Raw genomic sequence first — 68,877 nt, 5'->3', positions numbered from 1 at the left:
TCAATACAAGGTTCTTCGTTGGTCTCTATCCATTGCCCATCCATCTTTTGTCAATACAAGGTTCTTCATTGGTCTCTATCCATTGCGCGTCCATCTTTTGTCAATACAAGGTTCATTGTTGGTCTCTATTTATTGCCCATCCATCTTTTGTCAATACAAGGTTCTTCGTTGGTCTCTTTCCATTGCGCGTCCATCTTTTGTCAATACAAGGTTCTTCGTTGGTCTCTATCCATTGCCTGTCCATCTTTTGTCAATACAAGTTCTTCGTTGGTCTCTATCCATTGCCCATCCATCTTTTGTCAAAACAAGGTACCTCGTTGGTCTCTATCCATTGCCTGTCCATCTTTTGTCAATACAAGGTTCATCGTTGGTCTCTATTTATTGCCCATCCATCTTTTGTCAATACAAGGTTCTTCGTTGGTCTCTATCCATTGCGATCGTCACGATATGGCTGAAATATTGCCGATGTGCCGTTAAACTTTAACTCACTCACTCACTCACTATCCATTGCGCGTCCATCTTTTGTCAATACAAGGTTCTTCGTTGTTCTCTATCCATTGTCCGTCCATCTTTTGTCAATACAAGGTTCTTCGTTGGTCTCTATCCATTGTCTGTCCATCTTTTGTCAATACAAGGTTCTTCGTTGGTCTCTTTCCATTGCCCGTCCATCTTTTGTCAATACAAGGTTCTTCGTTGGTCTCTATCCATTGCCCATCCATCTTTTTATCAATACGAATTTCGTTCTTTGGTCCTTGTCCATTAAACCATAGGCAACACATTTTCAAAATTTTCTCCTCTGTAGCTATTAAGCAAAAGTAGATTTTTCAAAATGACCACTAGACATTGAATAGAATACGGCCTTGACGCCGTTGGACATATTGTTATAAAGGATTTTTATCATGTAATAGGGCGGTTCTTTACTTGCTGTAAACATGTAGATGAACAATAATATTGCTGTTGTGCTGAATAGACTCTCTCACAACAAGTTTGTTTCACATTTAGCCACCATCAAACAAACATGGGTGAAAACTCTTATTGCCCGGGGGTTTATGACTGTGTGATGTCATATTTGTGGCGTTTGATCAAACACACACGTTGCGCAAATTCCGCATCTCTGAAGTACAATCAGATTATGTTTGATCGATCAAGATAACAGACAGTTAAACGTGTTTTGATAACCTAATTTAAACTTCACATGACTGAATACAAATTTGTCCATGCCATGCTTCTCTCAGAAAACGTAAATAATAACAGGAATTGAATCTGACAACACAACACCAATGATATTGCTATATTTTAATGACAAATAACAAAGAGTACATTCAGAGTTGAAAACATAAATATCAATACTGTTTCAGCTAGCGACCAACAGTTCCATCATAAGTATTTGAAGTAAACACTTGTAAACACCATGGAACTGTGCACCTTATTTACTGAATAGGAATGGCTGTAGACACTGAAAGACGACAGTTCTGTGGTTCAAGATAAAACATGTACTTGGGAGGCTCATACTGACTTGTCTGGCCTCGTTTTGAATTAACCAATCGCCTTCACTCTCTGAATATGTTTAATTGTGACAATTGCCACTTAAAAGCAAAGGTGTGTTTGACCAATTTTCAGTTGGGAGATTCCCTTTTAAGGTCAAATAAGTATTCCGTGTCCACGGTGTCTGGAAATGATTATAGAAAATACTGTTTGTGACATTTTGTGGTTTGAAATGATTAGGAAGAAACGCGTTTGTCTCATCAATGCCCCAATACGTATTTTGATTATTGCTTTTAGCCTAGCAATTGCGTCTGTTTTCCAATCTTGGGTATTAATACTGGTTGTAGTATACGATAGACAGTGATAACCCTCGGAAAGACAAGTAAACACGATATTCCCCCCGTCTTCCCAGAACTCCATGGACCAAAAGTCACGAGGTGGGCGTCCAGGAAATCAACATAAACTAAAACGTCTAAACGAAAACATCTGATATTTGAGCAACTTTTTTATATCACATCAGCTTGGACACTCAGATTCATCTCCTATGACTTTGGTCGGCAGGTATTGCTCAAAATGTCAAAGAGAGTAAGCTCCCTTGGTGTTCATGAAAACATCTGATGAAGTCATCACAGAAGAGGCGTGGTTAGTCTGTTGCCTCTACTGTGTCGGGGATCGGGAGGCTGTTCCGAATGGTGACGGATATTGCCGAAGCCAGGGTGTATTCCTACGGAATCCATATTTCCCATTGTACCCGACAACAGGCTTCACTCCTTGCATGAACTGCGCATGTCCGTTGACTACATCCGGTGAATGACCTTAAAAGTAACAATATTTCATCAGTTTAATTTATTCTAGAGGAGAATAAAGAAAAACATATCGGAAAGCTTAATTGAAACCTTTGTCAGAGTACCTATGACGAGTTATTAAAATTCGCTTCTGGACTTTTTGAGAAAGGATCAAAATGACTAATCAAATATGGAACCTACCCTATGTGGCATTTCTGCTATGCGCCTACTGCTGTATGGCCGGATTGTTTTACACGCAAACATTGTGATGACAACCAGATGCATATTTGTGTATTTCTTGATAAATTAACTATTCTTCCTTCTGTCTGACATCCAGTTATGTTTTTATGTTAACCCCCTCTCGTCCACCCAATATTGTCTCCCTTCATAATCTGTCGGGCAAAAGAAAGTTTACACTTGAAAATTGGATTTGTCCAAAAATTACAAACGTTATCAAAATGATACTAGGATGAAAACAGTCGCCAAAGCACTTCAAACACAACTATGATACCCGTATGAAATGCATCATCATCGAAAACCCCTTTCTTGTTGATTTCATGTATAGCCACCTTTGAACATGGGTGTATACTTTGTTTGCCCGGCAGTGTATGATGTGTCCCTCTTATCCACGTGTATACTGTCACACAGACCCTGACACAAATGTATCCAGTACAGCCCATGCAAGTCTTAAATAGTTGGCAAGTCTAGATTACTGCAGTTTGAAATGGATAGTCTCTTGGCTCATTTTTATTATTGAAAGGTCATTTAACAACTTTTTTTCTGTAAAGTATTTGCATTTCAGTGCTTCAGTGAAATTACAAAGATGACTGCACATTTCCTAAAGGCACAAGGTTCCACCTTGGAAATAGATGACTGTAATATCTGTCCAATCAGATCCAGATTGAAGACACGTCTATTCAACGAAGCCTTCACCATGTCCACATAAGTGTGTTTCAGATGTGTTCAGACCTGGACAGCTCTTTTAACATGTGACTTCTTTCTAAAGAAATCAAATCAAATAACGAATAGGAGATTACGTATACCATGTTATCGTTTATATTACATATCCTGCAGGTGATAAATGACGATATACAGACCGGCGCCAAACTGGTTCCTCATGGACAAGTATTGGTAGCCAGCTCCTTTCTCGTGGAAGTAGTCCATCACGGGCCCGTCAATGGAGGTCCCACCTGTTTCCTGGAACACAAGAGACTGACTTCAGTAATCGCTGACGCACACCATGACGAAATTCTTTGAATATATGAATCCGTGCATTGATAAATTATTTGGATTCTTCATGACAGCCACCTCTATTGCACACCAAGGCGATCGTTTGTATTTTGTCAATATTGAAACAATATTCAAACAATTCTGAACAACATGTCAAAATACGTCGTTCACATTGAAAACCATTCTTCGTAGTCTCTTAATGGAATGACAGACTAGGGAGGACAATATGACAGAGGTTAATGTTGTTGTTGTCATGACGATCTAATATGGAACCGGTTTCTTATATCTTATATCTAATATCATCAATATCACACATCCCTTGCTACATTAATTAGGCAAACTCCCAGTGGGGGTGGTGAGAATAGATCCCCAGCACTCAATTGTTTGTCGTAAGAGGTGATTAAAGTGAATCGGGTGGCTAGGCCCTGTGACTTGATTGATTGCAGGCCATCGTATCTCGACAGCATGGATTGTTGTTCATAATATTAATCGCTGGTTTGTCTGGTCCAGACTCGACTGTTTACAGGCCGCCGTGATGTAGGAGCGCTATTGCTGTGTGCTCCGGTAAACAACTAGCACTAACAATTCAACCGCCCTGTGGCGATTCCTGATGACTATTGATCCAAAGCAACCTATGTGACATGTAAGCAGTGACTTAATGCATCCGGGATCAGACTCAGTGACTTAGTCCAGATTAGATTATATACATGCCAACGTGAAACAGATGGAATACCACTGACTGCGGCATTAGACAATATGTATCCCCTCACCCTTCAAAAGGGGGCACGGGTGGCCCAGTCGTCTGAGGCGCTGCGATTCGCTGTGCAGGGTTGCGTCCCTCGGGCACGCCAGAAACCTATGATTGTGGGTTAGAATCCCGGTACGCTCCGATTATGTTTCTAGGTTTGTCAGCACCATACCCGTGCTCGTGGGTTTCACCGAAGTGGTAAACGTTTGAGAACTGCATCACTTCGGGCATTCCTCCCACATTAAGCTGACACGCCGCGATATAACTGGAATAATGTTAAAAGCGGCGTTAAACCCAACTCACTCTCTCACTCACCCTTCATCAATATTATCATCTGAACACCGCGTCAAGACATGCACATCCTGTAGTTTGTAATCTGACCTAGATGTCGGGACACAGGTTTGTCGTGTCGAGGTGACATCCTACAGATGCACTGTCTCACCTGAGTTAAGTGGGAGGACTGAATGTGGCACTGTCCCACATGAGATAAGTGTCGAGACACTGTCTCACTCAACAAAGACTCATCAGGATCTCGCTCTGGGGTCTGTCTCTCATACTCTGACTGGCAACAGCCAATTACCACGAATAAGCTTCACTCAATTTCAAATTAACCTTGCGAGTAGACTCACATGAATTACAACAGAATTTTATATGTACAGTTTTACGCAACAGACACTCGCAGAGACAAAAAAAACAACCGATCTATATTGTACACGGCCGCATGGACAAACAAAGCTAAAACATATCTTGTCTACGCAGCAACAAACATGAATAGCAATTTAAATATTTATGGCAGCACATTGCGATAACGTTCAACGAGATAAACTTTTCTAAGACCAGGAACGTAATTAGAATGGCTTTTTTACACGTAGATCAAGATTTGGGGACACAAAGCAATACAGTAAACAGACCGCCGTGTCAGATAAGATTGTTTGTTATATCTGGTCAGTTATGAGATGAACTCTAAATCTGTTTTGCAAGCACCAAATTTGCTTGAATGCCTTTGTACGCCTATTGACTGTGTGGATTACATGATCCCTTAAGTCCGCCGTCATATATCTATGCGAGTGTCCGTGTTTATATATTTATGTGCACAGACTCGGTCCCTATGCCCAAGGCTTGTCGCATGTTGACTAATGAGCATTGGAGTCCACATCATGCTGTGTCTGGCCCGTGGGTCGTTGCTCATGCACTCAACCACTGGTTTGCCTAGCTCAGACTCGAATAATTACAGGCAACCATGACATTTCTGACATTCACTCACTCATTCTTTCATTCACTGTTGTAATGCCTAGCTATAAAGCAGCTATAAACCCTTACGTTTGTTCACTTATATCACACCATAGAAGGGCAAATTCATTAACTCCAAACCGTCTCCGTGGTCCAGTGGTTCAGTGCGTCTGTTTGAAGGTCCGGGGTTCGTACCCGACCGCGTCATACCAAAAGACGTTAATAGTTGATACTTGTTGTTACCCTGCCTGGTGTTCGCCATTAAGGGGGCTAAAACAAGGACTGGTCGGCTCTCATACTGTGGGGTATCCATGTTAAACATGGTATCTCAGGGGGCTAGCACTATACAATCGGGATTAGTCCGGACAAGTACAAGCAGCCCCACCCCACACGTGAATGCACTTCGCTGTGTAAGTGAAATACTCTTGAATGCGAGATTAATCCCCATTTCAAGTTATCTCACCTCAGTAACTCCAACTGAAGAATCTCAGTATATCTCTTAATCAGATGTGTGTTCACGATCCTGGCATCAAGACAGTGAATCAATATCCAACTCCCTGTTGTGTGAAAACTGACGCTAGACATGATGATGCATATTGTTGGTCCAGACATTGACGGTACACAGTAAAATATATTTCATAGACGCACGTTGACAAATTCCTCAAGACAACCATATCCAAAATACCAACGATTCCAGTTAAAATTTTATGACGTATTTTACGCAAGCTCTACGAAGTCACATATACTCTTCAAAAGAAGTTAAAGAACACCCGATTTCTTCACATAACTGTTGTTAATCTGTCATGACGTGACCGATTAACTATATTAATAGCCATATGAAAACATCGGGTCTTTTTTATATTCCTTTTGAGTAGTACAACCCAGTCAGTGGTTGTCATGACGACAAACACAGGGTGTCGGCGACGTCAAGCAGACAGATAAATAAGTTCAAATAAAGGAATTTGCTCTCCCGATTAACATGATCGGCTAGAAACAATATCATGGTATTTTTAGCTTTTACAACCTTTGGTTGTCATCATCCAAGACGATTTACAGTTTCAAAGTGGTAAACTTTAAAAAAAATATATTCACCGTTTGTATACATGAAAAATGCTTTAGTAATATTCCTAATTTTTAAAGAGGGAAATTGTCTTTTGGATATGCTCTATTTTATTCATTTAGCCCGTGGTACACACTAATTCTGTTTATAAACGCCAAATCACAAATAATAATAATAATAATAATAATAATAATAATAATAATAATCATTATTATAAAAACTTATATAAACTTATAAAAAATATAAAAAAATAATAATAATATGTTTATAACCAGTCTGACTGTGCCAGGATCACCCAAACCCTCTTTGCTAATAAATAAATGGTAAAACTGAAAGGTAACTGAATATATTATTGTATGTACAGCTTACAAATGAAATTAAACAGAAAGAAAGAGACGCGCCTCTAATTTATCAAGTTACTGCCGTCACAACAACAATCATCACGCACGACATTCCAGGGTCCACCTGCAATAACCGCAATCTAATCTCTCAAGTCGATTTTTTCTCTGGTCTCACCATGGAGTCCGCGCAGTGGGGGAGGTAATGCTGCGTCTTCAAGTGACTCGGTGTCAATACAATACCCGTAGTCGACACCTGGGTCAGCTCTACATGGGGCTATAACCCCGTCTGTATACCTAACACAGTTGTGGATTTGAAAGCTCCGATAAGCTAAGAACAGATCGAATGTGCTTAGGATTAGGGTCATTTAAAGCATTTCGATTTCGAGTATCAGTGATATTGGTTTCAAAGTCTTGACATAATAAATCTCCATTAAAGCTTGCGTAAAATTAGTAAACAGAATGAGAATCATTTATATCGGTTAAAACTTCATTGTTTTTATCCAATGTATTTGTCTTTAAACACTCCTATTCTATATATAGAACTACAAGGACTATAGTCGTTAGGTGGTAAAGTAAATATATGCGATAAAACCATGTCCATACTCATCAGAAATCTCTGCTAAAAGCAGAGCCCATTGTACTATTCCGACTGTATCATGAGCGTGTGTTTATGAATCACTATCAACTAATGATGATGCTAGGTTTTCTCGAATAAGTGAACGTATCCTGCCTCGTTGGTTGCACCCGTCACAGACACATGCAAAGGCAAGTCAAGTGTACATCTGGACAAACGCGGAAATATGTAGAAGTCAAAATAGGGAAATACATCGGACATAACTTTGGCCACAGATGCGCTAAATTGGGAAATGTTCTCCACATGTCTACAATGAAACGTTTTGAAAAGTTTACTGAGGCCTCGAAAACGGTAACATCAAACTCCTAAGAAAGAGTCGTATGACGTTCATTGAAATCTACGTAGAAAGAGGATGGTCGATTGTTCCTGAAAAGTTGTGAAATGTAGACAACAAAGGCTGTAGCTGTTGGAATATTGCTCAACATAAAGGAAAAGTTGACTATTGGAAAGTTGAAATCCTTCTTGGAATACAAACTTACAGTCTTGTGGCCATTAACCTCTCGAATTTGAAACTACTGCTGACCCTAATGAAAATTGGGTGGTCACCATGAGTGAAGGTCATCGTGACCCAACAGCGTAGATAGTTGATTATGCTGTCAGCCATGGGTCTCCCTATCCCAGACTCAATTATTTACAGGCCGCCGTTTCGTTTGATTGTTACGGCCGGCGACGTTAAATAATATGCTTTCTCCCATCATATATAGTTGTTTTACACATTTTGTGCGCGACACCTGTGTTTCTGTTCCTTTATGACATGTATGTGGACTTAGGCAACACGAACGCAATCAGCCTTGACGCGGTAACACACCCGTGAAGATCTGGGGTAGAATAGATCTTCAGCAACACATGCTTGCCGTAAAAGGCTACCATGTGTTGTCGTAAGAGGCGACTAACGGAATCGGACGGTCACGCTTGCTGACTTGGTTGATGCATGTCATGGTATTCCAGTTGCGTAGAGCGAAGCTCATGATATTAATCAATGGATTATCTGGTCCGGACGCGATCATTTACAGACCACCGTCATGTAGCTGGAATATTACTGAGGTCACGCTTGCTGTATGTGAGCCTGAGTGAGTATGTATTTACGCCGCTTTTAGCAATATTCCAGCAATATCATGGCGGGGGACACCAGAAATGGGTTTCACAAATTGTACCCATGTCGGGAATCGAACCCGGGTCTTCAGCGTGACGAGCGAACGCTTTAACCACTAGGCTACCCGACCGCCCCTAAACAACAAACAAACAAACAAAGCTGTAACATTGTTATTATGGGATCACCACGCATGAGCGAGTGAAGTGGTGTTTCTTTAAGTTTCCGTACACATTATCACCATGACAACATCATGGCTTCTCATTGGAACTATGTTCTTATGTTCCTTTCTCTATTCTGACACATTACTAATTACTTACTCACTCATGCACTCCCAACTGTAAACATTCTGTTTGTCTCCCTGTTGTTCTTTCAGCTTTAATGGCTGAAACATTTACCGCCATGCCATTGATTTCCGACGAGGCCAAGATATAATACCGTCAATTGCATGAAGTTACCGAACATTTAATGCTGCTACGATCGATGTCATGGTCAATATCTTTATCCGTAACAAAATAGATTACCTTCGTTTAACATCTTCATGCACAGATCGTTGTTTTCGTGAACTCCAGCAAAAAAATACAGACTATACAGATCAATCCTAGCTCCATGGCTAAAACCTGATGGCAAGGGTTGCATATTGAAGGAAACAAACATGTGCGTCCTTCTACATGTAGTTCGCTATATATGCGGCTGACGGTGGTATATATACAATACAGGTTCCTGGCCCTATATATCGGAAAGAAACTGTAAACTTGCGTGTAGATTTATCCATAACGTCATAGCAGTTTGCACTGCAATTGGATGATGCCATGCTAAACGACATTTCTCACTTATGTCAGTACGATATTCAACAATCTCTTCCACTCCGTTAACCAAATACAGTCAATTTTCAACTTTGTAGATTTATGAAAACAAAATTTATATTTTTTCCCTGTTTCTTGTCAAAGATAACACTTGATTTTAGTTCAGATTTTTATGTTATTTTCGCCACGCGTGTTACAGGGGGAAACCACTTTAAGAATGCATAAGATGTTTGATGTAGCTCGTAGGTGATGTTCTATTATTGATACCGGTAAATTTGTTTCCTGTCAAAATCAATCAATATCTTTGACGTACTGCCTTGTCTGGCACAATCAATGCCAGCGTGTGTCTTGTTGCGTGTCTGTGTGCTGTACATGGAGTAAGGTTCAGTGTCTGCAACACAATGACTTAGTATCACCCTGTTCCAGGCAACATCAAAGTCGCGGTAAGGGTAAAGGGTAATGTCGCGTATGTATTGATAGGGATTGGGGTTAAATCTGTAAGGATCAATTCAGAATTGTATTGTTTCTGTCCGTCGCTGAGAAGTTAACTTGGTGATTTAACAGTAGCTTTGCTATACATGTGACCAAGGCTTGATTCTTCCAATAAGGGGCGGTCGGGTAGCCTAGTGGTTAAAGCGTTCGCTCGTCACGCCGAAGACCCGGGTTCGATTCCCGACATGGGTACAATGTGTGAAGCCCATTTCTGGTGTCCCCCGCCGTGATATTGCTGGAATATTGCTAAAAGCGGCGTAAAACCATACTCACTCACTGATTCTTCCAATGGTCGTTTTAGGATTATTCATGGCGTGTCTTCTCCCCTTTGAGGCATTTGTGTAGCACAGTGGTTAACGTGATCGGTCATCGCACCAACACGGGAGTTTTGTTCCTACTTGAGGATTTATGTCCATTCTCAAAACATAAATGAGCCAAAATCATTTCTACAATCATAAAGAAATGTCCATTGTACCATTCCAAATATATCATAAGCATGTGTTTAGGAATCATTATGAAATATTCATGACCAGGTGTAAAACCCCACTCACACCCCTTCCATTACTAGATGTTGTCTAATACCTTATGGCCACCCTAACATAAAGTGAGTGAGTATGGTTTTACGCCGCTTTAAGCAATATTCCAGCAATATTCCAGCAATATCAAGGCGGGGGACAGAAATGGGCTTCACACATTTTACCCATATGGGGAATCGAACCCGGGTCTTCAGCGTGACGAGCGAACGCTTTAACCACTAGACTACCCCACCGTCCCTAACAAAGAGCAACAGAGACAAATCAGTGAGTAGTGTTATCATGACTATTTCTATTTGATGAAGTGTACTATGCCGGAACAGAATATCTGTTTTCATGGTCATGACGTAGAAGGTCTGTGGGATTGAATACATTCTAGAGTCACTAATTTCCTAGTTTCCTGCAGCATCTACACTTACGCCATCGGCCCATGGTACAGCAATCAACAGCAGCCACATTAGCCAGACATGTGTCGTGCTATGACAATACATGTTGCACAACATCATCAACATATATTGACAGATTTCTTACCAGATCAAAATCATCAATGGACATAAATAATCTCGCGTATTGGCTTGAGATATAGGGGTAATGTTTTTGTTCCAGAATTCGTGTTCTGACGTGCTGTCTCTGGAAATCACCGACCCGTGTAAGTTCAAGAATCTTGTTGACATTTGAAGATATTTGATTACATACAGAGACTTAAATATGAGTTAATCCTTGTCCTTTCACTCCCCAAAGACGGACTGAATGTGATCATTCAAGCAAAACCTTCTAAAGATCATAAACCCTGTACTCCATTGAATCGACTGTTGAGACAGGACAAACCAAGAGCATGGAGAGGTGACGACACTTGTTCGTCTGCTCCAAGAGGCACGGCTATATGATATACATATGTATACACCAGCCAGGGTCACACTGAACGGGTGACCGAACAGGACGGACATTTAACAGACTGCTTTGAATATGGTGGTCATGCTATTTCTAGATATAAATCTGAAATCCGATTGAAGGATGGTCGCCTGAGGTCATAGGCTACCTACAAAGCTTTTTTTTTATATCTTTTTTTTTCAGTGTAGCACAATTTATTCCAGGTTCTTCATTTTTCTCTTAAAATGTGATGTTGAGCAAGCATCACTTTCTAGATTGCAAAGCTTTCACATCAGAATCTCAACGTGTTTTCATATTAAATGTCATATGGATGATAGTTAGAATGAAGGTCCATACATTGCTTTTTCAGAATTGATGTGCAAGAACGAATTGAAACTGGAACAATTTGACTGGTATATGCATTCCAAAGTCATTATTATCAAAATATCTCTTAGGCTCACTACCTGCACTGCAAGGCTGTCGACAATTTACAAGGTCAGTGGCGGAACTGTATTGTTATTCTTAGGTTTTACGTATCAAAACACAAACCATTAAAAAACACAGCTATACACTGCAACCCAAGCCCTTGATGCCAGATTGCAGTAACTTATGGTCAGGTCATACTAAATGGTTGTTAACTCAGGCATTATACAGGAGCCCTATGTTTGTAAAGCACCTGTCAATCATGTGAAATAACGCTAGTGATAATAATCAAGTATTACGCAGTCTGACTATAACAGTACTTGTTCAACATCGTGTTTGTGTGGTCTTTAACCTTGACGCTTTATGGCGTTTGTGGTTTCTAGCAGAGTCACAGGTGACCATATACAGGTGTGATTAAATGGTTTTGGGCGTACTTGAACTGTGATAGTCATGCAGTGTTCATGTGGAAGCCATGGGGTTGATCTTGTTTACACAGGTTGATTAATGGTTGAAACTGTATATTCGACCACATGCACAGCGACCTTAGTCACAAGCAGACTAAGCCGCGCATATACACAAACACGTCTTTCGGCTCGGCGGGCTTGACTTTAACGAAATGCCGTACTGACACTGAACTACTTATCGAATAGAACACTATAGAGTACAGGAAGGTAAAAGGTTTTTGTATTGTTTTGTTTGGCTGTTGATTAACGCCGCATTCATCAATATTCCAGCTATATGACGGCAGTCTGTAAATAATCGAATCTGGACCAGACAATCCCGTGATTGACATCATGAGCATCGATCTACCCAAGAAGGATACGATGACATGCATCAACCAAGTCAGCGATCCTGACCACCCGATGCCGTTAGTCGCCTCTTTGGACAAGCATAGTCGCCTGTTGCGGCAAGCATGGGTTGCTGAAGACATATTCTAACAGGGATCTTCACGGATCGAAGATAATAAATAATAAAATGAAGTGAATCAATGGAAGTATAATCAAAGTTATATTTCTTCCGAGGGTAGTCAAAGTTCATGGAGTTTTTTCATTCCCCATTTACGACTTAGGGTTCAAGCGAATGGGTGCCTGGGTTCCCCGACGAAGGGTTTCTTGCGTCTATCTGATCAATCAGTCAATCAATATAGTTCATATATTCATTCTTGTGAGTCAACTTCACTTATCAATACATATACACGATCACGGTTTGTTTGGCTATTATTTTAATATACCAATACGTGTATATTTAACTGAAGGTAAATCAAATCTCCTCTATCATTACACTTTAGATAATCGCCTACATATAAAGTAACAGCACAGATAGCATCAATGGTCATTTTTTAAATTATGTAATATTATACACCATGACATATATGCCGCGAGATGCTATGTAACCATGGTAACTGCTCGTCCCGAGATAGCTCACCTGGCCCGTCCTCCGTAGCGTCCTCTCCACGCCGTGGAACTTGAAGTAGGGTGTGACATGGCCGTCCTTCTGGGAGTTGTAGGGAGGAACCACAGGCCCAAGTTTCGGGTTAGCTTTAGAATAGTCACAGGATATACTGCTGACTGCGTTACAATCCAGAACAAACGTATGTTCCTTGCCCAGCAGCTCCTGGGGTGGCGGTGTGGGTGGGGTGCGGTAGATCTTGTTCACCCGAGACTTGGATCGCCGGGGGGAGGAAGGGGAGGCGGACATATTTGAAAAAAATCTGAAAATCCGACACCCTCCGATATATTTTCGGCACTTAAATTCTCCAGAGGCGTTGAACGTTTCTTCAAATAAACCTTTGTGGGAATCCGTTATGCGTTAAACTTAAGGATTTGTTCTGTGACTCGGCCAAATTCTTCAGGGTATCTTGTTCCAAATGTTCACGTGCTGTACTAAAGTCTAAGATTGCTTCCACTATACAAGTTGATAAAATCCACGCAGAGCGTTTTAGTCGAGTGACTGGCTTACAACCAGTCGCGAATAGCGCTGTGAAATATACTACACTTGTACATAGCAGGCTGGTTGTCAAACAAGCTAACGGTGGTTGCTATGCGGAGGCCTACCGGTAAATCTTGTATTATTCATACGCAACTCTGGTTACTTGTGCTCGCTAGCTTTGTTTGCACTTGTCCTGTTCCCTTTTGATATTTTAATCTTTTCTAAATTGGTTCGTGTTTCGTTCGACCATTAGAGGCCCTGTTGCTATCACGTGACAAGCTACCTGAGACAAGACTTCTAGATTAGCCCGGCCTTAAAGTAGCACCACCTAAAACAACTTAAAAGACACACCACAGGCAACTGCCCCCACTGCAAACAACCCGAAACCACAGAACACGCACTCATTCACTGCACCCACTATCAAACACACAGAACCACACTACAAACCGCCCTCAATCTAAATAAGGTTCCTACTCTAGATGAAATACTAAACCCTCAAAATAAACTAGAAAACTTCAAGGCCCTAGGCGTATTCCTAATCAAAACAGACCTAATTAAGCGCATCTAAAAATTAATTAATCTACCAATCCAAAATCCAATAAACATACAAACACGCACCTCACCCGGCTCCCTTAGTTCCCTCCTCCACCCACCTCGGCATTTATTCCAAATTTAAAAATTTCAAAAAATCAATATAAGCAACCCCTAAAAGCCCCCTCTTGGGTTGCACACACCACTTTCACCCTTCTCGGAATACACTAAATGGTCCGGCCAGGCCCGTGTGCGAAATACGCTGTAGTCGGAAAGCGCACGTTAAATCTTTTATATCAGTCAGTAGCACGCTTCACTAGGTGCCTTAATCCGGGACAGATTTAATGGACCCAGTAATCTGTTTGCAGGTAATATTTCTAAGCGTTATATAATCAACATATTTAAAGGGAGAGAACGCTTGAACATAAAACCCCTGCCCCTTAATGCATAACCATGCACTGTACAAGTGAACTACTTTAATATACGCTTTGGAACGAGGATTGAAATATAAGTACTTCATACAATTGAATCTCGCTTTATTGGCAGCATGTATGACTTATAAGAGCCAGGAGGATATACATGACATATATTGATTATATTCAGAGTATGTACAACGAGGTTAAAAAATAGTTTAGTAGCATAGGTTGTTCAATATTTGTTAACTTAGAAAGGACCCGTGTGTTATAACAGTTATATTCTTTGTAGCCGCGAGTATTGATTATGTCAATGCTACCGAACCGTCAAATGATTACATTCACCTTGCATACGACACAGCGCAATACAGCGGTAACAAGTCCCCGAGGACGTCTACAATAGACGCTGAGCACTTTGCCATGCATCCAGTCGTTGTTTCCGATACAAGCGGGACAGTAATTACGTCGAACAGCGGTCAATATTTCTAGGAAATGAACATCCACTAACTGTTAATAGTTTGGTGTTAATTTTTTATCTCACAATAATAAGACTTGACTTATGTTATATGCGTCAGGCAATAAATACCTTCTTTTTATGCAAACTGTATGAATGGCGGGTTCTACCGGTAGGGCAGGACATGCTTAACCTTTTCGCGAACACCTGGTGTCATCACTGATTTACAGAGGTCCATTCATATAATTTTCACTGCTATGTTGCCTTTACGCCAAGTGGAATCTGTTTCGGCATAAAATCTAGGCTGGTTATACTCTTGCATTGACAATTTATATTCACAATTTTTGAGTGAGTGAGTGAGTGAGTGAGCGAGTGCGTTTGGTTTAATTGCGTTTGGTTTGGATTTCATTCCAGTTTTATTACAGTGTATCAGTTATATGTTCGAGTGAGTGAGTGAGTGAGTTTGGTTTTACGCCGCATTTAGCAATATTTCAGCAATATCACGGCGGGGGACACCAGAAATGGGCTTGACACAATGTGCCCATGTTGGGAATCGAACCCGGCTGTTCGGCGTGACGAGCGAACGCTTTAACCACTAGGCTACCCGACCGCCCCGTTATATGTTTGAAAGAAATGCCCGAAGTGAAGCAGATGTTTACGATATTGGTGAAACCCACGAGCACGGGTATGGTGCTGACACATCTGGGATTTGGGATTCGAACCCACGACCACAATTTTCTCAGCGAATTGCAGCAGCATCCGTGCCCCCCTGTTTTGTTTGACTGGTATTATACGTGTTAAAAGAACATCGTAACTGACTAGAACACGGAGAAGGTCGAGTGGACAGAGCGTCGGCTCGGAGAGCAGAAGGTCGAAAGTTCGCTTCCCTCCGCGTCATACCAAAATACGTTAAAATATGAAACTTGTTGTTGTCATGCCTGGAGCCCGGTATTATGGGATAAAGCAAGGACTGTCCATGTTAAACTGCGGCATCAGTGGACAAGCACCATGAAACTGGCAATAGTACGGACTATAATTAGAAGCAGCCACACACGCGCACGCACGTCACGCACGCACGCACACCTCACTTCTCCCCACTGTCCTTTTCGATTTACGAACGTTCAAGGCATTCTGTGTATACCACAGGCTACATAAGAAGCCACAAATCGATCGCCCCACATCTGTCGGAACACACATTGTTTGGCAAACAATGAAAAACACAACTGTTTATATTCCTTCTTTATTCATCGAACCACAATCTGTTAATACGAGCACTCATGATAATAATCTCATTAGAAGTGTAAACATACGTCCCTATTTTGTTCTTAAAGTATTTTTCTTGTTACACCCCAGCAACCTATACTGGTCGTAAGAGGCGGCCGACGGGTATCATGGCACCTGTAATACGTGATATACGATACTCACTGTGGAGACACGTAATCCTGTGTATAGGTCACTGGTCACAAAGCAGGTGAAGTTAAGCAACGTCGGTCGCGGTGAGTCGTTGGATGGTTGACCGTGTTTCGGCAGCTTGACTCCTGAGAGTTTCTAGGGCTTCGGTCCTGCCCCACACTGAACACATGTAGTGTCTCCTTAGGCATGTGACCTTGTTCGAAATATACCGCTGTATACAAGCAGTGAATGGTGTTACATGTGCATTCCCAAATTGAAACAATATGTTAACCCAGAAGTCTGTACGTAAACGAACTTGTGTGAAACAAACAAACAACCAACAAATGGTATAAAATTAACTATTGTATTACAAAATTAATTAGGTTTACAAATCAATACAAATTACTGCACAGCAATTACAATGGCAGTACACAATAGAGTGGTAGTACAATATTCAATGGCAGTATACAATTTGATGACAGTGGTCAGTATCAATTACAAAAATACAGAGGTGATAGCAAAAGTCAGTGATAATAAGCTTCCGAGAAAGGCCAGGGCAGGGAATCCGGGGTGATGAGTGATCTTCACACGAAAGCTGGTCTTGATTTAATGAACTGTGTGAGAGATACGAGAGCCACGCTCTTGTCCCCTTATATACAGTCTTACTTGCTAATGGAAATTTCCACACAGTGCCATCACAACATAGGATATTCTACATGTTTCTATAACACTCTATCACAGTCCACGGTATTCCGGACGTTTACTCATCACACTTGCATCTAAATATAGTAACTAAATCAAAACTGCTTACATTAAACAGTACTACATTCCTGACAACTTATCACTGTTCAAATACAATGCAATGGGGCGACTACCGAATCTCAACAGAAACAATGTAATACAGTTACAATAAGTGTTTAACAATAAAATACCCCGCCAAAAACAATTGGTACCCAGGCCGCTACGGTTGCATATCCCCCAGGGAGATGAGAATGAATATCAAGTGCACACGGATCCATTGACCAGGGTAATAATACAATCTACCATGGTCTATATTTGAGCTTAATTTAATATTTGATATTAATTGGAATTGCGCTATACATATTCCAAATATTATAATAAGCACATCTTCTAAATGAGGTTACGTTATGTAACGAGAGACAGTGAACGAGGTTTTAAGCTTCTGGTAACATTATTGAACTGCTGTGTGAGAATCGAACCTCTGACAACAGGACTATCTCTCCCCACGTCATATGATAACGTCGGGTTTTGACGCCATGACCAGGTCAGACCATACCCTACTGGATGCATATAAGCAGATCAGCGGTGACGCGGTGTTAATTTCCCAGCGGGCTCCTTTGAATGGATAAAGATTAATTCACACGCTAATCTATCATGCTCTGGTAGAACTCATCAAACTTGCATAGCCAGCGGAATATTGAATAATCCCTACTTTGAAAACTATAGCAGCTAATGACAAGTTGAAAGGCTTGGGGAATATTACTTCAGAAGTTCATCATAGAACTGGATGTTGTCGGGTAAAAGTCATTCAAAGCCATGTACATACATACATCACACTGTGTAATATTCCATGTCACACGCACATTGCATGCCACGACAGACAATTGTTGTTACGAACTGCATTGAAAAAAACAACAGATTCCATTAGTATTGTTATTCCCGTTTATTCAGTATATTATATGGTTTAAGCGTTCGCTCATCACGCCGAAGACCCGGGTTCGATTCCCATCATGGGAACAATGTGTGAAGTCCATTTCTGGTGTCCCCTCCGTCATACTGCTGGAATATTCTAAAAGCGGAATAATATCATGCTCACTCATTATGATAAATAGTCTGGACCCATATTCCCCCTGGCCTCGTTTTAGACCTCCAATCAAATTACACACATGGCGGCGAGATATAGATGAAAATGGTGACGAAAATGGTGACGTAGCTAAAAGCTCCATGGTATATATTCTAAAAGAGGGGGCATATAATACCCTGGACTAACGAGGATGTGGTATTGTGAGTCATAGTTCCAATGTTGTTCCATGGACGTGTGTATTTTGACATAACGCACGACTGTCTATTTCTACAAGCGAGAACATTCTGTAAAAGTTAATTAATATTTTATAAATAATGAACAGCATTAATATCTTTGCAGTTACTATTTTTGCTTATGTATTTCTCTTCGTTTAAATCATTTCGCATAAATATATTGCATTGTCCTCGAATAGACTTTTACCATAATACTTTTAATGTTTCATTTAATCATCATGACGATCTATGTGCATAACATTTACATAGTATACATTTTAATGTGTTTATTTGAAGACATGGATCTAAAACATCTGTGTGTTATCAATATTAAGTGTGATGATGACAAACCTTTTCTATGACTTCCAAACGTACAAAAGATCTCAGACCGACATTCGAATATATGGGAAATGGTTCAGTTCGAGGCTATCCATGTTTGAAGGCGCCCTCTTCGATAGTCGAAACTGCCTTCAATACTGCCCAGGTATATCAGTGGAAGTATCACACCCTAGGGTCAGGGTTTGAGCTATCACATAATTCAAAAGGACGTTGCCAGACATATTATTGTTCATCGAAACACAATATAATCTTTTTGGAGACATTACCTATAGCAGGGCAACACTCATGACTTGCACGGGTCGGACGACCACGGACGACACATGCGACGTCGGGTCAACATGACAACCATATTCGGTTGGTGCATCTTCGGAATCGATACCAAACTGCCACATTAACAGCTCGGACAGTTCCTGGGTTGGGACCAATTAGTGGCAAAACCGTACTCAACCGGTCGAGGGAGCACAACATCCGGCCCGACGTCCAGCGATACGTCTAATGTTGCTTCCACGTCACCGCCAGGCACATCTAGCTTGTTATAGACAGATTCTGAGGGCCAGGCGACAAGACTGGGACAATACACTGTTCACAGGTAAGTCCAGGTTTCATCAGGACATCTCTGATGGTGTGGCAAGGGTCTATAGGCGTCCAGGAGAACGTTTTAGCGACGCTTACTTTGCTCAACGTCATTATTTTATGCGTGGAAGTGTAATGGTATGGGTGGCATCACAACTCATGGGAGAACACAACTCATAATTGTTAATCGTAATTAATCGCTACTAGAACGACATCGTTCGAGATCATGTTCTACCCTTTGTGCAAATGCAGGGACTTAGCGTCACGTTTCAGGAGGGTAAAACACGCCCACGTGTTGCACGTGGACAATTTGAGGCAGCACAACATTGCTGTACTGCCATGGCCGACTGATTCTCAAGACCTCTCCCCCACAGAACATGTCTGGGATGAAATGGGGCGACGCCTACGACAGATCCAGCCGGTACGCTAGCTCAGGTCAATCTTTGGCTGACATTTGGAAGAAGATCCCTCAGGCTTTTTTCAGTCACCTGGTGTCTTCAATGCGCCGCCGCTGCCTCGTCTGTGTAAACTCAAATGTGGTTACACCCTAGATTGACATTGATTGAGTTGTTACACCACCCCTCTCCTTGGGCGTGTCGCTCTCTCATCTGTTACCAGGTTTTGTCGATAAATTTGTTATGATAACACATTGATCAGACAAATGACCAAATATTATGTTGTTATATTCAATAAAATAAGATTTACACAACTTGATTAAGCACAGATATTTTTTCCCGCTAGTATATATTAAAAGTCTGATTCATATCGTATGAGATCTTTACTTAACCGAACCAGTGACTTTGGAATCAATTTTGCATCATTTAAGTTACATCGGAATCAAGAAAAGAATTCGAAGTGTATTCATATTTTGTGCTGAGGTTGGTTGAACTACTCGTTACCATCTTCGTAAGTCTAGGGCTGTTGTATAAAGAGTCTCCATGTTCGTCGTAGGGGCTGACAATTGAGGATCGGATGGTCACAATGAATGACCAAGTCGAGCTATCAACCACTAGGCTACCTGGTACAAACTCAACCCTTACGGCACACCGTGGTACATTTGGTATGTTGCTGACTGCCGCATCAAACAACATTCCTTCACCTACAAACCGGAAGCTATTCAGATTGGTCAGATTTTGTTCGTGTTACAATACATTTGAAAATCTCTGAGCTCTGAAGATTGAAACAAACGAAACTGGCATGGAATATCACCCTCACTGACCACAGAAGTTGGGAGGGGCGGTGGGGTAGCCTGGTGGTTAAAGCGTTCGCTCGTCACGCCGAAGACCCGGGTTCCATTCCCGACATGGGTACAATGTGTGAAGCCCATTTCTGGTGTCCCCCACCGTGATATTGGTGGAATATTGCTTGAAGCGGCGTAAAACCTCACTCACTCACTCACTCACTCACTCACTCACTCACTCACTCACTCACTCACTCACTCACTCACTCACTCACTCACTCACTCACTCACTCACTCACTCACTCACTCACTCACTCACTCACTCACTCACTCACTCACTCACTCACTCACTCACTCACTCACTCACTCACTCACTCACTCACTCACTCACTCACTCACTCACTCACTCACTCACTCACTCACTCACTCACTCACTCACTCACTCACTCACTCACTCACTCACTCACTCACTCACTCACTCACTCACTCAGAAGGTGTGAATGTTTTAATAACAGATTTCCATACGCCTTAATGTTGACAACAGTGGCCACCATTCATTTGCACTATTCCAGCAGCTCCAGCCTTTGGTGTCTACGTTTCACTTTTGAGATACAATCAAACATGGACTTTATGTGAAGATTTCGAAGAGCGTCATAATTCATATGGGTCTTGCTCCAAAAAGTGTTATGTGGTCACGTGGAGGTCATCTCCAAATCTGACGCATCAGTGACCAAACTATATATTCAATTCCCTGTATAGACATGTACCATCAGGTAAACAATTGACTTGGCTTTGCATGTGTTTGTAACGGGTGCCACCGGTGGGGCAGGATATGCTCACCTTCTCGCGAACACCTAGTGTCATCACTATTTGATATTGGTTCATAAAGTGAGTGAGTGAGTTGGGTTTAACGCCGCTTTTAACAGTATTCCAGTTATATCGCGGCGTGTCAGCTTAATGTGGGAAGAAAGCCCGAAGTGATGCAGGTCTCAAACGTTTACCACTTCGGTGAAACCCACGTGCACGGGTATGGTGCTGACAATCCTAGAAACAAAATCGGGGCGAACCGGGATTCGAACCCACAATCATAGGTTTCTGGCGTGCCAAGGGATGCAACTCTGCACAGCGAATCGCGGCGCCCCTGGGGACTGGGCCACCCGTGCCACCTTGTTCACATACTTATGATCAGGGAAAGAGTTTTGACAGGTTAGATAATCATGTTACCTTTCTCTGAATATTACCATAATGTTGAAGATGACTCTATATCAGCAGGTGTTTTGTCAAAATAGTATAATTATTAAGGGATGTGGAGAAAGAGTAGATCCAAAAGACAAATACTTAATTTGCAATTTAAATAAACATAAAATCTTATTAAATACTTTCCAGTATAAACAACAAGAACTACCAATACACCATGCCTAAACTTATCTTACAGAGGGAAAGGGGAAAGCCGCTAAAATACATACATCCGTTGCTATAATCGTTGTAGGACGAGGTCGTGAGTTAGAGCCAAGGTGTATTCACCAGTGTTTACCTGTGCGTGCTATTTCAACAATAACGGACCTCGCACAATGTGTGCCTTGACAGCAATTATAAACTGACAGTGTCTCATCGTATGTAGATTTTGGTCGTTGACATGTCAGGCAATATTCTATACAATAACAATATGTTTACCTACCCATCAAGAGGCCAGTGCCATGCCCACTCGGCGGTGTATACAGGCGCGATGTTTGGACTGAGAAGGTCCGTATTGTGTTGTAATGGAACCTGTTTGTGGGACGTGTGGTATGAATACATGCAAGTATTTGATATATCGCCTTGATATATTTGATATACATCGTACCAATTCATTACTTGACTTATGAATACGAATGTAATTTATGACGGCGTGTGGGATTAATTGTATTTAATGTGCTCTAAATAATCCAATGTGTGAATAAGTTTCTCCAGTTTTCCTATTATAGGTTAGTCACTGCTTCCAACCATACTTCCAAACGCTGACAAAAAGCACATTTTCTGCTATGCTTGTATAGTAATCGTTTCAGAATAATTTTTATACTACTCAAAACATGTCTTGCCATGACAGATTAACTATTGTAATGAAAGAATAGAGTGGTCCTTGACTATTTTAATCCTTAACTATAGTGGTTAGTGCCTTCTGTTAAATAAAATAGAATAGGCATATGCTTGCCGTGTAAGAGCCGACTATTGAGGATCAAGGGTGTAACGTATCATCATACCCTCCTGTCATTGGTTGTTGCCATGAACTAACGGCCAGTATGGTCTAAACCTAATGTTTAGGTCTCTGTGATGTAGCAGGGATATAGTGACTGCCACGAAAAGCAACATTCACAATTTTACCCCTTCGTTTTTGGATACATTCATTGCTTCCCCTTTATACTGAAAGAGTCATTGCTTTCATATTTCCTTTTATGCTCATAGATCCATTGCTTGCATATTGCCTTTCATATACGAAGAGCGATTGTTTCTTAGTGTACCTATGATACTTGTATAGCCACTGCTTCCAACGTTCTCCTATATACTCGTAGAAACATCGTGTCCAACTTACCCTTGTATCCTCGCGGCCATTGCTTCCAACTTTCGCCTTTATACTCGAAGAGTGATTGCTTTCATATTCCCACTGCTTCCAACGTTCCCCTTTATACCCGTAGAGACATCGTGTCCAACTTAGCCTTGTATACTCGTGGCCATTGCTTCCAACTTTCCCCTTTATACTCGAAGAGTGATTGCTTATATAATTCCACTGCTTCCAACGTTCTCCTATATACTCGTAGAGACATCGTGTCCAACTTACCCTTGTATACTCGTGGCCATTGCTCCCAACTTTCGCCTTTATACTCGAAGAGTGATTGCTTTCATATTTCCACTGCTTCCAACGTTCCCCTTTATACTCGTAGAGACATCGTGTCCAACTTAGCCTTGTATACTCGTGGCCATTGCTTCCAACTTTCCCCTTTATACTCGAAGAGTGATTGCTTATATAATTCCACTGCTTCCAACGTTCCCCTTTATACTCGTAGAGACATCGTGCCCAACTTACCCTTGCATATTCGTGGCCATTGCTTCCAACTTTCCACTTTATACTCGTATAGTTATTATATTCAACTGTATTTGATATATTTCAGTCGAACCTCGTTGTGTTGAATTCCTGATTTTGTTCATTCCTTGAAAACTCTTTATTTTCCATTATCATTACTATTATTATTAACAAGAGTTAAAAATATGTTAAATCTTACTCTGATAAGCCGAACTCAAAGCACAACTAAGCACAAGTTAGAATTTGTATCATTTGAATAAAGATGCTTAACTGTAAATATAACAAATGCTTCTTTTTTTCCGTATATACAGTTGGTTTGACCCACATTATCTACTGGCCTCCGCGATAAAGCTGTAATGATGCTGACTGCGGCGTTACACACTATTCACTCGCCTAGTAATATTTGGTTTCAAGTTTTCTGACTTTCAACTGAAGCAACTTAATGTTATTAACTCCCGCTGTGTGCTGAAGCAACTGACGCGTTGTGACCATGACACAGATTACATGTCTTGGTTTTTGGATCTACACTTTTCATTTAATCATATATTGTTGTAAAGAATCAATCAGGAGTTATATATTATATGGAGATTATTATATGAGGATGTGTGTCATACTGATTTTTTCGAAACAAGTGGCAGATTTCTTGCATTTCCGAAGCGAGAGCGAGAGTAATTCACGAATTCTTACATGAATATTGCATATAGGGGAGTGTAATAATGTCTTAATCCTTTTGAGGTCCCCTTTAGAAAAATGCACTCATCACGACTACCGGAATTCAATATGGGTAAATATGCGTTTGGAATATGACGCCACTTTACGTTAGATATACCACAGGGTGACTTTGGTGACTTGATATTTTGATTATAATAAAAGGCAAGAGTGTGGTATCAAATTTATTTTACAAAAGTAGAATTTCATAGACATTTATTAAAGCATTGGTGAGGCTGATATAATAAATTATTTTCTTGTGACGTACTACTGTCACAGAATTATCCCATATGTCCCATGTCTTAATGTGATATTACAATACACAGCATCAACAAGTAGAGGAATATTATTAAACTGGTTGGGGGAAACAAAGATAACTATAATATTTCATCATAAGAAGGCGTCACAAAAACATCAACAGATTGAATAATGTTGCATATAAAGTCTTGAAATCAATAAAACATTTGATTTGCAAGGGCAGCTACATTTGATTCAACACAGAAAACTCAATGTACCTCATTCTGAATTACCATGCATGTCAATGTACAGAGCCATACCTTGGCCTTCATGCCATCATCCAGTCGTTATTGTATGGGTTCGCTATTATGTCCGAAGCAAAGAACACGAAAGAAAGCTGGTGAATCATGGATAATAAATACCACGCGGAAAGGTACACTTTATTACTTTGGAGACGATGGTGGGTAGATATATAGAGGATGAAAGGGATGTAGGTTAGTCAGACAGTGGGTAGGTATACAGGGGATGGCAGATATATAGGAGAGGGTGGATGTATATGAGAGGGTAGATATATAGAGGATGGTAGATAAATTATATAGGAGAGGGTAGATATAGGGGAGGGTATATATATAGGGGAGGGTAGATATTTAGGGGAGGGTAGATATACAGGGGAGGGTAGATATGTAGGGGAGGGTTGATATATAGGGGAGGGTAGATATATAGGGGAGGGTAGATATATAGGGGAGGGTAGATATAAAGGGAGGGTAGATATATTTGGGAGGGTAGATATATAGGGGGTAGATATATAGGGCAGGGTAGATATATAGGAGGGGGTAGATATATAGGGAGGGTAGATATATAGGGGAGGGTAGATATATAGGGGGTAGATATATAGGGGAGGGTAGATATATAGGGGAGGGTAGGTATATAGGGGAGGGGAGATATATAGGGGGGTATATATAGGGGAGGTTAGATATACAGGGGAAGGTAGATATATAGGGGAGGGTAGATATATAGGGGAGGGTAGATATATAGGGGAGGGTAGATATATAGGGGAGGGTAGATATATAGGGAGGGTAGATATATAGGGGAGTGTAAGCAAGCCAGACAGTAGGTAGATACATAATGGTTTACATCCATCTGGAGAACTCAAACAGAGAATGGTGTCAGATGAAATGGCGTGAAGCTGGTGATGAATGTGCATGATTTCTGTTACATTGTCGGATAATTCTGGAAGACACACAACGGGGCAAGAAACAAACTGGAATCAACCCGGATTAAATTCAATTCAAGTCGTCAGAAACAAATCCAAAATCCTAATTTGCAAAACAAAATAAACAATTGAAGAAAAATATTTTCTTGGAGAAAACAACCAATTATGCCCCTGTCCCTCCCAATAAAATTGCAAGTACTCAAAGTGATGACAACCATTAATAAGATTTTTGAGATAATGAGAAGTAATCTTCTTTTTCATAATTATCTCCCCTTAGTTGACCTCTTGCTTGTATTTGTCAATTGCAGACTGACCAGATTTTATGTTGATTGCGGCAGCACATGATGTGACGCGTCTTTTGTCAGGGCCACATCCTGCTGCGTCGTCAACTTCCAACTTACATGAGTGTCTAATTTTAAAACGAGGGGACGGGTGGCCGTCCCTTGGGCAAGCCAGAAACCTTGAGTTCTTTAACCGCCCTGCCCTTTCCTCCCACATTAAACTGACCCGCCTCGATATAACTGGGATACTGTTCAAAGCGGCGTTAAACGCACACACTCTATATTTAAGCGATATTTGACTCCTCCACTTAACTCAACTATAACCATTGGAAGACCCGACCATACAAGCATAAACACCTTAATACTGACTTGTAATATTGATTTGTTGAATCTAGTGAAGTAGTTCTGAATCACCCATCACTAGCGTATCCGTTCATGTGTATCGAAAACATAACAAGACTTACTCTGAAGCATACGCTTGCTTCAAATCCATCAAACATAAATTATATCGAAATCGATTTTTGCACACCGTGAAACCTATTTGCTAGGATTTTGGTACGTCTCTCTTCTTTAACCCTGAAGGCCGAATTCTCAGTCCGAGAATAAAAAAAGGTTTCCCCGGAAGCGCTCGTTAAATCTCCATCATCCTCATTCTTCAATTCTGATATGATCTGATTCCTCATCAGTTGACTCTGGGACTTCGCGGTGAGCACGTAACGGTTACAAGGCGTTTTATATCCGGGCGTTTGAAATAACCTTTGGAATGTTGATCTTCAGTGGCGTCGTAAGGAGGGATAATATCCTTGTATTTGGTTCGTCGTCTTTCTGTGATGATGCCGTCGTTGACAAATTGTAACTCCCGCAACTCCATCTCGTCAGCATTTGGTGTGAGGCGACATTTCCGACGGAAACTAAGCTTGTTGAGGCTCCTGCTGGAATGCTGTGACTCCTGTAAACAAACAAATTGATGGTTACTGTGCTGATATATGTTAAAGGCAGTCATCAAGCGATACCCAATGGTTGGAACACCTAAAGGAGCACGTGATTAAAATACCCACCTGTGGCATTCACTTTCTGCACATTACACCTTCGTTATACCTACAAGTTTAGGACTATGGTGATATATGTTTAAGGCAGTCATCAAGCGATACCCAATGGTTGGAACACCTAAAGTAGCACGTGATTAAAATACGCCACAGTGGCATTCACGTTCTGCACAGGACACCTTTGTTATACCTTCCAGTTTAGGACTTATGTGTGTAAAGACCCAGTGACGCTAACATAGCACGATTATATAAACCTCCTTTTAGATTAAGCCACGCTTGGAGTGAACGCTCGATGTCTACCTGTACTTAGTAATCATGTAGTGGTTGTTTCAAAAAGAAGTTCTTTAGCCTTGTTACAATAATCTTCTAGAATGTAGAATGAAGTACAAGACTTCCAATTGACGATACTGTACTGAAACTGTATTGGGCTTATAAATAATGTACATCGGTGCACGGGAGGCCAAGTCGTTTAAGGGCAACAATACATTTGCCTTTTTTCACCACAAGTTTACATTTCAAACAGGTAGGGGTGATGAGGTTACAAATTCATTTCTTATCCTAGTCTGCATTAGACGAATGTATTTTGACACAAAATTACACAGCCACAGATAATTTTTTACAAACTGTTGCAGGAATAAGTGATCATCATAGGCATAATTAAAGAGTTCTTTCAGTATTCAATTCCATAAAATTACCCTCAGTTTATATTGTCCCCTGTAGAAATATATTTCCCAGACGTTTCAATCAATATGTCAATGGTTAGGCGGGGTTGAATAAGACAGAGTTACTTGTGATTAAATAAAGCGTACGTAAAATATCTGAATATTAACTCCCAGGCCGTCGCCAGTGTCCATGAACCAAACTTTACATTAAGTAAAGCTTACGTAAAATGTCTGTATAAACACTTTGTGGCAAGAGACGTCCTAATCGAGGGGTACATTCATCAATTTGCTTCCGACCATGAAGATATTGTTCTGCAACTATGATACTCTACATCCCCCAACCTCGTGTCTACAGCATGTAGTGTCAGTACGGTTACTGAACATACACTCTCAAACAGAGGTCTTTGGATCCCAAACAGCGGCATTAAGTTGCTCTATGTGTACTTGAACACATTCACATCAACCTTGTGTCTACAGCATGTAGTGCCAGTACGGTTACTGAACATACACTCTCAAAAAGAGGTCTTTGGATCCCAAACAACAGCATTAAGTTGCTCTATGTGTACTTGAACACATTCACATCAACCTCGTGTCTACGGCATGTAGTGTCAGTACGGTTACTGAACATACACTCTCAAACAGAGATCTTTGGATCCCAAACAGCAGCATAAAGTTGCTCTATGTGTACTTGAGCGTGCTTTTGATTGATTCGAAACATATGTTTTGTTTAAGGGTTTTGAATGTTCATTCTTAATCATTATGTATTGTGTGGAGCAAAACTAAACTAATATATTTATCCCGCACGTTCTCACCGCTATGTTATGACAGCATATGCCAAATAGGAACTGGGAGATGAGCTGGGAGATAAGCTTGAACGCGGCATGAAGGTACCTGAACGTGGTATGACTCATGGGGTGGGTTTATGCAGACATGGTATGGCAAACGGGGAGGGTATAAGACAAAACGATGAAGATGGTATGGTCAATGAAAACATGAATGATGCGATAGGATGTGAGAAAAATATACTTGTTATGGTCATAGCAAATGAAAGTTCCAATATCATGTATCGAGTGTTGTCTGTTTTACGTTTTGCTACTTCATACATGACATCCAAAATCATCTTCCTGAGGCAGGGACATAATTGACTGTAAAAATCCAGTTTCCACCCTTGCCGAAGTAGGCTTGAATTTCTGTGCTCGATCGTAGCGCCACCAGTGGCTATTACGAGTAATGCCCTTATATGTCCCTCCTATTGCTCAATCAGATTCCACCTCTCATATATCACTTGCATTTACTTCAAACAAAATGGTCGCGTACAGTCAAGAAGATCTGATCAATAATCATACTCTACATTGTAATTAAATGCATCACTGTCCGTGAATGCCTTGATTAAAACCACAAAAGATTTAGAATATATCTGTTGATGCCGAGTTGGCGGTACACATGCTTTGCAAATCCTGCAATCGACCGAAATCTGCACGGCAGTTTACGAACCGGATGTCGATTTCGTTACGCGATTTTGATTGGACTATGCATAGACTCGTATGTCCAGCCAAAATGAAACTCCATAATTCCAACCTAGTTCGGCAAGGATGGAAACTGGACTTTTATGGTCAGTTCACTACCTTGCCTCTGGAAGAGGATCCAACAGGTGAAAGAGGCTCGTTCTTGACTAGGTATGTGACGATGATACTTTAAAGCGGCCCTTTCAAGGTTGATGTGTGTTTGACCATCGACTTAGCAGGGACCTGCTCTGGTATTGGATCCAACTGTAACCTAACCTCAATCGTCTTTACAGTGACACTCACGTGATTAAGCAGAGCAGAGCAGAGCAGAACCTCATTCCACTCAAGACTATGTTGATAGTAAGTTCAAGATAGAAGAGTAGCACCTTTGTTTGTGATGACGACTATTTCACATTTGTTACAAGCAAGTTTCTTTAAAACAGTTATACGATTGTAATAAACAGACGATTTCAAACACCGAATTTCCCTTCCTAAAATATGCAGATATGTAAGAATTCCTAACGTCGTTAAGACAGTCACATAGAAAATGATAATTGCATTCATCACATAAAGTACATGTAGCGGCCATAAAATTTCCGAGACCCGTGATGGGATTCGAACCACGGACCTTCTGGTCCGAGATCGGATGCCTTGTCCACATGACCAAAGAGGTTAACCCCGTCAGCAAGCCGACAAGGTAAGGATGTCATCTGTGGGATGACTCCACGCCCTGCTACATACAGAACCGTTTATCGATAGGTATGTTATTCCATCTCTTTCTCAGTTGGTAGTCGATGACACGAGGATCTTAATTTTAACAGTGAACGGATTACCCGGAAAAACCAGATCGCACAGGTATAAAATATAGTCAAAGAAGACAGAAACATTAAGTTTGATTCAGGTCTTAAATACGCCCAACATATCAAGACATTGTATGTATAAATACATTCTGAATATCTTTCATTAACGAACTAGAGATATGTGTTCTCGTTATGATACGTTTATCCAGGTTAAAGTAATTTTAGAAGCAGAACGAGCTGGTGATCGAGTTTGGTGCACACAGTTGACATTGGCCATCACAACATTTCCTCATCCCATCGTGTGTGGACTCGCTGTTCTCTCATGCCTCATAGCGTGTTCATTTGCCTTCCATTGAAGCCATCAGAAGGGAACACATCCCCTGTAAAATCTAATGCCAACTGTTAAATTAAGGAAACTAAGGGTTCTCGGGGTGTTCTTGAGTGAGGCTCAGAAGCCGTAACACCGTGTTAGTAACACTACGTGTTAACTTGTGATGGGTGTCGTTGGGTCGATGACATGGCGCACAATAAACATGACTGATTGATATTCAATTGTATGCGGGTCATACAGCTTGTATTTGTATGCGTGTATGCCCAGCTCCCTCGTAATATTATTAGGAATAGCTCACTTCAGTGACTGCAGTAACTTTGCACTAGAATGCCCAAACTTCAATATGTCCATTTAACTTAAAATATTGGCCTACACGCTTTATCCAAATTACCGTATATATGTCAGGTTCTGACTTTCTTCTGTCCAGATGATAATTATATAATACAGTTGTATGGCCATGATAACTGGGCCACATTTCCACACCTCACGGGTGCTTGCGACAGAATTATTACGCTGGTCAATGCATCAGTGTGCACTCGATTTTCATTCTCAGCTCCCTGAGGAGTATACAACAAATCTATAGTACATATTTCAAATGTAGTACAAGGGGTTCTCTAAAATCTATTTGAAAATCTGGTTTACCTTGAATAGCGCAATTGCAGCCTCCATTTCACCAGTTAACTTTTTGCCATATATTTCTTCTAATTCTTGAATATAGCCCTCCATGTTGCATTGCGGGAGCACAGAATCTTTACCTTTCTTGGTTTGTTCCGCGGAGGACATTGTTGAATATACTGTTAAAGGTACTTTTTTATATGTAATTAAAGAAAACAATTAACCGGAATAATTTAAATCTCAACGAAAACAGTGCAGGTTGTAAAACACTGAAATGTACACCGATCCTCTGATTAACACAGCGTCTGATCAACGAAAACGGTATCTCATATCAGTGTCTCTCATGACACGGGTTTTCTACTCGCAAATCTCGCACCCACTATAAAGTGTGACCCTGTGTCAATCTAAGACAGTTCTATCTATGAAGACGTAGGGCGAGGGGGTCAGCCAATCGATGTCAACTTTAAAATCAACAGAACCAATCGGAACTGAAGAACTGACATACCGTCGTCATGACTACCAGAATCAACAGAATTCCTCTTACAGGTTCTGTCGTATTGTATTGAAGATATCTGACAGGCACAACCCATACACTTATCTGTAATAAATACTGCAATACGTGTATCTCCCAACTAGAGTTTTATAGAGTGTTTATCGACTTGCCTGAACAATTACAGGAAAGTGGAAGGGATATTTGTGTTTGTACTAATGCCTGTTTAGCCTGTGAGCCGAGCCAGATACCGTTGTATGCTCTGAGCCTACAGGATAGGCAATAATCGCTTTGTAAGTAAACGTTTTGTTCGCTGTCTCAGGTTTAAGGATCATCAAAACGACTGGCAAAATGTAACAGTGAATAGAATCGATAGCTTGAAATACAAGCTTAAGATAACACGCTTAAGTAACAAGCCTTGGTTGGATATAGATTGGTGTTGAATTAGAGGTTCATGAAATGTGAACAAGAGAAATAACTTGAGTGAGTGAGTGAGTGAGTGAGTTGGATTTAACGCCGCTTTTAAAATTATTCCAGTTATATCGCGGCGTGTCAGCTTAATGTGGGAGGAAAGCCCAAAGTGATGCAGGTATCAGACGTAACCACTTCGGTGAAACCCACGAGCACGGGTATGGTGCTGACAAACCTAGAAACATAATCGAGGCGAACCGGGATTCGAGCCCACAATCATAGGTTTCTGGCGTGCCCAAGGGACGCAACTCTGCACAGCGAATTGCGGCGCCTTAGACGACTGGGCCACCCGTGCCCCCCGAAATAACTTGAAGCAAGTAAATAGTTCGATTTGACAAATATACTGAACAAAAAACGTTAGGGACAATGGGGAATATTTTTTATGAAAACTTCTTTCTCATTCCATCATTAATTTAACAAGCGCTTCTGATGTGTCTGATGTCGCCCTTGGTTTATAAGTGCGTTAAATGCTCTATTCTGAACTGGTGAACCTGAATTACCATGAAGAGTCATTATTTTGTGTATTTTAAAAAGATTACGTAACCGAATCCCTTTGTGTAATTAGTTTTGTACATATACATATACACATTTCGCGACACCGTACTGCTTGGGTAATAGTATGTCCAGTTCGTTGAACAAATCAGTTAAATGGGCATTCAGCATGCAAACTAACAGCATTAAAGGACCCAGTTTGTTACACTAGGTTCTCAATACAATACTAATAACACGGTATGAATCAAACACGTGTAACAAATTGCATGACCTCGGTAAATATAGGAATGTTTACGGGCACCTGATGTGTGGTGAGACAGGTGCTTGGCTTGAGATACACGCGTGATGCACAATTGAACACATCACACAATGGTGACAGTTATATATATCGGCTGTGTTGGAGCATATGTAGCCTCGGCGGCGTCACGAACACTGGCTACCACCTCAGAGGTAGTCCTCAGAGGCGCAGCTATTGGCAGCAGACAGCATTTAGTTTTATTTCATATAAATTCAGTCAACTCTCGACATAACGAATCTCTTGTGAATGTACAATGATATTCCATTTTGCATAGAAAAAAACTTTAATTGCAACTTTTCTGGGGTATGAAGAGGCGGTCGGGTAGCCTAATGATTAAAGCGTTCGCTCGACACGCCGAAGACCTGGGTTCGATTCCCGACATGGGTACAATGTGTGAAGCTCATTTCTGGTGTCCCCCGCCGTGATATTGCTGGAATATTGCTAAAAGCGGCGTAAAACCATACTCACTCACTCACTCTGGGGTATGAAAAGGTTTTAACCTTTATCACGAGTGGGTGTGTATTGATACCGCTACATCTTTTGTGGAGACCAAGCATCATAAGAGTGAATATGAGATGACGTCACTTCTAGCAATATTCCAGCAATATCACACACACACACACACACACACACACACACACACACACACACACACACACACACACACACACACACACACACACACACACACACACACACCGCTATATAGATGCAAAAGTTTTGAATGTCTCGCCCTTATCCAGATTTGATCGGATCCCTAACGTGTCAAAATATCACCTTCTATTTCAAGAATCCTGAACAGATACCTCATCTGACGGTCTTTCAGCTTCCAAAGCAACCATGCAGTATTAATTCAGTATATAAACATTTAATTGCCATTGAACAGCTTCCAAAGATACATAACAGGTCGTTTCCGTTCAAGAGGCCAATGGTTAATGAATGTTTAAAATGGCGTGACTCGTGCGAGGATAACGTTAAGTACAGTGGACTATATCTCAGAGAGACGGAGAGTATCCCAGACGATTTATTGCGGGTGCGTATCACTTCAGATATATACGCATCACTGAATCATTTAGGGACATCCATGGCTCGAGATTCAAGGGGTGTTGTAAAGACTGACGGCGATTCAGGACGCCGCAAATAAGCAGTAAACCATATTATCGAATGTTTAGAATTCGTACTTGAAAGACATTAAGGAGAGCTACAACTTGGGGTGAACGTACCCGCAATTCAAACAATGTAATTTGGAAAAAAAATATCTTTACAAGCTTGTTATTTTTCTGTATGTGCATACTATATTGATTTGTTAGTATTGTACTGTATGGAGGGTAGAGAAACATCTACCCAAGCTGTATAGCGGATACTGTATAGTTGGTGTTGAGCAAACAGATACATTATAAGAATAGTCTATATTTGATAGCTGATGTTACGGAAACAATTACACGGGCGGTATAGCTGATATTGTATATATGATGTTGAGGAAACAGATAAACGGGCTGTGTAGCTGATGTATAGATTATGTTGAGGAAACAGATAAACGGGCTGTATAGCTGATATTGTATAGATGATGTTGAGGAAACAGATAAACGGGCTGTATAGCTGATATTGTATAGGTGATGTTGAGGAAACAGATAAACGGGCTGTATAGCTGTTATTGTATAGGTGATGTTGAGGAAACAGATAAACGGGCTGTATAGCTGATATTGTATAGATGATGTTGAGGAAACAGATACACGGGCTGTATAGCTGTTATCGTATAGGTGATGTTGAGGAAACAGATAAACGGGCTGTATAGCTATTATTGTATAGATGATGTTGAGGAAACAGATAAACGGGCTGTGTAGCTGATATTGTATAGATGATGTTGAGGAAACAGATAAACGGGCTGTATAGCTGATATTGTATAGATGATGCTGAGGAAACAGATAAACGGACTGTATAGCTGTTATTGTATAGATGATGTTGAGGAAACAGATAAACGGGCTGTATAGCGGATATTGTAACAGATGATGTTGAGGAAACAGATACACGGGCTGTATAGCGGATATTGTATAGAATGATGAAGAAACATGCGGATGAGAAACGTGTTTATATCTAGTACCATGCTTCCAACCACTAGGTTTCCTGGCCTGGATTTAATTTTTTACAGGTCGTCGTGTTTTGCTTAAATTTTGCTGACGTGCCTTAAAACATTTACCCACTTCCAAACATGACTCACGTAAAATTTATACCACATTAATGCATTCGTGTTTTTATTCGTGAGTATCAATTGGCCATTCGACATGAACGTGAACATCGATATCATTGGATTGGTATATCACACTGGCTCTTCGCATAGTTACATCATGTAGTTAGCAGCAGCGTCCTGCCACGTTGTACACAATGAATATCACGAAACAGGAAGTCACTGTTACTGTGATCATACCAAGGGACCAATTTAGGTGACAGTTTTATTAAAATACATTACATTGAATCTAAACTGAAGTACAAAAGAAAGTACACACCCCACTATTCTGACAGTAAAAGAAGACAGGGCAAACTTTATTGTGATTGTAATGTTTAATGTCATTGTTGAGTCATTTTCAAACATGTTTAGAATGGATTTAAAGATTTGTGGCCACATAAAACTTTTCAGTTGACAATAACGTCCATAGGCGGTCACTCATCAAAAATCACACTTGTAGAAATGATGACAGTCCCAGGTATGACGGCCATGCGAGTGGTCTCAGTACCTCGTATGACCCCCATTTGAGTTAATGCAAGACAGGACACGCCTTCTCATGGAAAAGGTCAACCGTCGGATGACGTCATTAGGGATCCGCTGCCACTCTTCTCGCAGAGCCTGTTCCAGCTGTGGTATGGTGGTTGGTGGCTGTGCACGTCGTCGCAACTGTCTACCGAGATGGTCCCACAGGTGTTCAATGGGTGACAAGTCCGGAGAGCGTGACGGCCAAGGCAAAAGCTGAATGTTCTGACGGTTCAGGAAGTCCATAGTGAGTCTAGCGGTGTGTGGTCGGGCGTTATCTTGCTGAAAAAGAAACCCCTGCCTTTGCCTCTGCATGAAGGGGATCACCACCGGCTGTAACACTTGGTCCCTGTACCTCTGGGCTGTCAGGGTCTGGTGGAGAATGACCAAATCCGTCTTCTGTTCGCCGCAAATGCCTCCCCAAACCATAACGCTGCCTCCGCCAAAAGGATGAACTTGTTGGACACATGCTCCAGCCAGTCGCTCGCCTCTACGTCGGTAGACTCTCACTCTACCGTCAGCATGGTAGAGGTTGAATCGACTTTCATCGGTAAAGAGGACTCGTGACTAGTCACGACGTTGCCAGCGTCTGACTCTTCTTGCCCAGCGAAGACGGCTGATACGGTGTTGAGCGGTCAAGGTCATCCCACGGAATGGTCGATAAGCCCGGATACCGGCAGCTCGTAGTCGTCTCATGACTGTGTTCCTGCTGATGTGGTGACCTAACGCTGTCGACGCTGTTGATGCCATGGTGAGGAACCTGTTGCGCAGGTGTAATGTGCGTATGTACCGGTCTTCTGCAGGGGTCGTCACTCTCGGTCTTCCTCTTCTTGGGCGGTCGGATGTCTGGCCAGTCTGGTCAGTCTGGTTGACACGACGAAGGAGGTTTGCCTGGTGCAGCCAAGGGTCCTTGCGATGTGACTGTTCGACGCCCCCACTTGGGACATTCCCACGGCTCTCTCTCGCTCCGCTGCTGTTAAACGTGGCATTTGTCTTGTGTTTTTTTCGTTGAATGTGTAATGAACGCTAGAATCCACTGCCTTTTATACTGTTTCTACGCATATTGCACGTGCAAATGGAGAAAATTGCCATTTTCACAATGTGTGCTTTTGTTGCCTATCATAATGTCAAGGTTACGTTTCTGCGATATGCTCTCAATGGTTTTGTTCATTACATTACGATAGCGCCAAAAATGTAACAACTTTTTCAACCATATGCGTAATATATGATATTTTAGGGGTGTGTACTTTCTTTTGTACTTCAGTTTATTTGTTTTAGTGAAGACGTTGTTTTCAATACCCTGCTGAAAAGAAGTGTAATTATTTGATTGATTTCTTGGGACGATGTTTGCATAGATCGTCCGGCGAACCGTCGACATCATGTTTGTCCCTGAACCAATACTGGTGAGTGAGTGAGTATGGTTTTCCGCCGCTTTTAGCAATATTCCAGCAATATCATGGCGGGGGACACCAGAAATGGGCTTCACACATTGTACCCATGTCGGGAATCGAACCCGGGTCTTCGGCGTGACGAGCAAACGCTTTAACCACTAGGCTACCCGACCGCCCCTGAACCAATACTGGAAGGCCAAGGCTAACCCAGAGGTTTGAGTACTGTGAAGACTTAATGGTGACTTGTTCCGATCCTTTGCTACACTCTTATTCACTATTCAAATTTCTTGTTCTAATTGTTCCACCTGGAATAAATTTCAGACACATCTTTACCTACGGGGGCACGAACCTGGGTCTTAGGTGTGACGAGCGAATACATCAACCACTGCTCTTAACCCATAATGTCACGCTCAAAAGGTTTCAAATACACAGCTCTCACATTTAACTGTTAAAGGTATACTAATTTGTTTTTACCTTCGACCTTGACACAGCCATTGTTAATAATTAAAATAAAATAAACTATTTCTAAACGTCTATAACTTGCGTCCCATCGGGGTTCCCTCCTACATCTAGCTGTAAGCTGTAGTATAACTGAAGTAATGTTCAATACGGCGTTTAGCTGATGTTATTTAACAGTTATGTTATTTTAGGGCTCAGTCACATATTCAGGATTTTTTACCGCCGTCCTTGATAGGACTATTCCCGATTAAAATTTGACAAAAGTCGGACCAAGATCCTGTGATTCGTGGCGGAAAATTCACAAACAATCAGATATTGTTTAGGAAGGGTCCCGATTCAGCCGTTTCCAGCCGAATTCGTCCCGATTCTCAATCCGAATCTAATCCGATTTGTATCTTTCCGCATGGTAAAAAACGACCGAATCTGTCCCGACAGCGTCCCGATTCTCCCGAATGCGATCCCACAGACATCAGACAGTGACCGGACAGTGAACCGAGAAAGACGGTTCGCATTCGGCAAGATCTGGACTCATTCGACAAGACACGGCAATTAACAATTCATGCCCGTTCATCACGACAGCGTCCGGACCCACAGGACACCGTTCAGACAACACAGAACATTGTTACAATTTTGATCCGATACAGCAGAGTCGGGCCTTACATTTACTACATTTGTGAAAAGTTATTTTGTTTTGTTTGTTTGTTGTTTAACGCCGCACTCAGCAATATTCCAACTATATGACGGCGGTCAGTAAAAAATCGAGTCTGGACTAGACAATCCAGTGTTTGACAGCATGAGCATCGATCCACGCAATTTGGGATGCAATGATATGCATCAACGAGCCTGACCACCCGTTTGGCGCCTCTTACACAAGCACGGGTTGTTGCAGACCAATTCCAAACCCGATCTTCACGTGTGTGTGAAAGGTCGGCGGCAACAAAGGTCAGTAATGTACAAAGACGAGACTGACCTTGTGTGACCTAACGGCCTTGTTTCTCTCCATCATGGCGCGGACGTTGGGGGACATGAAGTAGTGTTTGGCGTATTTGTCACCCACGGCGTCGTATTGGGGGATGATTGGATTCCTCCCCGACCGGCTGGACGTCGTTGTCTTGACGCTATCGTTGACGAAGTTTTCCTCCAGCCCCTTCAGTGTCGGAATGGGCGGGAGGGACCGGATGGAGGACGGCACCCGGTCTCTGTGCCACAAAGGGCTGCCGTACACTACCCATGATGACTTGCTGAGTGTTGATGATGCCTGTTTGTGTTGAAGACAGCGAGCATTACCATCGGGCTTTGTAATAAAGTAACACTTCTAAAATTCTACCGTAGAGCAGGATATGCTTACCCTATTCGAGAAAACCGGATAAAATATAGAGGCATACATTGTAAAATGATCTCACCAGTGGAAGTATCTGGCGGCCTCCAGATAAAATATAGAGGCATACATTGTAAAATGATCTCACCAGTGGAAGTATCTGGCGGCCTCCAGATAAAATATAGAGGCATACATTGTAAAATGATCTCACCAGTGGAAGTATCTGGCGGCCTCCAGATAAAATATAGAGGCATACATTGTAAAATGATCTCACCAGTGGAAGTATCTGGCGGCCTCTAGATAAAATATAGAGGCATACATTGTAAAATGATCTCACCAGTGGAAGTATCTGGCGGCCTCCAGATAAAATATAGAGGCATACATTGTAAAATGATCTCACCAGTGGAAGTATCTGGCGGCCTTCAGATAAAATATAGAGGCATACATTGTAAAATGATCTCACCAGTGGAAGTATCTGGCGGCCTCCAGATAAAATATAGAGGCACACAGTGTAAAATTATCTCGCCAGCAGCGGGTATGGGCCACCGTAAGAACACTTGTTATCATCATTGATTTTCAACGATCACTGACATAATTTTTATCACAATTTTGCCTATTGGGCCCAAAAGAATCTATTTCGGCAGATAATCGATACTGGTTGTACTCTGGCGTTGACGGTTTACATTTACATTGGATATTGTATTATTGTCAGTATATTATGGTCAGATAATGCCGATTTATGATCGTAATGTTTCTTCATTTTTTTAATCGAAATATTGTTGCAAATATACATATTATGTGAAACAATTAAATATTACCTGTAACTTAAACGATGATTAATCATTTTCATTGTATACATTTATATGATATTAAAAGTCTATAGCTATATCGTTTAATACGGTTTCTAGAATTCTAAGACTTTGTCAGGGAAACCATTCGAATCAAAATAGTTTGTATATGATACAAAAAAGTGCAGAAGGATGAAAGTAAGTAGGTGTGTAAATGTGATCATAATCGCGTCCAAATGTCAACGATATTACATTACATGGAACGGTCATAATCAAATTACGTTTTAGAATAAGAACAGTCATAAACTGACATTTGGTACGGACTTTACACTTGCGTGCAAACCGCTGATTATAGATAACGGAGCTTTAATGCTAGAATTGATCGTTGAGCGTTCGCAATCACTAGTTCAGGGCCTGAAACTCCAGTAATCAGTATCAGTCAAAAACCAATAAGATTACTACAAATTATAAACAAAACAACGTATGGCCTTTCTGCATTATACTTTTCGGAACAAACATGCAATACATAACGTAAACTGCCCATGTTTGATGGTGGCTAAAATGAAACAAATACTTATTCGATGGTGATGTATTTGATACGGGCATCGTGGTTGTGTTGTAAACCTGAAGTTGGCAGTGTTTCGGTAACGTTTTGATAAAAAACGTTTGTAATCCAATTTTCAAGTGTATATTTTCTTTTGCCCGGCATTCAAGTTATACTTTTATTATGTCTACATTTATCATGCGTATGTTGATACTCTGTCACAAAGACTTTATTTGAATTACAAGTACACATAAACCATTTTTTTACAGCGATATAACAAATAATTATTAAAAACCAACACAATTCTAGGTGTTGTTTTAAATGCTTACATGAGAGCGTTTAGACCCCGCCTTGCTGACAGGCTCCGTCACAACCGTCCCGTCCTCGGAGTCAGGGCCTCGAAGAGGGGCATCCGGAGAGCTCGCCATCTCTACACTGACAGCGGGATGAAGTCTCTGTCTGAATCTCTGATGTTGAAATGTTTTTTTACAGCCTTGATAGGTGGCTAAATGGCAGGTACTCCTTTGTCTTCGGGGGAATACCACACGCTTAAATATATATTTCACGTACTAGTCTCATGGTCCGGGGTGATTTCAGTCGTTAAGGTTTGTTTTTTGTTATCCAATTAACCGAGGGATAATTTTTGTCTTCTAGGAGTTCGATCTTGATTACTTAGAAAAGGTTCCGCCGTCATCTACATGCTATCTGATTTACAATCATTCCTTGAATCAAAATAATTTTGATTAAAATTCAAAATAATTAATCGCTCCTACATAGGCAAACACACTGATTTCCGACTCGCCTGAAAACACGCCAAGCATTAACTAGCGTCTAACAGACTCCATTAACCAGCTATTATCCCTTTGATAGACCTGCACCTCGTGTTAGCGTTCGTATCCAGTAGCCTGTCGACTGGACTTGCCTCTCCGCCGGGACTGCTCGCGCGCAGTCTAATAGGTTTATAAAATCCAAATCATTGGTGTTCAGGAAACCCTAACTGATCCAGCGATCCGCTTTTCCTTCGATCTATTATGACTGGTTCGGGGATTCCAATAGAGGGATTACGGTCGTCAACTTGGTGAAAAACGTCTTAGAAATTAGCTAATCCCTCTTGCTTTTACCTTCCGCAATAATCCTGCCAACCCTCGATTGTTAAATATTCATTACGTCCAGGCATTGTGCTGTAAGAAAGTGGAAAGAAAGTCTTGTAAACAATGAACCTCGGCACACTGAATCTATCCGAGCTGCCTGGAAACAACACAAGCAATGCTATACGTTTGATTGATATTTGTGTCTGATGACCCCCTCGACAGCTCTGTTTCATGACATTAATTCTCAGTTTTAGAACTTTCCTACTTTTAGGACTGTTGGTACTCTCCCCATTTGCAATGCTCAATCAAGCAGCAGTGTCATTCCAATACCGTGTCTACATGCCATGCTGGAGTTTGAAGGGTGCTGAAATATATACCATGACCTGTCTCCTCATATTGGGCTAGTGTTTTGATTCAATACTGATAGTACGTATGTATCATATCACTGTCAAAGAGTCTACACCGTGTGAACTTTAGGGTTCAACGAATTCTCATATATGTTGCAACTTGTTTGGTCGGCTCCATTTAGTTACGCTAGAAGCGAGTAGGATCATTCTGTTTCTTAAAACGGTACAAGACCCCTTGTTCTATAAATTGCCGGGCAATTATAAATATATGGAAAATTACAAACGCTATGAAAACGTTACTGGGCTGAAAACAGTCATCGAAACACTGCAAGCTTAAAGTCCAAAACAGAACTATGGTACCCGTATGAAACACATCGCCATCGAATAACCAACTGTTTGCGTCATTTGTATCCACAATGAAACATGGGTGTATGCTATAAACTGTAGCAGTATCGCGAGGGGTACATGTGGTTTATGCGTTCTGCGTTAGGTTTTATAAGGCGAGCCGGAGGAGAATGGTATAAAACCTAACGAGGGACGCATAAAACCATATGTACCCCGAGTGATCCTGCTATAACGAATTTATCTTAGCCACATGTTTTAAACTGCCATTGTAAAAGAATTAAAACATATTCAAAATGATAGAAAATAGCTGTTCGGTTGACTTCGGTCACGTGACTTTCATTGACTCGGAAAAAGCGGCTCTTTTCTTCGAAGCGGGGTATAAGGCATTTATTCTCCCCGTCAGAAATCCACGCATAGCCCGTTTTCTTCGTGGCGGGGCATACCATGCCGAGATACCATGCCGCAGGTTAACATGAATACCCCACTCAGACACAGTATACTAACTCCGAGCCGACCAGTAACTGTTTAAGTCCCTTAATGCCGAGCGCCAGACAGGGTAACAAGTACCATCTTTTAACGTCTTTTGGTATGACGCGGCCGGGGATCGAACCCCGGACCTTCCGGGAGTGGTCTTGTGTTAGTTTGAAACCAGATGGAACTCCAGATATACTACCTACAATAATAACATACCAGTGTTTATTATCAGCTGCTTTAATACAAATACACCATTCTAGTATTGAGCGATTTTCTGTGAGTATATGGAGGCACAGCTGATTTGCGTCCCTCAGACATACCAGGAACTATTGTCGTGGTTTCGAATCCCCTATTCCCCTGATTTTTTTTCTAGGTTTGTCAGCACCATACAAAATACAAAATAATTCTTAAAGAACTGTAAAATACAATTAAAAAAATTCTGCCTAGTTCGTCTGGTATCATTCTATAGTGAGTGAGTGAGTGAGTGAGTGCGTTGGTTAAACGCCGCTTTTAACAGTATTCCAGTTATATCGCGGCGTGTCAGCTTAATGTGGGAGGAAAGCCCGAAGTCATGCTGGTCTCAGACGTTTACCACTTCGGTGAAACCCACGGACACGGGTATGGTGCTGACAAACCTAGAAACATAATCGGGGCGAACCGGGATTCGAACCCACAATCATAGGTTTCTGGCGTGCCCAAGGGACGCAACTCTGCACAGCGAATCGCGGCGCCTTAGACGACTGGGCCACCCGTGCCCCCCATTTTATAGTAAAGCTACCTGGACGCGACAGAAACATGTATTGAAGATATACAGATTATTTAGACAACATCGCTGCTGACATACGAAAGACAATTATTCTAAAGACAATCATAACAAAACAAAACACCTTTTTCTAAGCTCAGTTACTTAATATAATACGTCCACTGATATAACTGACCTACAACACCTGCCTGGATAACATCTAAGCGTTTGTTCAGAATCACTCACCTGAGTTTACCTGGCAGGTGATTCCCCACAGCTATACTCGTGGGATGGGATAGCGTACCACGTGCCATTATACACGACTGCCATGTGAACGACAGCCTCCCCACCCCATACATCTACACAATCAGCGGCGGTGATATTCCCATAGGTGTTGATACTCGAGATTTGGCGATAAGGATCAAACTCTTTTAAATTAAAACCCAGCGGCTGTTACACTATATGGGACTGATACAATCAAGAAATAAAGTAACATATTCATTAAAATTCCAACATTAAACCTTTTAGAACTCTACTGATGTTAGTACATGTCGAAAATAGTATAAGTGCTTTATTTACAAAATTCATGATAGGTTTATACTGGTTGTAAGTTCGAAGACCAGAATCCTCCAAATTGGGATCTTGTCAGCTCCATAACCGTGTCCATGGGTTTTACCAAAGTAATACATTAAAACACACACACAAAAAAAACCACTGGGTGTTTTCCCCGCGTAATGCTAACATGCAATATAATCAATCGTGAAATACTGTTAAAAGCACCGTTATATCCAAGTCACTCACTCACGCACGCGACCCGTGAAGATCCGGGGTAGAATAAGTCTTCAGAAACCCATGCTTGCCTTAAGAGGCGACTATGCTTGTCGTAAGAGGCGACTAACGGGATTGGGTGGTCAGGCCCGCTGATTTGGTTGATGCATGTCATCTTATCCCAATGGCCTGGATCGATGCGCATGATGTAAATCACTGGATTTTCTGGTCCAGACTCGAGTATTTACAGACCGCCGTCATATAGCTGGAATATTGCTGTGTGCGGCATCAAACAACAAACAAACACTCACGCATGCACTGATAGAGTGCAGTTTAAATGACAAGACGCGTGGTTATATAGCCTGAGTTGTGCGTTACCCTTCTCCTTCATTTTCTCTTTACTCCTATAGCAGTCTTCAATGTGACTGGGGCGGTCGGGTAGCCTGGTGGTTAAAGCGTTCGCTCGTCACGCCGAGGACCCGGGTTCGATTCCCGACATGGGTACAATGTGTGAAGCCCATTTCTGGTGTCCCCCGCCGTGATATTGCTGGAATATTGCTAAAAAGCGGCGTAAAACCATACTCACGCCATATGACTGAACGACAGTTTCAGTGTACGGAACAAAACCCCTGGAAACTTTATGTCTTGACTGGTATGACATCAAATATAATATCATAATCTTTATTTATGAACAATGTCACAACTACAAATAAGATAAAACGCCGGAGCCGTTTGGTTATCTAAACAAAATCTTATCACCCCGTTATGTCAAAGAGAAGCGTATTTAACGTAGATTTGTATTCTCGCTTATCTAACGTCAGATCTTGGAATATTAATGACGGTCAAACCGCCATACCTACTTAAGATAGGGAGCTCGTCTTTAACACTAAGATCAGCCTGCCGAGTGACATAACACTATAGAGATATTCAGTAGCTTTTCCTAGCAACCGCTACTTTGTAACGAATGTCAGACACAAGTGTATTCAATACGAAAAAAATGGCCAACGTCTTGACTGACAGATAGTTGAACATTGAAGACAAGCTCGATTGTAATTTGCCAAACAACATTTCAAAACCTCGCTTCGTTCTCGGGGAAAGATCATCATTGACATGTCTGTATGTGTGCGGTTTAGTGTTTAGACAGATACCAGTCTCACATCGATATTCATGGATAAATGTTATTTGTCACTTGGTTATCTGACTGGTTTAAACAATGACTGATCCGAACTCGAGATGGGAATAATGACTGATCCTTTGTATGCGTTAAAACAATCACAAACCAGAGCGAGCACGACATTGAAGTTATATCCTGGCTCTAGTAATAAAACTAGTAATCCTACTCAACTCAAATATTGACTATTCAATTTATAGCTGGTAGCATATTTTAAGCCTGCGTTATTATGCTCTCGTTTCTCAAAGTAGGTATGCATTTTCTCTGATATCTTAACTGATGTTACTTTTAGGGTTAATAAATATATAATGACGTAAAATGACTTAAAAGAAAGTATTTAATTTTACCCAAATAATATTAAACCGCGACAGGCTAAAAACAGTCACCGAAACACAGCCATGATACCCGTATCAAATACATGATCATTGAATAACCATTTTGGGGTTCTGTGTAAGCCGCCATCAAACATTGGTGTAATTCCTTTTGCCTGGCAAGTTATTTACGTCTTGAGTTTCGTCTGTGAGATTCAAGGTGCTCGAATAGAGGCATTCGTGGATCATTAATTATTTTCAACAATAAACTTATTTTTTTTAATCCTTGAACTACTTAGCAAATCACTGGCTGCATATATGCACATTAACATATAGTGCTCTTGCGCCACAAGAACATTCATGACGTTGACGAAACGCGGAGGCTAGAGACCAATGTTTTAATGAATAATAGAATGCACTTTGTGTAATCAGGCTAATGGTCATGGATATAATTTCTTGTGGGCGGAGAGTGCTACCGATAGAGCAGGACGTGTTACTCGAGTTGTCATCACCGATTTTCAATGATCTATACATATAATGTTATCACTCAGTCTGTTTTTACGCCCAGTGGAATCTGTTTTGGTGGACAATCGAAATGATTATTCTCTGACGTTGACGTTATATATTTATTGGTCTGTCCCTACTCTCTCATCAACGTTACACTTTACTGCTAAAGTATCTTTATAGAAACCCGGGGCGGTCGGGTAGCCTAGTGATTAAAGCGTATGCTCGTCACGCCGAAGACCCGGGTTCGATTCCCGACATGGGTACAATGTGTGAAGCCCATTTCTGGTGTCCCCCGCAGTGATATTGCTGGAATATTGCTAAAAGCGGCGTAAAACCGTACTCACTCACTCCCTCAATTATAGAAACCCATCTATTGAACAATTTGTATTATTCACGAAATGTAATTGCTCTCCTGTTCAAGTCACATATGGCAGATATGTTGAAACTGAACAGAAATATGTGATCTCTATACTGCTGTATGTTCTCTATAATAGTTATCTGCGATAATAAATCTCTGTTCTGTTAAGCAATACTTAAACACGTGGCATACCGGTTCCGCCTATGAAACAATCCGACAATAAACAGTGCAATATGATTTGTTATTAGATAACTGAGCTGGAATTATAGCATTATTTAAACCATAATAGTGTTAGTAATAGGATTTAGTAACAGTTAGGAATGGAATTAAGTTACAGAAGGCAAAACATTTATTAACTGTCAATTTGGAAGAGATATTATATGTATATCATATACATTAATTACCTCACTATTACAGTATTCTATATCAGAAGAGCATATTATTCGGTAACGTTATTTTTCGTTGAAAGTAAAAAGACGAGTATCAGAAAAACAACGAGACATTTCGAACTTAATCTACATGCGTAACCATGACACTGGATTGAGATTTCCTAGAAAGTACATGCACCTATAACGCAGCGAACGAAAATCCCGCCTACCTGTTTAATCCCCAGTGCAGACGCGGGTGCAGACATATGACTGTGTGTTATACCCCGACACGTCGCAATACTTTCCGGTGATGATAACAACTGCTATTGGCGTCTTCTCCGAGTGACGACAACAGTTATCATAAAATCATTACCTGTGCTCCAGCGTCTATTCGACCTGGAAACTGCCAGGAGTTATGGCTTCGTCTCTTGGTTGTCCCACACTGGGCGTCACACATCATGGGCGCACGGTGGCCCAGTGGTTTGAAGCCATGCTGGGGGAGTGTCATTCGTGGCAGATCACGGATCTGATTGTGGGTCGACTCCCTGATTCACTCTAATGATCACTGATTGCTGATCACAAGCAGCATATGGTTGTTTGTCGTAGGTTTGACGCCTATGGTAAACGTGCTTCACCCTCCCTTGTCGTAGGTTTGACGCCTATGGTAAACGTGCTTCACCTTCTCTTGTCGTAGGTTTGACGCCTATGGTAAACGTCCTTCACCCTCCCTTGTCGTAGGTTTGACGCCTATGGTAAACGTGCTTCACCCTCCCTTGTCGTAGGTTTGACGCCTATGGTAAACGTGCTTCACCTTCTCTTGTCGTAGGTTTGACGCCTATGGTAAACGTCCTTCACCCTCCCTTGTCGTAGGTTTGACGCCTATGGTAAACGTGCTTCACCTTCTCGTTTCGTAGGTTTGACGCTTATGGTAAACGTCCTTCACCTTCTCTTGTCGTAGGTTTGACGCCTATGGTAAACGTCCTTCACCCTCCCTTGTCGTAGGTTTGACGCCTATGGTAAACGTGCACGACCTTCTCTTGTCGTAGGTTTGACGCCTATGGTAAACGTGCTTCACCTTCTCGTTTCGTAGGTTTGACGCTTATGGTAAACGTCCTTCACCTTCTCTTGTCGTAGGTTTGACGCCTGTGGTAAACGTGCTTCACCCTCCCTTCTCGTAGGTTTGACGCCTATGGTAAACGTGCTTCACCTTCTCTTGTCGTAGGTTTGCCGCCTGTGGTAAACGTGCTTCACCTTCTCTTGTCGTAGGTCTGACGCATATGGTAAAGGTGCTTCACCTTCTCTTGTCGTAGGTTTGACGCCTATGGTAAACGTGAATCACCTTCTCTTGTCGTAGGTCTGGCGCCTATAGTAAAAGTGCATCACTTTCCCCGACATTATGCTGACAAGCCTTTATCTGATAGACTTTTAAACTCACTCACTTATACGTCATGACTTGCATTCTGAGAAAGAAGTCCCTAAGTTCATAAAATGTTTAAATATTATGATATGGGTGTAATATTACATTGACTATAGAGGGAACTTGAATATTTCCCCCGGAAACTAAGAAGCTATTTATTTGACTATAATAGCTTGCTGCTGTGTTGAGGCCATGCCCTCCCATCACCTCAAACACAATTTATTCTCTCGATAATTTAAAGATAAGATTAAGTTGGTATCTACGTGGGGTATCGAACTTTGTAAGTTGGGAGTGACACATGTCTCACAATTAATAAGCGAAAATCACGACGTTTCTTATGGGATACTGTAAGGGACATACTCGCGTAGTCGCATTCTCGCGATCTCGACGTTTTGAAACAAGCTAAATATGCCAAAAGTGCGAGAATGCGAGATCGGCCAAAATCTCACGTTCTCACTATCTCGCATTCTTGCACTTTTGGCATATTCAGCTTGTTTCAAAACGTCGAGATCGCGAGAATGTTCCTCGCAGTATGCCATAGGTTCTTCCTGCGAACTACTTTACAATAAGTATAGCTGTACATTGTATAGGCTGAACCAAGCTTGCACTTAGCGGAAAGCACTTTAAGATAAGCGCTGGTAGTGATACGGTTTATTACGCTGACGTGTTCAAACCAAACGCCACTAATAATGTAATGACGAGGGGGGATTATTTAGGAGTGTATATCCTAGAGCATGGTTTGAAATAAATACATGTGCGTCACTGTAGGTTGCTATCTGTTACCCAACAATAAATAAACATGACAACCTAAATTATTAGAGCGCATCAGAACAAATCAACAACTATGTATTAGGTTAAGCTCAGAGCGTTTCCGGTATTACTACCATACTAAATATTGGTGTGGGTGTGGGTGTGGATGTAGGTGTGGGTGTGGGTGTGGTTGTGGGTGTGGGTGTGGGTGTGGGTGTGGGTGTGGGTGTGGGTGTGGGTGTGGATGTGGGTGTGTGTATGTGGATGTGGATGCGGTTGTGGGTGTGGGTGCGGGTGTGGATGTGGGTGTGGGAGCGCATGAGTAGGTGGCTTTGGGTGTGGGAGTGGATGTAGTGGTGGGCGTGGCGTGGCGTGGCGTGGCGTGGCGTGTAGGTGTGTGGTGTGTGGTGTGGTGTGTGGTGTGTGGTGTGGTGTGTGGTGTGTGGTGTGTGGTGTGGTGTGTGGTGTGTGGTGTGGTGTGTGGTGTGTGGTGTGGTGTGGTGTGGTGTGGTGTGTGGTGTGTGGTGTGTGGTGTGGTGTGGTGTGTGGTGTGTGGTGTGGTATGGTGTGTGGTGTGTGGTGTGTGGTGTGGTGTGGGTATGGCAATGTTTGGAGACGTGTCAGTGAACGTAGCGCCGACGTCAATGTCCGCCAGCATGTTATGTGTGGTTCAGTGATGGCACAGGTCTGATATATGCTGTACAAGCTTGGAATATTCACAGACTTGTAAGTCGTACCACGGCGGGGGCGGTGAGGGAGTCTAGTGGTTAAAGCGTTCGCTCGTCACGCCAAATGGTTCGGGTTCGATTCCCCACATGGACACAATGTGAATCCCATTTCTGGTGTCCCCCGTCATGATATTGCTGGAATATTGATAAAAGCGGCGTAAAATCAAACTCACTCACTCGGACAACGGCAAACACGTAGAGACCTTACTCAGCGCATATTTCTCCTTCGGGCTGCACCTACTTGACAGTGGGTCGGAGTGATGGTATTGACGGGACTCTGAATGTGTTGTTATCGGCGGCCTGTCTACCTGGTATAGGCAGGTGTAGGGCTACGACACCCGAAAGATAAGGAGCCTGTCTGTGTAATCCAACCGACAATTAGTTAAACTCGAGCGCTAAAAATAAAAAAGAATTAGTAAGCACGCCTGCAATTTGTTCGCCGACACCCAAGGCGCTACCAGACAGGAGAGCCTTCACCTGCCGAAACTCGGTTGACAGGGAGCCGATAACATGCAATAAAACAGCGTCAGTCCGACCCACAGCCAGTAAGCAATAATTAAAACGCTGAGAAATGCTTCTTCCCAAAACAAAATCATCAAGCGTACGTCTGCAACGCGGCTGTCAGATATGCGACTCTACACCCGACTGTACCCGACAGACAGACAGAAACAAGCCTATCCACGTCATCAACTGTCCACCTCTCCCACAGTTACTGGTGGCCAAGCTAAGACATGGCTGGAATGGGCTAGGTGCAGTCCGACTGATTAACACCCAGAAGATTAAAAAGAGGCTAAAAATAGTTTTGTTCAATCTTGGAATACACGAAACGTCGTCCGAAACAATAAAGAAATTGTTATCAATGAACAACTCTAGCTTTGTGATGGCTCTCCACCTGTGTGGGCAGTTAGCAAACTGGAAGCAAGTCTACCCCGCGGATACACCCAGCGACACTCCAGCTGCGCGGACTGTATGAAGGGACATAGAATAACTGTTACTAGTTCTCAAGAGAGAGAGAGAGAGAGAGAGAGAGAGAGAGAGAGAGAGACACACACACACACACACACACACACACACACACACACACACACACACACACACACACACACACACACACACACACACACACACACACACACACACACACACACACACACACACACACACACACACACACACACATTGTGTGCCCATGTGGAGAATCGAACCCGGGTCTTCGGTGTGACGACCAAACGCTTTAGCCACTAGGCTACCGCATTAAAAAATATAAATGGCGTAACATGGATATGGCTACAATGCTGGTGACCTTGAGATGATCATATTTGCAATGACAACAGGGGTTACGTGTTTACATAAGGTTTGTGGCCTTCACTCGTTCAGCAGGTCACCCTTTGGGCGTTGCACGGGAGGCGTTTCAGCAGATAGTTTGCTTTCGTTCAAATATTTACTCATCTTCTCCAGGCAAGCATGTCTACGAGTCTACATCAGTCTTGCTCCATGGATGGACTATCGCATTTATCGATAGTCCTATCACAAAACGTTTCACAAAACCAACATTCATATACCGAATACGTGGTCGCTGGTATGTCCACAGCCATCGCCTGTCGAATTTGCGCAGAAATTATTTCAACAATTAAGCTTACAGGCAAATCTTTACCAAGTGGTTAGGTGGTAAACTGTTTCTCATTTATTTGTTATATCAATGGTGGCTTGACAGCTGTACCACTAGCACATGCATCTGTGGCAGATGACACTGGCTACGGTCATTTGACTGCAGGATGGACTATCAGATTCCATGCATCATTTGACGCATAAAGCAGCAGCTGTCCTCTTTCTGGTTGGAGCACACTTTGTAAGTAGCTTTCAAAACGTCAACGTCAGATAATAGTCTCGAATATTCTCGGAAACAGATTCCATAGGGCGTAAAGTGCAAAACTGTGATCAGTGATGACACCGGGTCATCATGAGAGAGGGTGAGTACCAGCGATAAACGGGTGAGAACACTCCATGTAAAGGTCGTAATATTGGAGAGCACGCTGAACCAGGAACCACTTACACACGCATTGACTAACGCACGTATTTTGGAAGCTTGCTCAACATCACGACCTCCTTCTAAACACCACTTATACTGATCCCCCGCCTTTCGAACCTCAGTTTCTCTGACACTCTGTTTACCGAATCTCTATTCACCTGACGCCCCACCATCAGAATCAGAATTTTCCTTACGCCCCGCCTTCAGAATCCCAAATCTCCTGACGCCACACTATCTGAAACTCAATTCTCTTGACGCTCCTTCTTGAAGTCACTTCTCTTGACGCCCCACCTTTCGAATATCAAATCTCCTGACGTCCCGCCTTCCGAAACATAATTTTTCTGACATCTCACCTTCCGAAACTCAATTTTCCTGAAATCTCACCTTCCGGAACTCAATTCTCCTGACATCTCACCTTCCGAGACTCACTTCTCCTGACGTCCCACCTTCACCATGTCAATTCTCCTGACGTCCCACCTTCACCATGTTAATTCTCCTGACGTCCCACCTTCACCATGTTAATTCTCCTGACGTCCCACCTTCACCATGTCAATTCTCCTGACGTCCCATCTTCACCATGTCCATTCTCCTAACGCCCCACCTCCAGAATCCCAATTCTCCTGACGCCCCACTATCTGAAGCCCAATTCTCCTGACGTCCCACCTCCAGAATCCCAATTCTCCTGACGTCCCACTATCTGAAGCCCAATTCTCCTGACGCTGTTCCCCCCAAACCTCCCTGTATCGGAGACCATGGAACAAATAAATTCAAACTATGGAGCAAAACATAATCTATACTTGCCATTAAGGCTGAACAGTATTAACGATGGCGAACGCTACAGAGAAGAAGATCATATCACATTTATCTATCACAGGTGTTGTAGCCAAGGGCGGAATACATCAGCAACGCAATATGTTAATATTCGTATAGAATCAGCGCTGATATCAAGTGGATATCATTATTTGAAAAGTAAATTTATAATGACCGGCATAATTCCGCCATGCAGATACAAAAGTAATAAATACGGCCAATAGAGATAAACACATGTCGCACCTCCTGTACCAGCGTCATGCGCTATTTACACATCACACAGACTGAGCATATTGAGTAATCCCAAGTTTACGACGATCGTTAACATCAGCGTGTTTACAGACGTCCTATATGCATACACTTGCTGGGAAGCCAAGTTAATACACAGATACATCGGGTTAGTTGTCTTGGCACAAGTGGCCCCGAACTGAAGCGTTCTCGGACGGACGGTGATACCACAAAAGGCAAAAGACGGTAAGGCCAGCTGAATGATTGTTGTTATTTTCAATATGAATTATAATATTAATAATTGTATATTCATAATATTTCGATTGGGGGAAGGGACGGCGCTGTCTTTGACGGACGGAATGCCAGTGTCATAAATGTAACACAGCTGTATTTGTTTGGCACGGTTGTCCAGTCATTTAAAGCGTCGCAACTCGGTTTTCAGATTTGCTTCCTATATAAACCAGTAAAAAAATAAATTCTGAAATAAAATAGTTACACTGTTTAATATTCTATTAAAAAGATTCATAAATGTCACAACAAAAATAAATAGTAGATAAAACAAACGATGTTTAACAATTTATACTCCCCAGTAAGAAACTATTCTGAAATGTAGCTATTAAACAATTATTTCATCATTCACAACTTTCGTAAGAGACAGTTACTAACAAACACTATTCCTCTCTACGGATAAGTAGAAGGTATGAAGCAACTGTTGGAATACTTAAAAGACAAGACGAAAATCCCTCTCTGCATGTATCGTACCTATCTTGATAGTGAGTGAGTGAGTTGGGTTTAACGCCGCTTTTAACAATATTCCAGTTATATGGCGGCGTGTCAACTTAATGTGTGATGCAGGTCTCAGACGTTTACCACTTCGATGAAACCCACGAGCACGGGTTTGGTGCTGACAAACCTAGAAACATAATCGGGGCGACCGGGATTCGAGCCCACAATCATAGGTTTCTGGCGTGCCCAAGGGACGCAACTCTGCACAGCGAATCGCGGCGCCTTAGACGACTGGGCCACCCGTGCCCCCCTATCTTGATAGAATATTTCGGTAATTATATCATCTGGAGAGGGTTGTGTTATTGTTTGGAGAATGTCAATCAGCTGTTGTCAGTGTTTTCCTGGACATATCAAGGCATGTTACGGAGACGATGTCTGTTTTGCTTCCTATCTGGTGCATCATTCAGGTCCGCACTGGGCAAGCGAGTGAGCGAGTTGGGTTTTAAGTCGCTTTTAGCACATACCAGTAATATCACGGCGCTGGACACCAGAAACGGGACATGCACTACGGTGTAATTTTGGGAATCCAACCTGCAATGTGGAGAATTCACACTGTGGGAATATATACAGAGGAATTGAACTCGCGTGAAATTTAAAGTTTAAAATATCAAGCTGCGCGTTCAATCTACAGGTGACCTTGCTCTGACTAGTCTAAGTTACATCTTTTACAAACTGTTAATTGTCATGAGTTTGTTTAACCGAGCCACAAGGCCTGAGAGGCTCTTGAATTAATCTTTATCTTATGTTAGACTTGCATGTCTGATTGTGTTTGGCTGAGACCCATTCTGTTATTGTCAATGTACCTCGCTAACATGTAATTATTAGTTATATTTCCTGCTCTAATTGCTGAACTGTTGGCATACACTTACAACATATCAATCGCAATTTTGTATCTTGAAAAAATAATCCATTCTCCTGATATTTAGGATACTCGGTATTCATACCGATTAGGACCAATTATGCATGCAGAAGACATACTTGCACTATATTTAGGAATGTGGTAAGATAAACTGGGTGTCGAAGGGCCCATCAGGTGATAAAGGCGGTGTGATCTTCGGGCTCCGAGAACATAAACTTACATGGACAGTACATAAACCTTCGGGCTTCGGGAACATAAACTAAAATGGAAAGTACATAAACCTTCGGGCTCCGAGAACATAAACTTACTTGGAAAGTACATAAACCTTCGGGCTTCGGGAACATAAACTAAAATGGAAAGTACATAAACCTTCGGGCTCCGAGAACATAAACTTACTTGGAAAGTACATAAACCTTCGGACTCCGGGAACATAAACTAACATGGAGAGTACATAAACCTTCGGACTCCGGGAACATAAACTAACACGGAAAGTACATAAACCTTCGGGCTCCGGTAACATAAACTAACATGGAGAGTACATAAACCTTCGGGCTCCGGGAACATAAAGTAACATGGAGAGTACATAAACCTTCGGGCTCCGGAAACATAAACTAACATGGAGAGTACATAAACTTCGGGCTCCGGGAACATAAACTAACATGGACAGTTCATAAACCTTTGGGTTCCGGGAACATAAACTAACATGGAGAGTACATAAACCTTCGGGCTCCGGGAACATAAACTAACATGGAGAGTACATAAACCTTTGGGTTCCGGGAACATAAACTAACATGGAGAGTACATAAACCTTCGGGCTCCGGGAACATAAACTAACACACTGAGGCACACTGGGGCACACTGGGGCACACTGAGGCACACTTGGACACACTGGGGCAGACTGAGGTACTCTGAGGTACACTTGGGCACATTGGGACACACCGGGGCACACCGGGGCACACCGGGGCACACCGGGGCACACTGGGGCACATTGGGCCTCACTGAGGCCTACTGGGGCACACCGGGGCACATTGGGCCACACTGGGGCACACCGGGGCACACACTGGGGCACATTGGGCCTCACTGAGGCCTACTGGGGCACACTGGGGCACACTGGGGCACACCCTGCTGGAATATCATAAGCTACACCTGAAATATTGGCTTACATCACTTGGTCGGTTTAAGATAAATCACCTTTATGATGTGGAGATTTGTCTTATTTTTCGACAAATATCGCTACATACGTCTTAGTTGGACAGCTGTTACGGTGAAAGTGTTTGCATTAACACACTGACAGACTAGATTATTGATAACTGCATGTAAACAGTTATAAAACCACACAGTTTGGGTCAGCATTTTTAACGAGTGTCATGGCTGGTATTGAACAGGTCATTGTTGAAGTAAATCACACGTAGAATATAAAAACGAAATAGTTTCTATATTTGGAGTATACAGAAACATATGGTGGCCGTGTTGACAACGACCCGCCCAGTCTGCAGAGACAGGCCGCGACGGCCATGCTGCCACGCAAAAAAACATTTCTGTATTTTGAATTTTGTTTTAGGCGGTTGTTGTTTTGAAAGCTGGTTTTTAAAAATGCAAGAGTGAGTGAGTGAGTTGGGTTTAACGCCGCTTTTAACAGTATGTCAGTTATATCACGGCGTGTCAGCTTGATGTTGGAAGAATGACCGTAGGATACAAAGTGAATTTTCTTCTTTAAATACTAGCTTCTCCGGTAATGCGGACAACCGATCAGTTGTTTCAGTCAGAGGTGGTTATTGTGATTTGAACCTCGGATGTGTGCAATAGAATAGAAGCTTCCATAAATAAAACAATTCAAGAATCTGTCGAGTATGCATTCTAATCCATAAGGTGTGTTTAAAAACTAACAAAGGCGCAAATCGATAATGACACATCTTTCAAAATATTTCTTATTTCACGAATCTATTAAACTCGAGCCACATTTGGAAAATGCTCGAATCTGATTGTCTGTTTCACAGAACCAGACAACACATCCGTAGAAACGTTTGTTTATAATTACATTTTACTCCTAATTGGAGGATGAAGATATATTTCCGACATGGTTAGTAAAATGGTATCTAAAATGTGCGTAAGGCAGGTTACAATAATCTTACTCGGGGTGTCTGAAAAATTCTAAGCCTAAATTCGAATGATATAGTATAATACACCCTTAACGTGCTTGATTACCACCAGACTGTTTTGTATCAAATTCACAACCAGTACGCATAGTTAATGTGATGAAAACATAAAATTCATGGAACTCAAACAGCCATCCATGCGGACATGGGCCCCGTTCCACAAAGAAATCTTAGCGCTAGGACTGCCGAAAGTCTATGTTAAAGTATGGGAGTTACGATCATCTTAGTGCTACGATCGCTTTGTGGAACGGAGCCACGGTGTCTACTTTAGCGGATGATGCTCCTTTCTTTGCCACTGTTTGCCACAGTTGGGCGTCGGAGTTCAAGACTGCTACGACTGAGGAAAATGTTGATAAAAGATATGATTATGGATGACACATAATGCTTACGGCACATGACATAGCCAATGCAGTACTCCCATGAGAGCATGAAGATCATTCTGAGTGAGTGAGTGAGTGAGTGAGTATGGTTTTACGCCGCTTTTTTTAGCAATATTCCAGCAATATCACGGCGGGGGACACCAGAAATGGGCTTCACACCTTGTACCCATGTCGGGAATCGAACCTGGGTCTTCGGCGTGACGAGCGAACGCTTTAACCACTAGGCTACCCGACCGCCCCAGATCATTCTGAGGAATGAACTGGACATGACAAACGTTTCAGCCTGCATGGTTCTAAGGCTTCTGACTACCGATCAGAAACGCTCCAGGGTTCTCATATCTCGTGAAAATTTGTTTTGAAGCAGACGCAGATGGACTTGTCGAGCGAGTTGTAATCATGGATGATTCTTGGGTTCGCCACTATCAGCCAGGGACAGTACATAAAAGGAGTGGAAACATGTAACGTATCCTCCGACGCAGAAGACAAAGTCTGTTCCATCAGCTGACATGGTGGTGACTCTGGTTTTCTGAGTTTAAAGGGAGTCCTGTGGCGGACTACCTCCCGAAAGGTCAGACCATTAATGACCAACTTTATGTTAATTATCAAGGAGAATATCAAGGTAAAACGTCGTGAAACATAACCATAACTTGGTCATGCACTGGTGTCACCATGGCTGCAATGCATGTCTGTGGCCTTGAACTCTACCTCCAAAACAAATCTGTCTGGCCAGCAGTATATACAAACGTCATTTCTGCTGTAGAGGACATTTTATACCCCAAGGAGGAAGCCTTCTACATCAGCTGGATCCAGACACTCCAGGAGGAAGCCTTCTACACCAGCGGGATCCAGACACTCCAGGAGGAAGCCTTCTACACCAGCGGGATCCAGACACTCCAGGAGGAAGCCTTCTACACCAGCTGGATCCAGACACTCCAGGAGGAAGCCTTCTACACCAGCGGGATCCAGACACTCCAGGAGGAAGCCTTCTACACCAGCGGGATCCAGACACTCCAGGAGGAAGCCTTCTACACCAGCGGGATCCAGACACTCCAGGAGGAAGTCTTCTACACCAGCGGGATCCAGACACTCCAGGAGGAAGCCTTCTATACCAGCGGGATCCAGACGCTCCAGGAGGAAGCCTTCTACACCAGCGGGATCCAGACACTCCAGGAGGAAGCCTTCTACACCAGCGGGATCCAGACACTCCAGGAGGAAGCCTTCTACACCAGCGGGATCCAGACACTCCAGCATCCTTGTCAGAAGTGTGATGACCCCGGAAAGGATTATGTTGAATAATACTTAGCAACCAACTCCATGAACGCAGTTCGTCAAAGTTAGGCTAAGAATCTCCTCAAATGTGGTTATTTGCATATTAAGATAAAATGAAACAATTTTATCTCGTGTAGATAATGCGACGATTGACGATTAATATCTGCGTTCTGTTCGAGACGACTCCAACACTGCCCCATATAGTTACTGCGAAGATTAATGTCTGTGTTCTATTGCAGAGGACTCCGACACTGCCCGAATAGATATTGCAAAGATTAATATCTGCGTTCTATCGTAGAGGACTCCGACACTGCCAGTATATATACTGTTATTATGTTATGTCCTCGTCCGAGTTGTTTGATATGTGCCATAGCTTTGACATACCGTCTCGAGCCGAGTCATCACACCTTCCTTTCACGACTAGTTTACGTACGCTTCTAGTAACTGACCATATGCCACGCAATACACATAACAATGCTTCCTTCAAATTTGTGTGGGTTGAAGAGAAGGCTGAACAGTTTAGAATAAACCAAATGTCTGGGACTGCGCATGATCTACTGGAGAAGGCTGTAGATGTAGCATTTGTTAACGTTGAAGAAAGTATTGGGTATATTACTGAAGCTGTTATTATTGCTGCATCTGATATGAAGAAAATGAATAAGGGCTGTAAATATGATCAACAATGGTTTGATAGCGAATGCCAGCTACTCAAAAAGGAACGATGTAGACGTTTAAATAACTTTAAAAAGAATAAGGACAGATGATCACCAACAGACAGTAACAAATCAGTACAACTGTGTTTGCAAGAAAAAAAATATTTCGAAGACAGAATATTTCGAACAAAAACAGAAACTGTTGGAATCAAGCATAGATAATTCTAAAACATTTTGGTCATCGCCAAAAGCCATTAAACCAAATAGATATTGCAAAAATGACATTAACATTCAAGTCTGGTTTGAGCATTTTCAGATATTGTTTTCAGTTCCATTTAGCCATGACGATAAGGTGAGGTGAGGTGAAATGGGGTTTAACGTCGCGTCCAAGATTATTGCACTTATATAGCGACGTGCATGTACATGTGTGTGTTTGTGTGGCTGCTTGTACTAGTCCGGACTGATGCCGATTTATAGTGCTAGCACACTGAGATACCATGCCGCAGTTTAACATGAATACCCCACTCAGACACAGTATACTGACTCCGAGCCGACCAGTCCTTGTTTTAGCCTCTTAATGCCGAGCGCCAGACAGGGTAACAACAAGTACCATCTTTTTAACGTCTTTTGGTATGACGCGGTCGGGGATCGAACCCTGGACCTTCCGCTCTACCACGACCATAACGATAACAATCTATTTGACATGGAATTAAACGAAGATAGAGTTGACAGTGTAACAGCTGATATTCTTGAATGTCCAATATCTAAAGAGGAAATTATCGACAGCATATCCAACCTTAAAGATAATAAGGCAGCTAGAAATGATAATGTGACTTTTTTTAAATTTCCTCAGATATTTAATACCATATTTGGAACTTATTTTTAATATCCTTTTAGAGAGATAATATTTTCCAGAGAATTGGACAGTTGGCATCATTGTTCCTCTTCACAAACAGGGCGCAACCAGCGATGTTAATAATTATAAAGGCATAACTTTCCTAAGTACATTCAGTAAAATACTTACTTCGATTATTAATAAGAGACTTGTTTTCTGGGCGGATTCTTATGATAAAATAAGTGAGTCACAAGCAGGTTTTAAATAGGTATACTCCACCACTGACAATGCTTTTATCCTATATTCTATAATACAGATATCTCTATCAGTGAAACGAGGGAAGCTATATGCTGTATTCGTAGATTTTGCAAAAGCTGTTGACTCTGTGAAAAGGGTTAACTTGTGGTTCCCCTTTCAAAGACATAAGCTAAGTAGCAGAATTGGAAAGTTTTTGTGCTCACTATATAAGAATGTGAAGGTGTGTGTCCGGAACAATGGCGCTATATCGAATAATTTTGTAAGTAGCATGTGTGTCCGACAAGGGTGTATATTAAGTCACTTCTTATTTTCCTTTTTCATAAATGAATTAGCATATCAAATCCAAAATAATTGTACTGATGGAATACAACTACACCCCGAAACTATTAAATTATTTCTGCTTCTTTTCGCTGATGATTTAGTCATGTTCTCGAGCACAATACCTGGCTTGCAAAAGCAAATACATGTATTAGAGAGTTATTGTGACGGGTCAAAACTTACTGTAAATATGGATAAAACCAAAGTTGTAGTTTTTAAAAATGGTGGGAACATATCCAGAAAAGATAAATGGCACTACAAAGGGAAGCCAGTAGAAGTTGTTCCATTTTATAAATACTTAGGCGTGTTTTTACATGTAGATTAACTTGGTCAAGGAATGCACATAACATTTCCTTGCAAGCCAAGAAATTTTTTGTAGGCATATTAAAAAGTCTTAGAGTTCTGGACAATATTACATATGGTTTTTATTTAAAATATTTGATAAAAAAAATAAGCCCGATTCTATTGTATGAATCAGATATTTGGGGCCTAGAACATTTGGATGTTATTGAGAAACTACATTTATACGCATGTAAAAAGTTCCTGGGTGTAAAATCTAGCACCGAAAACGCACGGTGCGGACGGTTTCCCATGTATATCAATAGTTATATAAAGGTTATTAAATACTGGGTCAAGCTATTAAATATACCATCTTCAAGATACCCTAGAAAATGTTATAATATGATGCTTCTCTACGACAGTCATGGGAAACAATATTGGGCATCAAAAGTAAATAACATGTTATACGAATGTGGATATGGTTATATTTAGTTACAGCAACATGTAGATATCCCACAGTATTTCTTCTCCCGTTTGACACAGACCTTAAAAGATATGTACATCCAAAAATGGCATGGTTCTTTGTCCAGTTCTAGAAAAGCAATTCACTACACTACATTTAAGACTATTATAATACGAGAACCTTATCTATTAAGTGTAAATTTACATAAGTTTAGAAAAGCTCTTTCTCGATTTCGTTGTGGCTCACATGATCTATTTATTGAAACAGGCAGATATGAAGGTATTGCAAGAGAACATAGCTTTTGCAGGATTTGTAAAATTGATTGTATTGAAGATGAATATAACTTTTTATGTGTATGTCCAGTGTATAAAGATTTAAGAGCAAAATATCTAAATAACTATTTCTACCGCAACCCAAACGGTAACAAATTTTGTAAATTAATGACTTGTGATGGTACAGAAACTATTAGAAATTTATCAATGTTTGTTTATCATGCTATGAAACTAAGACAATGTATGACTTTGTAACACGCCCCAGACAATGTGCTATAGGCCTTTGGCCTCATAAGTACCATGAATGAAGATTGATTGATTCTGTGAAGATTGATATCTGCATTCTATTGCAGAGAACTCAAACACTGCCCGTATAAATACTGCGAGGATTTATGTCTGCGCTCTACGGCAGATGACTCCAACACTGCCCGTATAGATACTGCGAAGATTAATATCTGCGTTCTATTGCAGAGGACTCCAACACTGTCTCACAATGATCCGGCACAGGCGACTGATGAAACTATTGGTGCTGTTGGCTGTGGTCATGACTGTAACCCTTTTTGTGCAAAATCTACACCATGGTGAGATACGACGTTGTAATATTTTTCCAGATGCTATTTGAATTTATTCTGATTTATATATTCCTGTGAAAAGGATTGTCACTATATCTATAATTGATTCAAATAGTATATTATTTTGTTATAAAGAGGGACTCCGTTGACAGAGTTAATAACACTGTCTTTGTGTTTTCAATGTTTTGACAAAGCTTGTGTCCTTATATGATATTTCATGTCAATTAAACACACTTTTTATTTAAAATTTCAGGGCATCTTTCGACATCTGACATTGAAACACTATCCACGGGGGAAGTCACGATGCAAGCTACAGCAGAAAGTAAGATTTTAAGTGACATGTTGAACTTGTATGATATACTAATTAAGAATAATTGTTGAAAGTAACTTTTTTTAAGTCAGTGCATTACGACTTACTTCATTGCAATAGGTCTATAGCCTGAGGAGGCTGTCCCACCAGTGTTCCCGGACCTGCCCTCTTACGGTTTTGTTCAATTCGATAAAGATATCATGGGAAAAGAAAAGGAGTGGTTTTTTTCCAAAACCAACTACTTTCAGAAAATATATCCGACAAATAAATCGTATTTACACCTCAAGTTGTCTCCGTTTGAACTACAGACATTACAGCAACAGCAAAGGAGACCATGGTAGTCATACTGACGTACATGCGCAGTGGATCCACGTTCACCGGTGACATCGTCCAGAGGAACCCGGATGTCTTCTATGTGTTTGAACCGCTTCACTCGGTAGAGAGGTTCCTCAGGGGAAAAGTGAATCTTATGTTCTTCAATCACAGGTATGTATCAAGGCAGCGTGTTACCGATAGGAAGCATGCAACACCGATAAATAAATGTATGTATATAATGTTAATGATATAAACAGTTTATCAAAATTGTTAAAACATATCACAAATTTGTATTGGGACAACGTGAACGCAGTTCGTGAGTAAGTTAAAATTTATGCCTCATCTGTAAATCAGTTATCTGTAAATCAGTTATAACTCAGTGGTCATATATAATACAAACAATAATGCGAAAAGGTTTGAATTATTATGTATAATTATGATATAGTTTGACATTGTTTAGCTATATAAACAAAGATCCCTTAAAATAACCAGAAGGTACCACTGCCCAAATGATCCCGACACTTCAACACTGCCATTACTCAATCTGCTGAAAGTGGGTTCGACGGCTTAATATCAAACCATTAGTCTATACGTTTCACCATATTCACCAAAAGTCACCTGTTACTATGTACTTTCTTGACAAAGGACAAGCTGGAAAAGGGTAATTATTTATCCACAAAATCTATATGATTATGAAGACAGAAATAAATATTTATGAAAGTTTTCAGATATGTTCACGCGGACAGTACAAACGTGGTAACGTATCATCTAGCGTCACGGACTGGAATGGTTTCTTGAAGTTAGACGAATCACTACTATTACTACTACATGCTGGAGCTTTTTTCCAGGTTTATCATGTGAATATTTCAATGTATTAATCAACACTTTCTTTTCTGTTTCTAGCCAACCATCAAGAAGGATTTCAAGATCACAGAAAACACTTGAAAACTTCCTCACCTGTAACATGCGCGACGTTGACGTCTTTACCCTGGGTCAAGCTCACATGTCCAATAGTATTGACACTCGTGCCTACCACAGCTGCAAGACACATAATGCAGGAATCCTTGGAACCCTGGATTGTCTCCCTGTATTAGAGCAGCCTTGTGTGAGATCTCGTGTATCATGTGTTAAAACCATCAGATTCAATATGACAGACATGACGTACCTCATGGACAAATATAGAAACATTAAAATCGTTCACTTGATCCGAGACCCGAGGGCGACGCTGCGGTCGCAGAAAAGCGTGGGGGAGTTTTCTTGGGATAGCTTGGACATACATGCAGAAAAACTCTGTCAGAGAGCAAAACGGGATTTTGATGTTTCTTCAAAGATGAAATCCCTTTACCCTGGACGTATTTTGACTCTTCGTTATGAGGATTTAGCCGAGAGGCCTTTCGTGATGACAGAGCAGATATATAGATTCATCGGTCTAGATTTAACTCCCAGCATCCGCGATTATGTCCAAAATATAACCAATGCAAGTGACAAGGCCTGTGTTAATATTCGTTTGTGTACGCGAAAGAAATCCACGAAAATCATTTCAAAATGGCGAACAAGTCTGTCGTACAATCAGGTGTCTGCTATTGACAATATCTGTGAGCCTTTATACAAGGTGATGGGTTATCTACCCGTTAATAACGAACAGAACCTTCATAATCTCAGTGTTCCCATGTACACAGCAGTACCAGAGGAGAAATCATTAGAACATTAGGATGGTGTAAAATACTCAACTTCTACATACTGGTCGCCTGTGCAAAGTATGGAATGCTACCTACCTACCTCGGCCACGCCCACACAGACGCCGATGCCCATATCTAGAGTCACACATTAAAGTTGGACTTTCAAGTTAAATAATTTACATTCAACTCGTCTTCTAATGACACAATCTATCTGACACCATAATTATATAAATGCTACTATCTGTAATTAATACACATGTACATGTATAAGTAATAACTGCCCGCACACCTAAGGTTACCCCTCCCCGCTCCTCCATCCTAACTCTGACACGTATCAAGGACAACCACAGAGGTTTATGAAACCCTCCACGTACTCCGCAACACCATCCATATATTCACCACAACCACAACCCCATACCCTATTCCCCATCCCGCCGTCCAAACTCCAACATGTTTCCACGATGCCCACAGCAGTTTTAAACCTCTACTGCTCAGTCCCACCCAAACATACATGTATGTATACCACAACCACAACCGTAACCTCACCATCCCAGCCATTATTTTCAATATCAACTCCTTTGACTTCATTAGATTAGAACAACGTTCAGAACTCTACAATGTAATTGTAGTTTGAATTAAGGGGACAGATAATAGTCAGGAGAGTATGGGGTATGGGGGCGTGGCTTCTCTCAACTGACGTAGTGGCAAAGTATTGCCCATTGACCTTATTGGCCGAAGCCATGAGTTTGTCAAATGACGTCACCCGCTCATACCTCCGTGGTGTGGATGCATCACCATGCCCTGTCTGTCGACTACATCATGGACTGATAGTATTGATTGTATAAATGAATCATGGTTAATCCTTTAGCTATATGGTGGTACATTTGCTGGACCTAACTGTATCTCTCTGTACGGATTTGTATGGCGCTTGGAATACGGTATAAATGGACATATCTTGATAGTACTGATGTGTAGTTTTGCCAGATTTCTTACTGAGTTAACATACTGGCCTCATGTGTGATTTATATGTCACATATACAGCTCAATACAGATCTTTGATCAAACAATTAATCTAATTAATGCTTAAATACACTAGTTATGTTATTTGAGGCACTGTCGGTGGGAACAACTACAAACATTTCCTGAAGGGCAGCCAGACTGTAGATGACAGCTGGCTGGAACAGAATGGGTTTATTTCTATTAGGATTCCTCTTTTTCAGCCTGTGCATTTTACCAGTGATAATATCAATCATTGATTTAACCCACTTCTCTATGGACCCAGTTGTTTTTGTTCATAATATTTCCTGAAGGAGAGGCCACAAATCTCCCAGATGAATGGTGGTATCATTTGGCCTTCGTTCGTTCTTGTGGCCATGGCTGAGTTGGGGATGCCGGACAACATACTCAATACATTGACGTTGGCAGTACGTTGGCTGGAGAGACTCAATAACGCAAAGGCTTTGCTTGAATTTATGCAAACTCAGTAAAGAACCAAATTCTATTCTGTGTAAACATTTGATTTTTCAGCATTGTACACCACTATCCCACACGATACATTTTAGACAAAATGTCTTTCCTTGATCCATTGGGCATTTGTTACTGAACGTGAAGACCATAGATAAGTAATCTTCAGAGGTTCAGGACAATTTGTCAAAAATGAAAGCAAATGTAATTTGTTGTTCACTGAATAAACAATATGTAAAATGTTGGACTTCCTCCTGTCTATGTGAAATTTAGGAATAAGTCATTTAGGCAAGAAGTAGGTATCCCCATGGGAACCAATTGTACTCCCTTTGTATCTGATCTGTTTACTCCACTACTTAAGAAAGTCAAAACAAGAGAATTTGGCCAAGAAGTTGAACTTAAGGTTCAGGTATATCTATGATCTGATATCCTTCAACACTGTGAAATAGCCATGTACCTTTCACTAATTTACTCACCTAAACTAGAAATAAATGAGACCAGTGAAACCGCCTTATCACTTCATATTTAGATTTATCCATAAAGATAACAAAAGTTACAAAATACTACCCACAGGACTGTTTGACAAGAGGGATGACTTCAGCTTGCCAATTGTCAACTTTCCCTTAATGTCGAGCAATATTCCAGCAGCTCCAGTCTCTGGTGTCTACATTTCACAACAGGTACAATCGAGTATGCTCTTTCTCAAATGTCAAACAGCGGTATCCGACTCTTGCTCATTCAAGACTTTAGTAAAGCTTTCGAAAACATGTCCAAAATAGACACATGAGTGATAAAGATGATGGATGGAATTTCTTATTTGGACTTGTACCATATATTCTCGTGTCTTTGTCAGGTGAAAAGTGACTTGCCTTTGCATGTATGTGTGACGGGCGCTACATGTGGGGCAGGATACGCTAACCTATTCACGAACACCTTTTATCACCTTTATATTAACTGCCGGGCAAAATAAAGTAGACACCTATGTTTGATGGTGGCTAAAAATGAAACAAGAAAACAACCAATTGTTGTACAAAGCCGTCATTAAACTGTAATTATGTGATGATACTTTAAGCATACGGTTTCCATCGACGTGTCATGAGTGAGTGGGTGAGTGAGTTGGGCGCTGCTTTTAACAGTATTCCAGTTATATCACGGCGTGTCAGCTTAATGTGGGAGGAAAGCCCGAAGTGATGCAGCACTCAGACGTTTAGCACTTCGGTGAAACCCACGAGCACGGGTATGGTGTTCACCAACTTAGAAACATAATGGGGGGAACCGGGATTCGAACCCACAAGCATAGGTTTCTGGCGTGCCCAGGGGATGCAACTCTGCACAGCGAATCCGTGCGCCACCCGTACCCCCGTCGTGTCATGAAACTACTTCAATTCTGAAACTATTTCATAATAATGCATGAACACATGCTCATGATGTTGGCGGAATCGTACTCTTCTTTTGGAGTTTTATTATGGTTATTGAAATGGCGTTTTTTTTCTTTTTGTTTGCATGACCTGCTCCGATGAATAAAATTGTAACCAATAGCTAAATGGACGTATGTCATATTTCAGATATGTTTACATAACAATCGTGCCAGTAATTGAATAGTGTATTTTCATTCATATACCTTTAAATGGTTTCTGTAACTTTTTTTATAAAGACTATTTATAGGCGCTGGGGGAAGTACAACCTCAGTCCAGAGTTTTGAAAGTTTTGTTTTGGATGATACCAAATTTATAGTGAAAAACAAAACGGAATAATACTTACAAAATCATTCTACTCGTTGGAGTTTATGTAACCTATCGAATGTGTATACAGCCAGTATCCTCCAATAATTGATACTGGTAATTGTTACGCTTGTTAACTGCTGGTTAGATTATTTAAAGTAAAGAGAAACACATTTCTCGACTGGATGCTGTTTCCTCAACAATCATACAAGGGAGGCAACTCTGTGCGCTATAGATATACCGCTACATCTCCCCTCTTTAGGATAAAACTGTTACGTTGATCATCATCAATGTTGGGATATATAGGGTCAACACACATCATTTGAACATGAAATAAACATCATCAATAAATCATTCAAAATTATCAAAATTTAGAGTCTTTTGATCTTTGAAATATTGATACCTGAAATAAAAGAATGTTCGTATCCCAGTTTGAAAATGTCAACACAATATCACTGATGCATTTTCCAATGAAGCATTATGCTGAGTCACTGAACCCTAACTCAAATAACAATGTTCAACACTAAAAACTATGAATTATAACTGAATTGAACACATGGATCTCTGTCCTAACACTACACTGCTATTTTGGCACAAAGTTTTTGAGATATGCAGGGGGCTTTACGACTCTGCCACTTCTAGTCTTTGTCTGGACTTGGCACTCTGTTGAGGATGTCTGTTGAAGTCTTGACAGTTCAGATCTTGATCTTGTTGAGGTCTTTACTGTTGTACAGGAACTGATGAATGTTTTGGTTCTGTTGGACGATGTTCAATTTGATCATGATGAACATATGGTTGAAAGTCAAGTGATTTTGGACCGCGAAGGTGTTTACGATTTCGCCTGTGCTGTGTACCTTCTACTGTTTCAGCTTGGTATGATCTGATACCAACTTTGTTTCTGACCATAGCAGTGGCCCATTCCTTTCTTCCTCCAAAAGGCTTGAGGACACCAGTTTGTAGATTTGGTAGTGGCTTCACATGTTGATCATAGTATCTTCTTTGCTAAGTCTTTCTCTGACTAAGTTTCTTGGATACTGACTTCGCAGTTTTAGGCACAGCCTGCTTGGACGACATACTGATCAAAGTACGTGTTCTTCTACTGAACAAACGCTGAACAGGTGAACTTCCTATTTGGTCAGAAGGAGTGTTCCTCCAATCAAGAAGAGCAAGATGTTGATCTGTACCTGCTTTCTTTGACTTGATCATGAGTCATTTCCGCTTTTCCATTCGACTGAGAATAATGGGGAGAACTAGTCCTGTGCTGGAAGTTATACTTCTTTGAGAACTGAGCAAAGGCTTTGGAACCAAATGGAGGTCCATTGTCTGAAAAAACTTCAGTTGGAATGCCATGTCGTGAGAAGTGTTATTTGAATAACTTGATGACTGTTGAAGCAGTTTTGTCGAACAGTCAATCAACTTCAAAGAAATCAGAATAATAATCTGTTGTGATGAGGTAAACTTTTCCCTCGAAACCAAACAAGTCCGTGCCAACTTTTTCCCATGGTTGATCATGGTTGATCAAAGGTTGTTTCTGTTGATTGTCACTATACACTGCACAGATGTCACACTTGCTGATGTATTCCGTGACATCCTTGCTCATGTTGGACCAGAATACAGCTTCACGACCTCTTCTTAGGCAACCCTGTATTCCTACATGTATATGATTAGTATGTATTTGATGACAAATGGATCTATTTCGAGCTTCATTGATCCATCTAGCTTGCCTTACCATGTAAAGATATCAGAGAAGTCTTCAAGTAGACCATCAACTGACACAGATAGGATGTTCTTGTATTAAAATATTGCTACAGGAGCC

At 41.4% G+C, this 68,877-nt stretch overlaps 3 protein-coding genes across 3 annotated transcripts; 1 reads left to right on the top strand and 2 right to left on the bottom strand.

Annotated features, from left to right (window-relative positions):
- Positions 1–1,335: 1,335 nt before the first annotated feature.
- LOC139465375 (sperm microtubule associated protein 1-like) lies at positions 1,336–13,696 on the bottom strand. The gene is made up of 3 exons (XM_071247083.1): positions 13,153–13,696; positions 3,368–3,467; positions 1,336–2,300 (listed from the first exon to the last, which is right to left on the bottom strand). Exons 1-3 carry the CDS (start codon positions 13,423–13,425, stop codon positions 2,143–2,145), a joined length of 531 nt encoding a protein of 176 aa, XP_071103184.1. The 5' UTR covers positions 13,426–13,696; the 3' UTR covers positions 1,336–2,142.
- Positions 13,697–26,754: 13,058 nt separating this feature from the next.
- Positions 26,755–40,456, bottom strand: LOC139465374 (uncharacterized). Its single transcript, XM_071247082.1, has 3 exons — positions 40,358–40,456; positions 38,349–38,636; positions 26,755–27,021 (listed from the first exon to the last, which is right to left on the bottom strand). Exons 1-3 carry the CDS (start codon positions 40,454–40,456, stop codon positions 26,755–26,757), a joined length of 654 nt encoding a protein of 217 aa, XP_071103183.1.
- A 21,396-nt stretch (positions 40,457–61,852) lies between these two features.
- LOC139465373 (carbohydrate sulfotransferase 1-like) lies at positions 61,853–65,486 on the top strand. Its single transcript, XM_071247081.1, has 3 exons — positions 61,853–61,894; positions 62,191–62,368; positions 63,101–65,486. Exons 1-3 carry the CDS (start codon positions 61,876–61,878, stop codon positions 63,906–63,908), a joined length of 1,005 nt encoding a protein of 334 aa, XP_071103182.1. The 5' UTR covers positions 61,853–61,875; the 3' UTR covers positions 63,909–65,486.
- Positions 65,487–68,877: the final 3,391 nt, after the last annotated feature.

This window comes from Haliotis cracherodii, unplaced genomic scaffold, assembly GCF_022045235.1.
Source record: "Haliotis cracherodii isolate W230 unplaced genomic scaffold, xgHalCrac1.p SCAF_18, whole genome shotgun sequence".
Classification (NCBI taxonomy): domain Eukaryota; kingdom Metazoa; phylum Mollusca; class Gastropoda; order Lepetellida; family Haliotidae; genus Haliotis; species Haliotis cracherodii.
Note: the sequence above shows the minus strand (reverse complement) of the source record. Positions and strands in the feature narration are given on the sequence as shown.

Coding starts and splice junctions, on each gene's coding strand:
- LOC139465373 (XM_071247081.1), top strand. Junction 62,369..63,100: donor CTTATGTTCTTCAATCACAG/GTATGTATCAAG, acceptor TTCTGTTTCTAG/CCAACCATCAAGAAGGATTT.
- LOC139465374 (XM_071247082.1), bottom strand. CDS start 40,456: ATGGCGAGCTCTCCGGATGCCCCTCTTCGAGGCCCTGACTCCGAGGAC. Junction 38,637..40,357: donor CGGGGTCTAAACGCTCTCAT/GTAAGCATTTAA, acceptor CAACACAAACAG/GCATCATCAACACTCAGCAA. Junction 27,022..38,348: donor AGGCCGTTAGGTCACACAAG/GTCAGTCTCGTC, acceptor GTTTGTTTACAG/GAGTCACAGCATTCCAGCAG.
- LOC139465375 (XM_071247083.1), bottom strand. CDS start 13,425: ATGTCCGCCTCCCCTTCCTCCCCCCGGCGATCCAAGTCTCGGGTGAAC. Junction 3,468..13,152: donor CGCTACGGAGGACGGGCCAG/GTGAGCTATCTC, acceptor CTTGTGTTCCAG/GAAACAGGTGGGACCTCCAT. Junction 2,301..3,367: donor GAGGAACCAGTTTGGCGCCG/GTCTGTATATCG, acceptor GTTACTTTTAAG/GTCATTCACCGGATGTAGTC.